The sequence below is a fragment of the Hemitrygon akajei genome, chromosome 27 (genome assembly GCF_048418815.1).
Source record: "Hemitrygon akajei chromosome 27, sHemAka1.3, whole genome shotgun sequence".
Classification (NCBI taxonomy): Eukaryota; Metazoa; Chordata; class Chondrichthyes; order Myliobatiformes; family Dasyatidae; genus Hemitrygon; species Hemitrygon akajei.
In genome coordinates, this window is record NC_133150.1 from 20,473,216 (window position 1) to 20,545,304 (window position 72,089).

At 40.3% G+C, this 72,089-nt stretch overlaps 1 protein-coding gene across 1 annotated transcript; it reads left to right on the forward strand.

Moving 5' to 3' along the window:
- Window positions 1-5,317: 5,317 nt before the first annotated feature.
- On the forward strand, window positions 5,318-37,119 carry LOC140717172 (leiomodin-1-like). The gene is made up of 3 exons (XM_073030461.1): window positions 5,318-5,749; window positions 24,949-26,373; window positions 35,181-37,119. The coding sequence occupies exons 1-3, from the start codon at window positions 5,546-5,548 to the stop codon at window positions 35,205-35,207; spliced, it is 1,656 nt and encodes a 551-aa protein (XP_072886562.1). The 5' UTR covers window positions 5,318-5,545; the 3' UTR covers window positions 35,208-37,119.
- Window positions 37,120-72,089: the final 34,970 nt, after the last annotated feature.

Consider the following 72,089-nt stretch of genomic DNA (forward strand, 5'->3'; position numbering starts at 1 on the left):
CACTCTTCCCTTGCCCCCTCCCACCTTCTTATTCTGGTTTCTTCCTCTTTCCTTTCCGGTCTTGATGAAGAGTCTTGGCCTAAAACGTTGACTATATAATCATTTCCATAGATGCTGCCTGACCTGCTGAGTTCCTGCAGCATTTTGTGTGTGTTGCTTTGGTGTTACGTGCCTGCCTGAATTTTCCATACATACCATAAGTTCCAATGCTCAGCTTCCAGTCATCGTTGTGGCTGTAGATACTTCAACCTTAAAAGTAATCATAGAACCTAAATTTGACCATGTCCCTTTTGTACAAGTAGAGGCTTAAGGAAAGGAGCATCGATGTTAAAAAAAATAACTTAGAGTCCATAATAGATCCAAAGACAAACCACTCCAAAGTTCTCAACTAAATGTGTGTCAGCTCAAGCATTACGTGTTCAGAGAGCAAAATTATCATTGGCATAAATAATTGCTTCTTATTAGATTAGTCCTGCTGGTTGACTTAAATAATCGATTCCTCAAACTGAAAGTAGCAAAAGCAATTTCCATTCACTGCATGGTTTATGAAAGTTTGAAGCATGTACTATATACAATCTCATGCAATCTATCCCTTTAGCTTTAAACTCCGCTAAAGAAAACAGAAACAACCATACAATAGCATGTTCTCATATTTCTTCAGAACACAAAAGGCTTTTTAGCCAATTAAGACTATGCTATTCTCAGATCATTACCAACATTCCCATTCCCCCATTTATCTCCCTATAATTTATGACCTGTCACAAACCTAGCACAATGACAGTATCAGGTGAAGTTCACTGTATTTCACTGGAGACGGAGAAGTTTACTTCTAGGGAAAGAATTGAGAACCTAACTTGTTTGCTTCAGAACAGAGGTTGGGGAAGGTTTAACTAGGATCTTTAGAATGTTTCACTGTAAGGATGGTGCAGATCTGGAACTCATTGCTGGAAAGTGTGATGGAGACAGAAAACCTCACTAGGTTAAAAAAATAATTGGATGAGTACTTCATATATCATAACATCAGGCCTTACCTCAGTGAGACTTACATCAGTGGTGGGAAGCTTAATGGAGGGGTTTCTGAGAGACAGGGTTTACTTGCAACTGGAAAGGTAAGGGCCAATTTGGGAGAGTCAGCATGATTTAGTGTGTGGGAAGTCATGAGATTTTTGAAGAGGTGGACAAGAGTATTGACAAGAGCATGGAGGTAGATATGACTTCAGCAAGACCTTTGATAAGATCCCACATGACATGCTGGTCCAGGAATGTGTGTGTGGAGCTAGGGTAGGGTGTTGCAATGGGCGGCTGAGCAAGTGGACCCAAGAGCAGGACACAGGTACGGAGACTTGACATGGAGATGGAGTTGGACATTACTAGGAACTCAGAATCAGGACTTAGACTAGACTTGGGACTCGGAGCCGGAACCTGGACCGGACTTGGAACTCGGAACCAAGACTTGACGCGGACTCGGAATCTTGGGACTCGGAGCCTTGGGACTTGGACAGGACACTTGGACAAGGAGCTGGGACTCGGAACAACAAAGCGACAGTCCATTCGAGTAGTGGCAAACAGCCTGCCTACTGAGCTGGATATGAGACGACGAAATCCAAACCATGACAGTCCATTCGAATCTCGGCTCGGAGAAGCAGCAACAGCCAGCAAATCTCAGCTGGCCATGGAAACGGCAGAATTCGTACCTTTGGCTCGGAGTGGCGGCAAATGGCCGGCAACTCAGCTGGACACGAAAATGACTGAATCCACAAAGCACCCTGGGCACTGGAGCCACTTAGAGTCCACAATGAACGGGGACTCAAATCGGGCACAACTACACCTGCTCAGGTGACAGTCCAGCTTCTTGACTCGAAGCAAGAACAGCAGATGACAGGCACTCGACTTGACTCATTCTCGGCAGCCTGGAATGAGCATAGCTGCTCTGCTGAGGTGGGCAACTAGCACCGAGTAGCTGTAATCCGGGGTTTTTATCCTGACCCGTTCGAATAAGGAGCCCAGTGGAACACGGGGAAAAGGAAATTAACTGACACAAGGAGTCAAAGGACTGGACCATGACGTAGGGTCTCCCAACCTTTTTTATGCCATGGACCCCTACTATTAACCGAGGGGTCCGTGTACTCCAGGTTGGGAACCCCTGATCTAGGGTAAGCCAGCTGATTGGTTACAAAATTGGCTTGGTGGTAGGAGTCAGAGGATGTTGGTGAAGGGTTGTCTTACAGATTGGAGGCTCCTGAGCAGTGGTGATCCTGAAAGGATTGGTTTTGGGTCCTCATATGTGTTAATGATTTGGAGGAGAACGTAGTTTCATGAATTTGTAGATTTGCAGATGACAAACGTTGGTGGTATAGTGGACTGCAATGAAGTCTGCCTGTGGTTACAGGATATCAATCAACTGGGAAAGTGGCCAAATGAATGGCTCTTGGAATTTAACTTGAGAAGTACCGCATTTCTTGAAGTTAAACTAGGGCAGGACATGCACAAGGCCCTGGGCACAGTGCGACCTTCAGGTGCAAGTACATAGTTCTCGAAAAGTGGCAACACAGATAGACAGGGTACTGATGGAGGTATGTGACATGCCTGCTTTCATCAGCTGAAGAAGCACGAGGAATTAGTCACCTTACAGTTGCACTGCACTTCGAAACCAGAGAGCCTGCAGAAAAGAATCAGAAGGATTTGGCTGAATTGTGGAGCTTGTACTATAAGGAGAGATTGGATGGGTTGGAGACACAAGAGACTGCAGATGTTGGATTATAGAGCAAGTTTGTTTTCTTGGATAGGCGGGGATTGTTCTCCCCGGAGTGAAAGAGGCTAAGAGGTGATATAATTATCGTTGTTCTTCGTCTCCGTGCCTTGTGGTGCATCAGGAGGCAGCCTTGCTGTTTCTTTAGCATTTTGTCTGTTTATTACGAGGCCGAGTTGCTCGCTCAACGCTCGGCCCAGCACGGGTGGAAAGCGTGCAAGGAGCCCGAGACCACTCACCTCGCAGTCTGGCCCGGCTGGGGGTATGATAGAGGTACATAACATGATGAATGGAATAGATCCGGTAGATAGCCGGGATCTGTTTTACATTGTAAGGGTGGCTAAAACTAGAGGACATTAGTTTAAGAAGAGAGAGAGAAAAAAGGTTTAAAGGGGATCTAAGGGGTAAATTTTTCACACGTGCAATACTTTGACTAAGTTACCAGAGGAAGTAATTGATGCAGGAACAGTAACATCAGTCATTTATTTAGCAGCACAGTGCGGAGTTGGCCCTTCGAGCCCCGCAGCCCCAGCAACCCCTGACAAACTTGCTTAACCCCAACCTAATCACGGGTCAATTTACAATGACCATTGTATGTCTTTGGATGGCCGGAGGAAACCAGAGCACTCAAGGAATTCCCTTGCATTCCATGGGTAGGATGTACAGACTCCTTACCTAGAGCGCCGGAAATAAACGCCCCGAGCTGTAATGGCATTGTTCTAACTGTTATCTTGCCGCTATGGACAGATATTTGAATGAACAAGGTGTAGAGAAATATGGAATTATCGCATGGATTAGGAAGACATGTTGGTCAGCAATGTTATACAGTAGGTGGAGTTGAAGAACCTGTTTCTTTTGTTACAAGACTCTAATGACTCTGACTTAGAAAGCAGAGAACTAAAAGCTGAAAGGTTGGTCTCAGTTTTGGAACTTTGACCTTCATTTCTGGACAGATAAGACTAAGAATTGGAGAAGATATGTTAATCTTCTATCAGGTCTTATAATGCACACCTGAAGTATTATGCATAGTCCTGTCTTTTACTACAATGAAGAATATAGAGGCTAGGCCTGGTTATCTGATCCAACAAGATCTTGCTACGTTTGTTAGATTAAAGTTTGTAATGATAGGGTTTGATGATGAAAAAGAGAGAAAGTTCACTCAGAGTATTACCTCCAGATATAGACTAGCTGTTTCTGTGCTATAGATTTGACAGACATAAGGTCAGAGTAGGATTGTCAGGTCTCCATATATAGAATATATATTACACATGCCCCATCTCTTGGTACTCGGTGTAAGCATTCGAAAGAGCTCACCTTCCATGTCCTTTTGTAGGCAGCTCAGAAAAAAAATTAAAGGAAAGATCATGGACCCATGGCTGGGAAGAAGAACTTAGGCATCTGCTCATTACTAATAAGTCAATCCTTTGGACTCAACACCTTTGTCTCAAAGTTCATGTAATATATTTAAAGATAGAGCAAAATGAGCTCATTCATGGTTGAGCATTAATGACAGAATTGAGTTCCAGTCAAATGCTCTTCTAAAATGTCTTAATCTTCAGACGTAATACTAATACAAGAGAATCATACACAATAGGCTGAATGAGTCGATTTCCTTTATTTTGATGCCCGTATTAGCCTGAAATTGAAATTACAGCAGGCACTTCAGCCCATCTTGTGCAGACCAACCAAGGTGTCCGTCAAATTTATGAGGTAGAATGACTTATTCTGAAGAACCTGAAAATGCATAATGATGTTTCACAGGCTTAATAACGAGCCTTTGGCACGTGTACTCTTCACTCTTCCAGAATGCCTGTAAAGGAGGCAGGAGGAAGTCATTTAAATATCAATAGTAGGCTTCTATGCCAAAAATGCTGAGATGTGAACCTTTGCCAAAATTTTGTAATGAGTTTCAGAAATATAATTGCATGATTAATTAGTGAACAGGTGAAAAAATATAACAGAAATATTTCTATTTATTCAGCTTTGGTTTAATCCAATTGCATTTTGTCTCCTATTGTAAATAGTAAACTGTGTTCCAAGATATTTCAAATAATAGACACTCTAATGCCACTCTAATATTCTATAGACTGCAGTTTACAGATCTACCAGACTGAGATTTTTTGGGAGGGTGGTATATTTGCTGTGAATATGTTTCCACTGGGGAAAAAAACTTACACTTTATTTTGTAACTTGAATTAAATCAAACCTTGCTTGTTTAAAACCATTTTGATCTAAATTGATTTCAAGCACACTGCCCAAATTTAGTAGTTTTGATTGTACTAGGATTTTTCCTTCTTGTTCTTCTGCCTTTGAAAATTTTTACAGTATTAATTAAACATTTAATGCTGCCAGCTCTTGCATTTTTTATGTGTCTCAGTTTTGCCATACTTTTTCCTATTGCCTTTCAAGGCTAAATATGCTGTACTAAATTTGGTAATGCGACTGCTTAGGATTCTGCGGAATGTCTTCACCAAGCAACCTAAACTGATAGGCTGTCAGATCCCCCTCTCACTGCTAACTGGCTGTTTATGTCATTAGTATTCAAAAAATGCTTGGAGCAGAGTCTGAATGGTGCAGTCTCACATCAATTATTCTTCCCATTTCATGTTTGGCTGCTAAATCATATAAGGAGTCACTACACTCTTGCTTGGTTCTTCAACAGTTAGTTTTATTATTCAAGCTGTCAAACATTGTCAAATCTCTCTTTCCTTGGATGTAGCTGGATTTCACTGCAAAGGGGTGATTCAACTGGGGTATCTGTAGCTTGGGCTTTTTTGGATCACAAGATAGACCAAAATGTCACGATTTAGAAAGCACGAATACAAAAGGCAGGTGAGCGAGGATCCAGATATTGATAACCTGCTGGCAAATCTTTCTCCGGAGGAAATGCAAGAACTACAAATAGAGCTGGAGGTCATGGATCCTAATTCCAGTGTGGCTGTCGGATTGAGACAGCGAAATCAGCTAGAGAAGCAGCCAACAGGAACGTGCGATCAGGAGGTAATGCTCACCAACTGTGAGAAATCACATAGAGACTGATAGAGAAAGAGTTGTCTATTGACAGGAGTATTTTGATGTATATTAATAACAGGTCAAAATGGATTGAAAGTTTGAATACTACGGTGACAATTAACAGCATCTTTAGTACTTTGCTAATACTCTGTGATAAATATTCATGCCTGCTGTTCCTCATTTGCATTCTTTAATGATGTTGGTTCTTGATAGTGAAATTCCTGATTTTGAGTGTGAATGTGTGTGTGTGAAAGAGAGAGAGAGAGAGAGAGAGAGAGAGAGTGTATTTCTGTGTGTATGCACACATAAACATGTTTGTATATGTCTATGCATGGTATATAAAAGTATATTCTGTCTTATCGAGAATAGATTTGAAGTTTTACATTCATGAATAAAATGAGTAGGCAGTTTCACCATCTTTGCTTGATTAACATCATGGCAGTGAAAGTAGAAAAGTTCCTCTTTCGAATCAAGTAGTAAAATTGGACTGTGATTTAAGCACAAAAATTCACAAGTGTTACGAGTATCATTATACTGGCAACTTCAGAGACTGTGCTAAATGTTTTGCCAACAAAAAACATTGGTGTTAAATTGTTACTGATGTCTCAGTTAAAACATTAATCGAGTCCATCTGCTGAATTAGACCAGTATTCTGATTTGGGCTTTGGAAAATTAAAATATTATGAACTGAAGAACCCAGTAATGTGTGCGTTCAGTTCAAAAACTTCTAAAGGATACCATCACTGAGAAATTCCCAGTGACCTGGAACTTTTTTCTCATATTTATGGACTTTGCATGACATTGTTTATTGACAAATGCATTAAGAATTGGAAAAACTACTGTACTGATCATATGCTTGACCATTTTTCCCACAACAGAAATGCATTCTACCAAACCTGGCTTCAACCATCCAGCTTTCATGCTGATTGTCATTGGTTCAAGAGCTTTGAGATGTGGTTGTCTGGACCTTGTGGTATTAGCAATCCAGTAGAACAGCTTATGCTGTACCCCTAAGGTCCTTGGGAAGTGGTGATGTGTGGCTGGTCAGGTAGTTTCTAGGATATATTGCATTTTCATGGTCATTAAAGTAAAAGCAAAATCTATAAGTCCTTATATTTGGTAAATTATGCTTTAAAATTTCAAACAACGACTTATGAGCAGCAGATAATCAATATCTTGTAATGGATGTTAGGGTTAGGTGTAGACAAGGTTGTGTGGCATCAGGATCAGGATAACAGGGTTAGGAGAATAAGAGATGTCAATGTTGGATATTTTGAGCCTCTGTGAATTACCAGCTTGTAATCTAGGAGCTCTCCTTTCTTGCAGATAGATTTCTGCAATGTAAATGTTTTATCCTCAGTAATAGAATCTGTTGTTGCTGAAGGCTAGAGATACGTCAAATCTTTATCTGTACATAGCCTTTTCCAACTACAAGACATTGAGAGGTATTTTCAGTATTATAATCTATCCACTTAAGTGACTTGGGAATTCATCCAGTTGCTTCCAATTATACTTCAAAACTTTTTGCAGGGAAGGCCATTGGGAGGCCCTGGGATCCAAGGAATCAGTGTGGTCATGGAAATAACCAGTAGCATAACAGGTAAAACTAAAGGTCATGGAAAAGCAAAGTGTGGAGCTCTCATTGGCTAAGTGGTGTATGAGAGTGTGGAGGTGGGTGGAGAGGCTGGTCAATTGCCAAAGATGGGTTATTGAGTCTTGAGTCAGAGGCACTAAGCCAATTCCCATTTGTGAATTCTGTCTATAATTAGAGTCATATCGTTATAAAGTACAGAAGCAGAACCTTTGAGATACTAAGCCTACATTGGCCAAAAAACATCCATTTACAGTTATTCTACACTATTTCAATTTGATTAAAACACGCAACGTCACACTTCAGCCTTTAGCCCGTGATGTTGTGCCTAATTTTAGAAAATCTAACCCTTCCCTCCCACATAGCCCTCCATAATTCCAACATGCCGCACATTTCCACCACCTTCCCTAAGATTAAGCCTGCCACCCTTCATGTCATTGAGATGTGTGAGACTGGGTGCCACAGCATCTATTACAGCTTGGGGAGATCGAGTTCTGAGTTCAATTCTGACACCATCTGTAAGAAGTTTGTACATCCTTCACTTGAGTGCATGGATTTCCTCCGGGTGTACCGGTGAATTGGTTATGATACCTTGTCCTGTGTCTGATTTCCTCCCACATTCCAAAGATGTGTGGGTTAATTGGTCATTGTAAATTGGCTCGGGCTAAGTAGGTGGGCTGCTGGGTGCTGTGGCTCTGGGCCAGAAGGGCCTGTTCTGCTCTGTACCTCTAAATAAATAAATAAACAAACAAAATAGAAAACCCAGACACATGGAGGAAGTGCACACAGTCACAGCGAGAACATGAAAACTCCACACAAACAGCACAGCAGGATTAAACCTGACTAAGACAGCAGTCAGAAAAATATAGTGAGTGATTGGGACTGAAGAGGTAACTGTGCTCAAAGACAAATAGAAAGGAATTTGTAAGGTACTTTTAAATGTGGCATGGACAGACTTTTAGGATCATAAATGCATGTACAGGAATAAACCATACGATCTTAAAATGCTGGGTTTATGCATCAGATAGAGGTTAAAAGTCTCAAACTGAAGTGAAGCTGGATGAAGAATAATGTAAATTCATTAAACCCTCACAGTTGTGGAATTGTCATCCTAATTAGGAAAAGCTTCAGGACATGATCTTAAACAAACCATTTGATGGACTGTAGCCAAAATTTTATTCTGTGGGAATCAGTTTATGAAAACCAGTACTGATGCTTCAGTTGCAAAACAAAGCTTGCTTTACAGCCAAGCGACTGGTTACTTATGAGGAAAATCTGTGGTGAACTTTAGTGAGAAGGAGCCTCCAATCTGATATTTCAGAACATTATTGAGGTGCTGTCTTCTGAAAGGCATTGTAAACAGACCCTCTCTGGACAGTTCACTTGGATACTTACAAAATGCTCCCTTAAATGGTACCCCTTCTGCTTCTATAGGGTCTCGGCCCAATGTAACAACTGTTTATTCATTCCAATAGACGCTGCCTGACTTGATGAGTTCCTCCCGCATTTTGTGTGTGTTGCTTTGGATTTCCTCATGTTTATACACATGACACCTTTTCCTTATGCCACAACATCAACATCACTCTGACCGATGTTAACGGTTAAGACAATGACCTGTAAATAAGTTGATCATCATAAACAAGACAGACAATACACTAATTGTACTTCTCTAAATGCAATTAGATTATTTTTATCTAAGATTCTGTTACTTTAATGAGGGACCTATCTTTTAAAATATTTCTCCATTTTGTTGGCACTCCAGCTTTAAGGTCTGCACAGCAGCTGCTTCATTTTCATACCTTCTGATGATGGCAATTATAGACATAATGAGATGATGAGATCTCCACTGCAAAGATCACGGTTAGATATGGGGGAGGTGAAGGTGGGCCATCCCTGAGATAGGTGGGGAAACAGAATTGTGTGTGACATTTCCTCTGGTAGTCAGGCTCTGTCCTCTCTCTGTGACCTCCCAAAGATTCTTCTCTTTTTCCTCATTCCAACATCAGAGTTTGGCACCTGCCTGTTTGTGGTCACTGCACTACAGGAAGAATGTGACTTAAGCCACCGAGGGTGCAGAATAGACTTACGTGAATGTTGCCTGTACTGGACGGTTTGAGTTATAAGAAGAGTTTGGATAGGCTAGGCCTGTTTTCCCTCGTGAGAAGTTGGATGAGGGGAGACCATTGCGGTTTATAAAACCATAAGGGATATGAATAAGTGGAGAGTCAGTCTTTTCCCAAGGGTAGCGGGTTAAAACCCAAATGGCATAGGATGAGGATGAGAGAATCTAAGGGGCAATTTTTTTCTCGCCAAAGGTGGTGTATAGATGCAACAAACTGCCAGAGGATGTAGTGGAGACAGGTGCATTTACAATGTTTAAAGGACTTTCAGACAGGAAGATGGATGGGAAAGGTTTAAAGAGACATGGGCCAAACAAAGGCCCATATTATCATAGATAGACACCTCATCAACAAGGATCAGTTGGGCTAAGGGGCCTGTCCCCATGCTCTACTACTGTACATATCTCAATGTATTATTGTTGTGCACATTGAAGATATAAACTAGTTGTCTGGCGTACTGACCTCTACCTGGCCGAGGCACAGCGACAACTCTCTGATACCTCCTCTTATTTACCCCTTGATCATGACCCCTCTAAGGAGCACCAGGCCACTGTCTCCTATACCATCACCAACCTTATCAGCTCTGGGGATCTCCCATCCACTGCCACCAACCTAATAGTTCCCACTCCCCGCACTTTCCATTTCTACCTCCTACCCAAGATCCACAAACCTGCCTGTCCAGGTAGACCCATTGTCTCAGCTTGCTCCTGCCCCACCAAACTCATTTCTGCATACCTTGACACTGTTTCATTCCCCCTTGTTCAATCCCTTCCCACCTATGTTCGTGACACTTCTCATGCTTTGAATTTTTTCAATTATTTTAAGTTCCCTGGCCCCCACTGCCTTATTTGGATGTCCAGTCCTTATATACCTCCATCCCCCACCAGGAAGGTCTCAAAGATCTCTGCTTCTTTTTTGGATTCCAGACCTAACCAATCCCCCTCTACCATCACTCTCTGCCGTCTAGCGGAATTAGTTCTTACTCTCAATAATTTCTCCTTTGGCTTCTCCCACTTCCTCCAAACTAAAGGTGTAGCCATGGGCACCCATGTGGGTCCCAGTTATGCCTGCCTTTTTGTTGGCTTTGTGGAACAATCCATGTTCCAAGCCTATATGGGTATCCATCCCCCTCTTTTCCTTCGCTACATCGGCGACTGCATTAGCGCTGCCTCCTGCACGCATGCTGAGCTCATTGACTTCATTAACTTTGCCTCCAACTTTCACCCTGCCCTCAAATTTACCTGGTCCATTTCCGACACCTCCCTCCCCTTTCTTGATCTTTCTGTCTCCATCTCTGGAGACGGCCTATCTACTGATATCTACTACAAGCCTACAGACTCTCACAGCTACCTGGACTATTCCTCTTCCCACCCTATCTCTTGCAAAAATGCTATCTCCTTCTCACAATTCCTCCGTCTCCACTGCATCTGCTCTCAGGATGAGGCTTTTCATTCCAGGACGAAGGCGATGTTTTCCTTTTTTAAACAAAGGGGCTTCCCTTCTTCCACCATCAACTCTGCTCTCAAACGCATCTCTCCCATTTCACGCACATCTGCCCTCACCCCATCCACCCACCACCCCACTCGGGATAGGGTTCCCCTTGTCCTCACTTACCACCCCACCAGCCTCTGGGTCCAACGTATAATTCTCCGTAAATTCCGCCACCTCCAACGGGATCCCACTACCAAGCACATCTTTCCCTCCCCCTTCTTTCTGCTTTTCACAGGGATCGCTCCCTACGCGACTCCCTTGTCCATTCATCCCCCCCATCACTTCCCACCGATCTCCCTCCTGGCACTTATCCTTGCAGGCGGAACAAGTGCTACACCTGCCCTTACACTTCCTCCCTCACCACCATTCAAGGCCCCAGACAGTCCTTCCAGGTGAGGCGACACTTCACCTGTGAATTGGCTGGTGTGGTATACTGCGTCTGGTGCTCCTGGTGTGGCCTTTTATATATTGGTGAGACCTGACGCAGACTGGGAGACCGTTTTGCTGAACACCTACGCTCTGTCCACCAGAGAAAGCAGGATCTCCCAGTGGCCACACATTTTAATTCCACGTCCCATTCCCATTCTGATATGTCTATCCATGGCCTCCTTTACTGTCAAGATGAAGTCACACTCAAGTTGGAGGAACAACACCTTATATACCAGCTGGGTAGCCTCCAACCTGATGGCATGAACATTGACTTCTCTAACTTCTGTTAATGCCCCTCCTCCCCTTCTTACCCCATTCCTGATATATTTAGCTTTCCCCCCCCCTCCTTTTTTTTCTCTCTCTCTTTCTGCCCATCACTCTGCCCGTTCTCCATCTCCCTCTGGTGCTCCCCTCCCCCTTTCTTTCTCCCTAGGCCGCCCATCCCATGATCCTTTCCCTTCTCCAGCTCTGTATCCCTTTTGCCAATCACCTTTCCGGCTCTCAGCTTCACGCCACCCCCCTCCGGTCTTCTCCTATCATTTCCCATTTTCCCCTCCCCCTCCTACTTTCAAATCTCTTACTATCTCTCCTTTCAGTTAGTCCTGACGAAGGGTCTCGGCCCGAAACATCGACTGTGCTTCATCCTATAGATGCTGCCTGGCCTGCTGCGTTCCACCAGCATTTTGTGTGTGTTGTGTGGTTAATAAAAGGTTTTGTTTTTCTTCAAGATCCATTGCCATTGAAGTTTGTGAAAACATGATATAGTTGTAACACTATATCAATTTGACATTGTGAATGGAAGGACATTGTGCTCAGGAGAGTGGAGTCTAATGTATAATTTCAGAGTAGTAAGGTTTGGCATGTGGAATGACGTTGGTTGGAAGATGGGCATGAAAGTCAATGTCAAGCTTATTGTCAGATGGAAAAGTGCATGTGTGCGCATGAGGTAAAACTAAGACCAGAAGACCATAAGGAGGAGAATTAGGCCATTTAGCCATTAAGTCTGCTCCACCATTTCATCATGGCTGATCCATTTTCCCCCTCAGACTCAATCTCCTGTCTTCTCCCCAAATTCCTTCATGCTCCGACTTATCAAGAATCTATCAACCTCAGCCCAAATGGCCTCCACAGCTGCCTGTGGCAATGAATTGCACCAGATTCACCCCTCTCTGGTTCAAGAAATTCCTCCTCATTTCTGTTCTAAAAGAATGCCCCTCTATTCTGAGGCTGTGTCCTCTGGTTTTAGACTCCCCCACTATAGGAAACATCCTCTCCACATCCACTCTGTCAAGGCATTTCAACATTTGATTAGATTCAATGAGGTCACCCCTCATATTACAGGATCATAGCATCATATAATCAGAAGAAAGACATAAATTATATATAATTTATCAAGAAAAGAATACAATTAGATTGCAAATAGATGCAGAATTAGGCTATTTGGTTAATAAAGTCTGCTCCATCATTCCGTTTTGGCTGAATATAATAAGCCTCTCAATTCATTCTCCATTCTCCTGCCTTACTAATCAAGAATGTATCAACCTCCACTTTAAATATACCCACGGACTTGGCCTCCACAGCGATCAGTGGCAATGAATTCCATAGATGCACTACCCTCTAGCTAAAAAGATTCCTCATTATCTCTGTTGTAAAGGGATGTTCTGTCTTGATGCTGGTACCCTCTGATCCTCGACTCCCCCACTATAGGGAAGATCCTCTCCACATCCACTCTATCTAAGCTTTTAAATATTTGATAGATTTCAATCAGATCCTCCCTCATTCTTGTAATCTCCAGTGAATACAGGTGCAGAACCATCAAATGCTCTTCACACATTAACCCTTTCATTCCCAGGATCTTTCAGGTGAACATCCTCCGGACCCTCGCCACTGCCTGCACATCCTTTCTCGGATAAGGGGCCTCAAAACTGCTCACGGTGCTCCATACTGACATGAAAAAATGTTGTAAGCTTATGTAAATAGGCTGCACATTTTTAGCTGTGTAATTTGCAAGCTTGAAATTTCGATGTGGCTGTTTTAATTTGTGCCATCCCCAGTTTTGGGGGAAGACTCTGGTAGCACTTCAGGTGCAAATCAAATCCATAACAAAAGTTCAGACAAAAATGATCTTCATGAATAAAGCTATTAATCTGTGCAGATCTAGTGATGTATTAATTGTTTATATTCATAATAAATAGTGCACCCTGGCGCCATTACACAGTGTTTATGAAATGACTTCATCACTTGGGTAGTAGCATCAGGATATTGCAATTGAGTGTAGTGACAGCTCTGATTATCTCACTCACTCCTTCTATGTTGACATTTAGTTTGACAGGTGGTTGGATCCTCTATCCTGGGTAACCTTGGCATTACCTGTGCAAGATGTATGAACAGACAATTTCAGTTCATTGCTGGGATTATTTCTATCCTCTACAGTGTGTCAACACCTGAACAGCTTCTGGTGGGAAGCAATCAGGGCCTTGTGGCCTAGTCGATTTTCTACTTCAAAACGAGAGTGCTTTAAATCAGTTTATAGGCTCCTGCCATAGAAATCAATGCGGGCAATCACGATTGAAGTGATATGTAATCCTCAGATATGTTCTGAACTGCTGTGAGAGTCTAGGGTCATAGAACTATGGAGTCAGAGAATCACACAGCATGGATATAGGCCCTGCAGCTTTTGTTATCCTTGCTGACCAAGATTCCTCTCTAGTTTAGTCCCATTTGCCCACATTTGGCCCAAATCCCACTATACCATGGGTTTCCCTGGGGTCCATGGACCCATTGGTTAATGGTAGGGGTCCATGGCATCAAAAAAGTTGTGAAACCCTGCTCTATACCTTTTCTATCCATGCTGCTGTCCAAGTGCCTTTTTGATGCACCATCAATAACTCTTGGAGACGTGAGTTAAGATAGGCTTTTATTGGCTAGAAGAAAGCACAAGCAGCAAGCGACCACCACACAACATCCTGGAGACTGAGGGAGGAGCAGTGCCTCCAATCGCCTTTATACCGGGGTCTGTGGGAGGGGCCACAGTCTGTGGGAGGAGCCACATGAGCAGTCAGCGGGGTGGGGGGGGGGGGGGGTTGTCCAGACAGGTATATGTAGTTCACCACACTTTTAAATGTTGTTAATATACCTTCTGCAACCACTTCCTCTAGCAGTTCATTCCACATACTAACCATCCTCTGGGAGAAAAGGTTCTCCCCAGATCTCTTTTCAATCTGTCCCCTCTTACCCTACACTGAGTTCTTAATGCCTGAACCTTGGAGAAAACGCATTCACCCTCTGTTCATAAAAATTATATTTAATTTCGACAACGCAGAAATAAAGATGTTAAAATTAAAAATGGGGGTGGGTGGGGGGAAATCGAATACCAGTAAGTATTTGGTGATGAGACCCTCCACATCCCCAGTTGGTTGGTGGTTCTGTTTTGTCCAATAATGGTTCAAACTGTTTACTTTCAATAGGATTCAAACATGGAAGGTGGAAGGCACTGGGTTAGAGGGTGAGAGTCTCATTGCTGAAGCCTCATTGTGCCTAAATATATGTCTTTCAGGTCCACAAGGTCAGCTTGCTGAACCCTCAGATGAGGGTGGGTAAACATGGACTATGGGCCAAATCCAACAGGATTCAGCCCATAGCAAATTCATTTGAACACCAAACTAGAATATAAACGAGAATTAATAATGTTGTATTATCTTAATTCCCTCTTCAATAACAACATCTCAAAATTGAACGGTCTTCACAAGATGCATGTTGTGTGCTCTGTGTAGGTCTGTTATCAAAAGGGGCATATGGGAAATTGTGAACAGATGCCAGAATGAAACTTTTGATGTTAATGGTCCCAGATGTAGCTGTTTAGAATTTTTCCGATGCTATTGACTAGCTCCTTTTAAGGGAATGTGTCAGTATAACAGCTGTTAAAAAAGAAATGACATAACATAATCTGCTTTTGCCTTGTCAGTATTACAGCCTCCAGTATTCCCAGTCTAAATCTCCACAGTATGTTATTTATTTCTCTTATCACTGGAAACTGCAAAAGCCTGAAGAAAAATGGCAAGAATAATTTCTACAATAACAAAGGCAGACTCTAAATAAAATACCAACTGCATAATGCTAATGCTATGATGGGAAAAGTAGATGTTATTTCATTGCTACACAACAATATGAATCTCCATATTTCAACTTAGGAAGCAATGGTCAATTTTAGAGCTGTGGAAAACAATCACAGTCTCTACCAGTCTTTGAACATTTGTTGATTCCAGTAATCTTGGGAAAAGGACAATGTCCTGCCACTTGTTCAGTTCATTGCTTTATTTCCTAGGAAAGAGGAATGCAGAGCATTTCATCACAAATCCAGCTTCAAAGCACAGATGAGGAGGGGCTTCACTGCGGGATTATATTTTGTAGACTTGAAGCCACGTCTAATGAACAATGAGTCTTTCTGCTGAAGTCACTAAAAGGTCCTTGGTTCCAGTTTCCACTCTATGCTAATGGTTAAACACGTTGCTATGAGCTCTGATGCTGAAAAGCTATTGAAAGGGCACTGTCTCTTTTTTTAGGAAGCCGAGAATAATGTTAAAGAAAAAGTTAACCAAAGCTGGGCAGCCAATGAAAGAGTGAGGGCAAGAAGCTTCTCAGGACCTAAATGAGTATCTCTGTCTGCCTGTTTCTCTGGTCTCCTCACATACTCATCCCTTCCTCAGAGCCGTGAGCCCGTTAGCCTCTCCCCCCTACTCTACACTCCCACCCACTTCTCCTATTTTTCCTACTGTCTGGTGATATAAACTCTGCACATTCATCTGGATAGTGCATCACTGAAGCCATATGGATATTTGTCGACAATCCACGATCAAGGTTGATTGTTACTTTAAGACATTCGTGAAAGCTGATCCTGAATCTTCTCAAATTTTTTTTATTTCTTAAATTAAAGTAACTGCACTCCAGTCTCCCCTTCACCGAGTGCTATTGAAGATATTTTTTGGAGTGGTTCTGAAGAATATTCTTCATTACATTAATGTATTAATTCACTAATGTATTCTACATTGATATTCTTCAGAAGCAGATGACCATTGCTGAAAACTCAAGTACTGTTGGCAGTTCATTTACTTGTGAGTCCCAAACTATACTCAGCTTTGAAGAAAACATTTCTCAGAATCAACTTTATCTTTGCTTAATCCACATGAACTTTGTTACATTCAGAACAGGTGGAATTTAATCTTTCACAGATGATTAGTAGGTATGCTTCAACGCTAGCTGAATATTTAATCTGCACACACATCTATTATGATCTATTATCTAATTTGTGTATATCATTTTAATCATTCTTCTCTTGTCAGTTCAGATTCAGATTTAGAGTCATTTATTTATCACATGTACATCAAAACATACAGTGAAGTGTGTCACACACACACAATGCTGGAGGAACTCAGCAGGCCAGGCAGTGTCATTGGAAAAAAGTACCGTCGATGTTTCAGGCCGAAATTGAACGTCGACTGCACTTTTTTCCATAGATGCTGCCTGGCCTGCCAGGTTCTTCCAGCATTTTGTGTGTGTTGCTCGGATTTCCAACATCTGCAGATTTTCTCTTGTTAGTGAAGTGTGTCATTTGCGTTAACAACTCCCGCAACCTAAGGATGTACTGGGGCAGCACATAAGTGTATAAGAGTCACCATACGTTCCAGCACCAACATAACGTGCCTTTGATGTTCGGCAGAACAAAACAGACACACACACACACACACACACACACACACACACACACACACACACACACACACACACACACACACACACACACACACACACACACACACACACACACACACACACACACACACACACACACACACACACACACACACACACACACCCTCCAACCCCAGGACAGGACTCTAGGCCACCAACCTCCAGTGGACTCGCGGAATCGCAGCCAACAGGATTCTGACTTCCCCAGTGGATCTCAAACTCATATACCCAGGGCTTTGGCTTCTGAACTTCTAACTGAACTTCGAGCTTAGATCATCGCTAATGACCCTAGTACGAGCTGATAACAAGACCCCGAATTCTAGGCCTCAGACTCTGGTCTTTCCAATGACAGGATACTGAACTCTAGATTCAAACTCCAGACATCATGACTTGTGTTGTGCACCTTAGGGTAGGGGGAGGTGACTAACCCTTGTGCCTCCTGCACCAAGAGATATCTCAATGCTTACTCAACTGTTTTCATCTGTATCATCACAATATACAGATATATCAACAATTTTTAACATGAGAAAAGATCTGATAAACTGTTTCATAAAATGCTGGGAAAATATTACACGCATTTGAAAGGATACAGAGAATGGGGACAAAATGACAAGGAGATGAACTGTGAGTTACACTTAAAGAATCTATGTTGCAAAGAAAGAAAGGTCATGTAAATGTACAAATGTTAGTTGATAGACTAAACTCTATGTGAGCTTTGAAAAGAAGGGGACTGATTTCAATGTTGACTGAGGCCTGGGCAAGGTTGTATGGGAGACCGGCAGTTGCCCATGCTGCAAGTCTCCCCTCTCCACACCACCGATGTTGTCCAAGGGAAGGGCATTAGGACTCATACAGCTTGGCACTGGTGTCGTCGCAGAGCAATGTGTTGTTAAGTGCCTTGCTCAAGGACACACACGCAGCCTCAGCCAAGGCTCGAACTAGTGACCTTCAGATCACTAGACCAACGCCTTAGCCACTTGGCCACGTGCCAAAACAAAATTACATTTAGAAAGGTATTGGTTAGAGGTCCTTCTCTTAATAGTGATAAATATTTGTGATTTCCCAGATAGGGAAATAAAGGAAGAAATAAGGGTTTGTTCCTGATACAATCAAATATTTTGGTGGGAGGAATTACAGAAATGGAATAGTAGATTATACTGGATTAAAGTTCCTTTTCTTGGTGTGCTTAGCTTTCTCATCTTCTTGAAACAATTAAATATTCTCAGATTCTTATATCAAAATCTTACACAAAGAATAACATTATGGAATCATATATTATTGCAGCACAGAATGAGGACACTCAATCCATTACCCTGCCAGCTTTGTATTTTTTGTTGTTGCAATGTGGAGTTATGTAAAGTGTCTTCTGCTTACAAGTTAAGTTTTTATTGACACTATATTGATATTACAAGGTAGCAACAGGAAATTTGTAATCTTTGGTATAGATTTTATCACTGCATTGTTAAATTCACTGAGAATTTCTATATCCATACAATTTCTGTAAAGTAAAATGGACAAAATATAATGATAAATCACAGGAGTACGTTAGTTCTTTTTTCTAGATACAAATTGATGTATCATCTCCATCTTTTTAACACTTTATTCCCCACCTCTGATGCTTCAGTGTTTTTAGCATTTTGGTTAAGGTGCGTTCTGCAATCTTAGAACGCTGCATCGAACCTCTCACGGATTCATTTTTACCTGGTTTAGTCATTTATTGAGATTACGTCCAATTTCAGAAGGTTCAGCCACAAAACAAAAAATCTACTACCCTTCTTTATTTTAAACAGTCAGTCTCGGGTAGGCCAGTCCTTAAGTTTCATTTTACCATAAAGGGCAGTAGCCATGTGTCAGCCCTTTAAATCTGCAGAAGTATTCTGGAGAGCTGTTGGTGAACCATGACACTATTAATACATCCCAATGATATGGATGCTCTCTAAACTGAGCATAATACTCCAAGGAATGCTAGCCACCTAGTTCTTAAATATTGTGCTTTTCCTGATGAAACACAGTATCCAATCAGACCATGAAGTTGTCAAACTGGAAATAGTTTGATTGTGGATGCTGAACTGCTGGGAAATATGGGAAATTCTGCACTGCTTCGCAGGACTCCGTGTGGAACCTGTTGCCATAAGGTGGAGTCCAAAGGATAAAGATAAATATTAAAGATTAGCTTCATTTGTCACAAGTACATTGAAACATAGAGTCAACTGTATGTCCAACGCAATCCAAGGAGTTGCTGGAAGACACGGATTGCATGGAGTAGCATGTAAAGTGAATCACAAGAGGGATAGAAAAAATGTTTAGAAAAACATTTTTGCTTTTCTAAAATGAGTCCTGAAGAAGTATCTTGGCCTGAAATATTGACTGTTTATTCATTTTGATAGTTGATACCCGACCTACTGAGTTCCTCTGGCATTTTCTTTTTGTGCTGCCTTAGAAAAAAGTTGCCCTTTATGTTATAATTTCTAGGTTCTGAGGTGAGTTTTGATGAAGGGTCTTGGCCCGAAATGTCGACTGTTTATTCATTTCCATAGGTACTTCCTGACCAATTGAGTTCCTCCAGCATTTTGTGTGTGTTGTTCTGAAGTGGAGCAGCTGGTGTGAGGATTTGGGATAATTTGAATTTATTTAAATCTTACATCCATCCCTCAACATGAGGGAGTAAAAATCTTTGCGACTTGTCATAACATATAGATGTATGAATTTATAAGTCTAATGGCTTGTAGAAAGAAGCTGTCCCGTAGCCTGTTGATCCTATCTTTAATGCTGCGGTACCATTTGCCAGATGGAAGCAGCTGAAACAGTTTATGGTTGGGGTGACTGGTGTCCCTGGTGATCTTCCAGGCCTTCTTTCTGCACATGCTGCTGTAAATGTTCTCAATGGAGGGAAGTTCACGTCCACAGATGTGCTGGGCTGTCCGTACCACTCTCTGCAGTGCCCAGCGATCAAGGTTGGTACAGCTCCCATACCAGGAGGTGATACAGGTGGTCGGGATGCTCTCAATGGTGTCCCTGTAGAAGGTCTTGAGAATTTGGGGAAAAGGTTTGCTGCAAAACAGGACACTAGGATGGGAACAGTGAGTGGGTTATTTGGTAGGGAAGTAATACGTAGAATCTCCAGCACATTCTCTGAACATCTGGAGTTTCTTTCTTGCTTGGTTTTGTGATCTTAGTCAACAGACCCAATCATGGTGTAGACTAGAGTCAAGCAAGGCTGCATCATTGTTGTAACAGTTTTGTTAATCCTTCTGAGCGCACTTCAATAGAACACACAAGAGCAAAGCTAAGGTCTTCCATGAGCCTTCCTCCAATGCACAACTGAACCTCTGAGAGTAAAGGTCCATGCTGAGATGCTGAAAAGATGGGTCAGAGACTTGACGGTCTGCTCAACATGGATCATGGGATTTCTCAACAGAGACACATGTCAGGGATAAAGAGGGCTGTGGCAGCATGCACTTTGGCCATCTGAGGAAAAGAATGCATGAAAACTAAGGCCTCAGACTCACCACAAAACTCATGGCTTATTTGACAGCAGTGGTTGCTGATATCTTGCAAGCTTCTAAGACATAGATTTCGTACAGCAATTCTCTCAGAGATATTCTCAGTGCCTCATCGAAAAGATGTGACACCCCCACTGACACAAGGACAGTGCAGAATGGAGAAGAAGCTTTCAAGATTTTGTCGAGTGGCTCACATTTGTTTACTGGAAATGCACAGCAGTTGAGTGTGGAGGAAACACACCTCCTCCAAGACTATCTATACATCTACATTGTCAAGCATTTTGTGCCCCATCTCTGGCAGTCTCTGTGTTGCAGGCAGGCCTCATCCACCACCTGAGAACAGAGCAGGTCAGATGCGTGCTGGGAGTGGTAAAATCGGGTGTCAGTGGTGAGCAATATTGGAGTTGTGTATATTGGTCCTTGAAATGCTTGAGAGGAGCATATAGGGTGTGTGTGTGTGTGTGTGTGTGTGTGTGTGTGTGTGTGTGTGTGTGTGTGTGTGTGTGTGTGTGTGTGTGTGTGTGTGTGTGTGTGTGTGTGTGTGTGTGTGTGTGTGTGTGTGTGTGTGTGTGTGTGTGTGTGTGTGTGTGTGTGTGTGTGTGTGGTGTACAGGTATGGTTTCCAGTTGAAAATCTCAAAACTACAGCAAAAATACTGTAAAACTCTGGTAAATATCCTGACTGAATTGATAATACAGTAGTGGAGACTGGTAGAGCTTGAATAATGATATTTTAGTAAAAGAAGTGAAAAAGAAGTCATTGTCTGTAAAAATATAAGAGATTTAACTAACTAAAGCTTTGGTTTGTGAATGTTGCTTCTGAAATGTATTCTACAGCTTGGCTTTATGTTCTTCGATGAACGTGCAGCATTCTTACTACCTTGGTATATAAACAGGGCCAGTTAAAGCCCATCACAAGGTTATGGTTTGGAAATTAGCTATTGGAAAACCCTTGCCTGCTTGATTGGACAAGCTATAGATGAATAGAACAGGTTTTTGAAGGAATGGGTTGCAGTCCTAGTCAAAGGAAGGAGCAGAGTGACGAGTATGAGGAAGATCAGAGGAAGAATTAGGGTACTTTGAAGAGCCCAATGTGCTACCACTTCACACCAAATGGAACTGAGATAACTTAATCAAAGTAAAATTAATTAATACACATGACTTTAGAATATGGTGGAAACATAGTGGATTCTGGTTAATTGGCCCTTTGGTTAATCAGAAGAAGCACTTTTTTTGGCCAACTCTTATAGAACAAACACAAATTGAGTAAATTGCTGGGATTCCCTTTGTTTACTTGGGAAACTATGCCGCTTAATTTGGCAGGAGACTTGCCAAACAGGTTCTAACTAGCATCAGTTACATACACTCGTGTGGCCATTAGATGTTACACCGTGCTTAAAGCAAACAGATTTTAAATAGCATCCATTGCATGTGTTTGTGTTCAAAAAACAGTGATTTTTGTCACTGAGAGCTGGTGAGAAATAAGAAGGAAGACAATTCAGAACTGTTTTGCTCACTTCAGTTTCAAGCATTCAGGCTTGAAGATGTCAAAAACGGCCAGGAGTGAAAATGAAACAATTTCACTACCTCAACAAGTTAGGCACTACGAAGAATTTGAAGGTATCTACCAACAATCATCTTGAATATTGCAACGAAAATGAAGTTTTGGAGGACGCAATTGTCGATATCATTGGTTGAAAGCAGTCCATCGACTGCACTGGATGACTTCTGATTTTGTTCATTTCATCCACTGGATGAATTCCTCTGTCAATATTATTATTATTAATAATAATAATAATAATAATAATAATAATAATAATAATAATAATAATAATAATAATAATAATAAGTACTTTATTGATCCCAAGTGGGAAATTATTTTGTTATAGCTGCAACATTTAAAAACACACTTAGCAATAATAAATAATAATAATAGATATAACGGTAATATTAACTGATAACAGTACAGAATAATAATATATACAATAATAATTTACCATTGCACAATAATGTGCAATAATAATGTACAAAATAACAAAACAGAGACTATTGTGCTATGCTGTGTGTTCTCCTGTCACACAGAGATGAACTGTTGTAAATGCTTATTGCATTTGGTAGAAAAGATTTTCCGTAATGATCCTTCTGAAGGCAGAGCTGAATGAGTCTGTTCAAAAGGTTATACAGTTTTATAGGACTGTAGAGCTATTGGTAGTGTTCTAATTTAATCTGTATTTCATTTAAGTACATAATTTGTAACTCAATTTGTCTTTTTTTATACCTTTTTAACTATTTCCATGAAACTTTGACTAACTGGACCAGCTACTTAATTGGATCAAAATGTACTGGTCCTGATGTGTCTCATTTAACTGGAATCCACTGTGATATGACGGACAAAACATAACAAAAAATACAGTGAAGGGAAAAGCTATTATTGCTGGATATGTACAGTATGTTGTATACCAAACCTATAAATATGTCGTATAAAAAAGCATTTCATTTTCAACTTCAGATTTTAGAGATTCTTTTAGAAAAGGTTTTATTTGACAAAATGTGTAAATTGTGGAGGCAATGGAGATGCTCTTCAAAACCCATTAAGGCATTATTGCAAAATATGCATTAAAAATTCTACAATATAATTAGACATTAAACATTCCAAGCTGGGTTTCTCTCATCAAACCACACTTGCCACTTACTGCTAACTCTGTCCCTATTGATTTTAGAAATTTTGTCACATTAAGTTTAATCTGTCTGACCTGTTTTTAATCGAGTTTTATCTACATACATTTTGTATTAGACAAATGCATTACTTTTATAATTTTCCAGTCATCAAGCATCATCTATGAATGTATAGATGTCTGGAAAATTATGGCCTGGGCCTCAGCAATTTTCCTCATTACCTTCCTCATCAACCTAGGATACTTTGCTTCTGAATCTGGTAATTTATCCACTAAATGTAGCTTCTGTCAATTATCACCTTTTATTCAACTCCTTGTCTACCTAACTTTGTTCATCTCCCCTTGTTGAAATTCCATGATCATCTTGCTTGGCAAATGGTAGGTCTGGACTGTGAATGGCCGGGTGGAAGTATGTATCATGCACCACCTCTTCTACTCCTCCTCCTTAATGACAATCAAAGGGGATGTTGGCTAAAAGGCAAGGCTTACACTCAAAACCTCATAAAGGATTGAAGAAGATAGGGACTGCTATGAGCCATTATGATTGTAGCTTTTAGGGCAGCATGCAGAGCTATCTGAAAATTCTAGTTATCAGGTCAGTCTGAGATGAGAATCCCTACCACTCTTCCACCAATCTCTTTGACTCACTACTGTCCGGAAGGATGCACAGGAGCATTAAGACTAGTCTATAATGGGTAACTTCCCTCAGGCAGTGAGACTAATGACTACTCTACCACCTCCGAGGTCTTGTCTCTAGAACATTGCTCTTTACTGTTTACCTGTTCTGCACACTGCATGCATTTTGAATTATATTTGATTAACTTATTTGTGCTAATATTTTAGTTTATATGCTACGTGTGATACAATTTTTGTGGGTGCACCGTTGTCCAGAGGAACGTTGTTCCATTTGGTTGTATATATGTATAGTCAGATAACAATAAGCTTGAACTTGATATGGGCTGATTGAAGCATCACAGGACCAGGAGTTAAAATGAACCCGAACTGCTCTTGGCTGTGAGTTTAAAGTGTAGGAAATCTCATCTGCCTAGACTGATCAAACACGAGGAAATCTGCAGATGCTGGAAATTCAAACAACACACACAAAATGCTGGTGGAACACAGCAGGCCAGGCAGCATCCATAAGGAGAAGCACTGTCGACATTTTGGGCCGAGACCCTTCGTCAGGACTAACTGACTGATTCAAGGTCAAGTTCAAGTCCAGAATATAATTTCTGCTGTGTTAATTTTTTCCCCCAATTTAATCCATTTATAATTTACATTTTTTGATAGCATCAGATGGTTTAAAATAGTTTGCTAATGATTTTGTTGCTGTCTGGGTAATATTTGCCCGTTTTCCCTGTGATCACATGGGTTTCTTTGCAGTGTTGCTATTTTCTCCAATATCCCAGAGACATGTGAGTTGGTAAATTAATCAGCCATTATAAATTGCCTCTAATGTGTCGATGAGTTGCAGAGTCTGGTAGGAGTTTATGGGAGTTGGGAGAAAATAAAGTTTGCTAAGTGAAGGATTAATGTAAGAGGGTGCCTGATGGTTGGCTCAGACTTAATGGGCTGCAGGGCCTCTTTCCATGATCTCCACCATCTCACCATAATCAATGCCCTTTCTTGTAGGAAGGTAAAAGCCCAGATGATCGGTGTAAGCCAGCCAAAGCAGAAGAACCTGAAAAGAAAGCACTTAAAAAACTGGACAATGAAAATGTGAAAAAGGGTGAGGATCTGCCTAAAACACGGGGAGAAAGAGAAAGGAAAGACAAGGAAAAGGGACAGACTGAAAATCTCAAGGTCAGAGAAACCGATGAAAAGATGAAGAGAAAAGAGGCAAACCTTACCGAGAAAGAGCAGAAGACTGAGGCAGTTGACAACAGGAAGGGCAACAAGGTCAAAGAAAAAGAAAAGGAAGAAAAGGTAACTAAAGTTAAAGAAGAACCAAAGGAAGTTGCCAAAGAAGGAAACTGTAGCAAAACAAAAAGTGAGGCCAAAGACATTAAAGAGAATGCAGACTGTGCAGGCAATTCTAGTAAACACTGTTCCACACAATGTAAGGAGTCATCCAACATGGAAAACCTGGAAGCAAAAAAAACGGCCAAAGTTTCAGAAACACAAGCTGCGACTCCAACCATTTATGATGAGTCAATAGAAAAAGTTAAGAACAATGATCCTGGAGTAACTGAAGTAAACTTAAATAATGAAGAGCGAATGAAAAACGAGATCTTAATACGATTCGCTGATGCGCTGAAAGAAAACACCATTGTGAAAATGTTCAGCTTTGCCAACACTCGTGCAGATGACCATGTTGCATTTGCTGTTGCTAGTGTGTTAAGAGTTAACAAAAGCATAACTAACCTGAATGTGGAATCAAATTACATCTCTGGTAAAGGAATCATTGCTATTATGAGAGCTTTGCAGCAGAATAATGTCCTGACGGAATTCAGGTTCCACAATCAGCGTCACATTTTTGGAGGGCAGGTTGAGATGGATATCGCCAAACTTTTGAAGGAAAACACCACCCTTCTTAAACTGGGCTACCATTTTGAGTTAGCGGGGCCTCGTATGACAGTGACAAACTTACTGAGTAGAAACATGGACAAGCAGAGGCAAAAGCGCTTACAGGAGCAGCGACAAGGACAGGTTGGGGATAAGAAACAAGTGTTGGAAGTTCCAAAGACAGCTGGCATGCAGAAGTCACCAAAGCCTTCTCCACAGTCCTCTCCCAGAAATTCACCATGGTCATCCCCTAAACCAAGTCCAAAGAAGACCGCAACTCAGACGCCTCCTCCTCCACCCCCTCCTCCTCCTCCTCCTCCTCCTCCTCCTCCACCCCCAGGACTGCCGGAAAATGCCAACTCTGTAACTCAAAACCATAAAATGCAAAACAAGAGGACTGTGGAAGGAAATGGCCAGACCAAGAATTTAAGAAATTCTTTGACACCTGTATCTGAAAGGAAGTTGGAAGATAGACCACCAGTTCAAGAACGAAATTCGAGAGATCAGCTACTGGCTGCCATTCGACAGAGCAACTTGAAAAATTTGAAAAAGGTAAATCATTCCTTTCCTGTGTTGTCCAATGGTTGGTTGGTTGCGTTTCCAGGGGACAGAGAACTTGTATGGCCAATTATAGAACCCGAAGGTAGACATTGAAAAATCAGCTGATCATGAGTGCATTTATGTTAAAAAGTGGGAAGATGTGTTTATTTATTAGAGCTAATGAATATAGTTGATGGTGAGCAAATTCATGCAAGCTGTTTTCTAATTATTTTATTAACAAAAATTCTGAAATGTGAGGTTAAATTCATACAATTCAAATATGTGTAAAGCAGGTGTTCCCAACCTGGAGTCCACAGATCCTTTGATTAATGGAAGGAGTCCATGGCATAAAAAACATTGGGAACCCCTGGTGCAAAGGAATGGAATGGCAGGAGTTCAAACAACTTTAAAGCCTTATTTTAGTTGTGCTCTTAAATATTTGGAAATTATGTTAATATGCATTTATATACCACGTGCATCAATTGAAGTACTTTTGTTATGGTCTTCAAATGCCTTAAGATATATCAGCATACTTGAGGAAGTATGGGTCACATAACTTGTGGAAGGGGGAGCAACAGAGAGAACTGGAAGTCAATAATTTATTCGTAAGATAAACTCTTGGAAATGGATGATATGTTTGGAGGGTGGAGGGAGATTATAAGAATGAGAGGACTGATGTGAGATGAAGGAGCAATGTTCGATGGGGAAATAGGTGGAATAAAAATACAGGATATGAGTCCAAATTGTGAAAAACACAGAGGCTTGAAAACAAGAGGAAAATTATTTTGATATTCTGGGAAATGGTGGGAGATTCTGGAATTGGAGAGCTAGGCATCAAAAGAGGAACTAGAATGGAAGCCATAAGTGTATACGCTCGTGGTGATTACAGAAAAAAAAGTGAATCAAGTTAAAACGTCTGTCAGAAGAGAATTGTTACCCTGATTATACCAAAGCCACATATTCAAGGAATCTGATTGTTTGGAGATGAAGTAAGATTTATAAACTGGGAGTGTTATGGAAAGATTGGATTAATTTGATTATTGGAAGAAGCAATAAATGACAACAGCAAAATTATGCAATAATTGCAAAATATATGGATTAGGTGAATAGTTGTCAGTCTCTTTTATACGTAAAGTGACCATGCAAATAATTGTTGTTCTCATTTAATGCTGAATATGGATGGGGTGGTTACTCCAAGTGGGGTCAAGATAAGAAGCGTTTGCAGTTGTAGAGGGAAGTTTATAAATTGTCAACAGTGTATTGAAAACTAACTGTTGAGGGTGGATGGTTGACTGTTCAGCTGTGATTCACTTTGGCCAACACTTGGGCAGTTTCAAAATGCTTATGAATTATGAATTTTAATTACGGAATGAAACACGGTGACCACAATGCTCCATCTCTTTTATCCTCCTCAGTTTGGAAGGATGAAATGAACGCTGGCACTGGGCAATCAGAATGTTATTAAAGGAATGAGTTAGTTCTCACAGAACGTCATTTATCAAGATGTTTCTGCCTCCTTTTTTAAAGAGATTGCACCTAATTTTTTTAAGATTTCAGTGGATTGAGGGATATAAGGACTGGCACAAACCAGGAGATGATCATTGGTGGCTTTAGAAGCTGAAGAACAGACTCTTGTTTCTATATTTTAGGTTCATGCAGTATGTTCAAACCCTTTGATGTGGTTTCAGAAATATTACAATTTTCTGTAATAACCAAAGTATTTTTGTCATATCATTTTCTTAAAATAAAGATATATACAATATAATTTATGGTATATCCCTTGCATTGCCACTATAAAGCCTAATTTTTAAAAAAATCTCTGTAACCATCTCTTTTGGAAATCTGCAATGCAAGTCCATTAGCTCCAAGGGATTTTGTTAATGTTTGGTCCCATTAATTTACTCAGTATTTTCCCATGTGATAATAATTGTTCTAAATTCCTTACATGGTTTTCTCTATCATTGTCTTAACGGTATATTTTTCATTTTTTCCACTAAGAAGTTTCTCCATTCTCTAAAATCAGCTTTAGGAGACCTGAAGCTTCTTCTCCCAGTACTTGTACAAGCTCTTAAGCTGATGTAACAATTATTAATAACTTGCCAGCCACAGGCTCTTGTGCTGACTAAAAAATGTGTGTACATCATGTCCTCTCTGAAGCACTTAAGATTCCCAGTATTAAACAGAACAGCTCTTTTGTGTCTCGTCGTTGGCAACAAAATGAATGATGTCACTAAAAATACAACCAAGAAACCATTTTTCATCATCACAGCTGAAGGTCTCAATTGCAAACTATAAAGAGTATCTATTGGGGAATCTGCATGGGATTGAAACTGCAATCCTAAAGAAGAACTGCCTATGAAAGAAGGTCGAATTAAAGAAACTGTTTGAACATTATAGAATCAAAGAGGTTAACTTAGTGACTAGTGGCGTGCCTCAGGGATCTGTACTGGGTCCAATGTTGTTTGTCATATACATTGATGATCTGGGTGATGGGGTGGTAAATTAGTAAGTATGCAGATGATACGAAGATAGGTTAGTGTTGTGGATAATGAAATAGGTTTTCAAAGCTTGCAGAGAGATTTAGGCCAGTTAGAAGAGTGGGCTGAAAGATGGCAGATGGAGTTTAATGCTGATAAGTGTGAGGTGCTACATTTTGGTAGGAATAATCCAAGTAGGACATACATGGTAAATGGTAGGGCATTGAGGAATGCAGTAGAACAGAGTGATCTAGGAATAATGGTGCATAGTTCCCTGAAGGTGGAACCTCATGTGGATAGGATGGTGAAGAAAGCTTTTGGTATGCTGGCCTTTATAAATCAGAGCATTGAGTATAGGAGTTGGGATGTAATGTTAAAATTGTACAAGGCATTGGTAAGGCCAAATTTGGAGTATTATGTACAGTTCTGGTCTCCGAATTATAGGAAAGATGTCAACAAAATAGAGAGAGTACAGAGGAGATTTACTAGAATGTTACCTGGGTTTCAGCACCTAAGTTAAAGGGAAAGATTGAACAAGTTAGGTCTTTATTCTTTGGAATGTAGAAGGTTGAGGGGGGATTTGATAGGGGTATTTAAAATTATGAGGGGGATAGACAGAGTTGACGTTGATAGGCTTTTTCCATTGAGAGTAGGGGAGATTCAAACAAGAGGACTTGAGTTGAAACTTAGGGGGCAAAAGTTTAAGGGTAACACAAGGGGGAACTTCTTTACTCAGAGAGTGGTAGCTGTGTGGAACGAGCTTCCAGTAGAAGTGGTAGAGGCAGGTTCGATATTGTCATTTAAAGTAAAATTGGATAGGTATATGGACAGGAAAGGAATGGAGGGTTATGGGCTGAGTGCAGGTCGGTGGGACTAGGTGAGAGTAAGCATTTGGCAACGGACTAGAAGGGCCGAGATGGCCTGTTTCCGTGCTGTAATTGTTATATGGTTATATAAATCTAGTAAAGGACGAGAGGAACACATTTGGGATCAGCACAATAGCATGCATTTATGTTTTTCGTTATTCTCTAAGTGCAAAATCAAGCCACATTAGTCTAATGTTCTAAATCATTCTAGATTCATCATTCATTTTAAATTGAAAAACCATATTATTGTAGTTAGCTTCTGAATGGAATACAATCAAACAGCATTGTGAAAATGGTATTAAAATATGGGTCTTTAGATGCAGTGCATGTTAAGATAATTAGCCAAAGATTTTTTGCCAATTATTCCACATACATATGTAAGGAGTTAGTATGCTCTCCTCTTGACCCAGTGGGTTTCCTTCAGGTGCTCTGATTTCCTCTCACAGTCCAAAGACGGACCGGTTGATAGGTTAATCGGTCATTGTAAATTGTCCTATGATTAGGCTCGGGTTAAACCGGGGAATTGCTGGATGCTGTGGCTTGAAGGGCCAGAAGGCCTATTCCTCGCCATTTTCTCAACAAATAAATAAACTTGGAATGAACTTCAAATTAAAATAGAAAAAAATTAACTACCCCCTCTCTCCCCATTATCTTGTGCAGCGTCTTTTAAATGTTGTGATTGGCCTCGTGTCTACCATTTCATAGGGCAGCTTATTTTGTTAAGAACAAAAATGTTATTTATTGATAGAGTGGTCATTGAAATTGAGTTTCTGTTACAAAGTAAGTTAAGCTTAATCCATATTTTGATGTGTGTCTTCTTTCAGACATACACCCCTATAAGAATATAGAAACATAGAAAGCCTGGAGTATGCCCATGCTACTGAATAAGATTAAGCTAATCGATGATGAATACCGCAGATCAGCCAATGCCTTACATTCACTAACACTTTCTGTTATTAAAGATCTATCAATCTTAAAGAGTCATATAGAGTTATACAGCGTGGAAACAGCCCTTCAGCCCAACTCATCCATGCTGCCCACCTGAGCTATTCCAATTTGCCTGCATTCGATCTATATCCTTCTAAATATTTTTATCCGTATGCTTGTCAAAATGTCTTTTGAACGTTGCATTTCCTCTGGCAGCTTGTTCCACAAACAATCCACCGTCCTTGTGAAGACGTTGCCCTCAGGTCCCCATCAAATCTTCTGCATCTCATTTAAATCTATGTCCTTTACCCTGGGAAAAGACTGTGACCTTTAGAACCAGTAATAATTGGTGCTAGTGAGATAAAAGTTCCAAACATCCGTTACATTCTGTTTCCTTTTTTTAAGTCCGGTGATGTTTAGATATATTTTTTTAGATAATGTTCCTTATTCCCTGCCACCAAAATAGTTTTAGTCCATCAACCATATCTTTCCTATATAGTCTTGAAAACTTCAATCAAGTCACTTACTTTTCTAAGTTTGATGGAACGCAATCTCTGAAACAGAACATTTTGAGTTCACGTCTCACTACAGCAACCTATGTATAAATATCTAGGGTTTTGTTTTGAAGATGTCGTCTTTTCGATGAGATGTCAAATTAAATCTCATCTGCCCTCTCAGATGGATGTGAACAATCTATTAACATTATTATGAAGTACTGTACAAAAATTATCCCTGGGCTTGGCATTTTATGACTTAATTAAAAACATTAAAGCAGATCACCAGGACATTTGATATTGTTTTTTTTTTGTGGGAGAAAGCAGACAAGACTCAGTTTGACATATCATCTGAAAGATTGCACCTTCAAACACATTGCAGTCAATCAACTCTACACTGTTACCTAGAATTGCCTAGAATTTTTTGTGCATAAGTTTCTGTTTGTGGGAGCTTGCTGACTACAAATTGGCTGTTACATTAAAATAGTGTCTACAGTTCAAAAGAAATTAATTGCCCATAAAATGCTTTAGCATATTCAGGTGGCCAAGAATAGAAACAATTATATTTCAATTGATTTAGAAAATGGTTAAATCAGTGACAAAAGGAATGGAAGAAAAAGCCAATAAAAGCCTTGTTCTCTTTAAATGCTAGGTCAATCATAATGCAATAGAACCATAGAACATTACAGCACAGAAACAGGCCTTTTGGCCCTTCTTGGCTGTGCCGTACCGTTTTTCTGCCTAGTTCCACTGACCTGCACCTGGCCCATATCCCTCCATACCCCTCTCATCCATGTACCTGTCCAAGATTTTCTAAAATGTCAAAAGTGAGCCCGCAGTTACAACTTCATCTGCCAGCTCATTCCACACTCCCACCACTCTCTGTGTGAAGAAGCCCCCCCAATGTTCCCTTTAACCATTTCCCCCATCACCCTTAACCCATGTCCTCTGTTTTTTTTCTCCCCTAGCCTCAGTGGAAAAAGCCTACTTGCATTCACTCTATCTATACCCATCATAATTTTATATACCTCTATCAAGTCTCCCCTCATTCTTCTACACTCCAGGGAATAAATTCCTAACCTATTCAACCTTTCTCTGTAACTCAGTTTCTCAAGCCCTGGCAACATCCTTGTAAACCTTCTCTGCACTCTTTCAACGTTATTAATATCCTTCCTATAATTTGGTGACCAAAACTGTACACAATTCTCCAAATTGGGCCTCACCAATGCCTTATACAACCTCACCATAACATTCCAACTCTTATACTCAATACTTTGATTTATGAAGGCCAATGTACCAAAAGCTCTCTTTACTACCCTACCTACCCTATCTATAATATAATTTCTTTTTTTATTTTCTCTGAACCAGAAGTGGAAATTGAAGGTGTATGAAGTGGTGAATGCCATTGGCCCTGATGTAATATCCAAGGCACCACTAAACTCAGTGACAGGGTGGAGTGACACTAAATCTCCAGTAAACCTCCTTAATTTAACCCTTGCAATCCAAGGCATACAGAGGCAAAATAAGGTCCAATGTAAATTTAAAGTAGGGAAGTTGAACCTTCCTATGAGATTTCACCACTTACAATAGCATGTAAGACAACTGAAAAGAATGATCAGAAATACAGTTTTATAGTTTTGGTCCATCGGTTAAACACAAGTCAGGCCTGATCAACCCTGGCTGGGTTGCTGTACGAGGGTGTCTTGTAACTGAAGATCCAAAACACCTAATGACCCCATCAAATCTAATCCTAATGTCTGCCCACTAACCATAGGTGCACCCCACTTAACTCTGGCCACATCCCCAGAAACCCAATGACTTGTGTAAGGAGGGAGAAGAATCAATAAAGGCAAATGTTGGTCCTGGTTAATGAAGGCGTGGGCCAGATCAAAGTGGCAGGGTTGCGTGACACTGAATCTTGAGTGACGAGATCAAGAAGCACAAGAGAGATGATTTCCCCACTGCCTGAATACTCTCACCCTAACCTCACAGTGACACACTTTTCGCTCTCCCAGTCCACGAAATGCCAATAAAAAAGCTGTGTTACCAACAAGGTGAGAGAGAATCAGTAAGTTAAACCCCAGCTGGGTCCACAGAAAACGAGTCAGCACTAAACTCAGTGAACACGAGGAAATCTGCAGATGCTGGAAATTCAAACAACAACACAGACAAAATGCTGGTGGAACACAGCAGGCCAGGCAGCATCTATAGGGAGAAGCGCTGTCGACGTTTCGGGCCGAGACCCTTCCTCTATAGGGAGAAGTGCTGTCAAGGGTCTCGGCCCGAAACGTCAACTAAATTCAGTGACAGGGTGGAGTGACACTGAATCTCCAGTAAACCCTGTTAATTTAATCCATGCGATCCAAGGCATACAAACGCAAAATAAAGACCAGTGTAAATTTAAAGTAGGAAAGTTGAACCTTCCTTTGAGATTTCACTTCTTATACTAGCATGTAAGACAGCCGAAAAGAATGCTCAGAAATATAGTTTTAAGTGCATTTAAAATAAACAGAATGCTAGAAGATGTTATGGCTGATCATAAATTCCTCTCGTTCACAACACAAGATAATTAAGATCGTAATTATTTTTAGTATTATTCACAACATTAATAATTTGTTTCAGTATTCCCTTTAATAGAAATACAAACTATAATCCAATAAGTAGTGTATGGGCTGGCAAATATGAATAGAATTTATCTTGTCAGTTAGCTTTTCGTTAGGGACAATATTCTTAAGTATGATTTATTTTCCTCTAAATACTGTACAAGAGATAGGTATTGCATATTTTGGTAATGTTGTTTTGCCAAAAGAAGATTTTGTGAGCTATTATTTACTACAATCCAGTGAAGATGATGAATGGAAACCGAAAAGAAAATGGTGGGAGTACCCTTGCTCTCTTGCATCAGCCTTCAGACTTACATTTACACTGAGGGGAGCTCCTGAATCCGACATTGGGTCCTGCTCCTGAACTGTGATCTGCTGAAAGGATCAAAGGGCTCATGGGTCAAGGCAAAAATTACCAAGTGTCATATATGTAAATTCTTTGCGGACACCACCTTCTAACAAATGAACTATGTCAGAGTCAGTGTCAATTAATACATCGAACCAAGGCAAAAAAATAAACTAAAAAGAAACTGCCTTGACTATTCCGATTATATGGAATAAACACAAATATTGTAAGAGACAATGAGCCATACTGTGCTCCATCAATAATGGTGAGAAGGACAGCATACGTTGTTGTTATAGGACAAATCTGATGTGCACATATGCGCAGTACATCCTGTTCCTCCATTTCATTTGTAGCATTGAACTGATACAATTTGCGAACAGGTTACTGTGACGATGTGAGCTTGAACTAATTAATTACTATTTACGCAGCAGGCATGTCAAAATATTTGGGCTTCGTGTGTTATTGCTGAACAACCTTTATGAGCATGAAAAATTAATTCACTGATTGCTAAGCTTTGTTGCCTCAGGGTAAAAAATAATTTGCAGATTTTGCTGTTAAAAGTATTTCTTTCATTTTGTCCCAGAAATTTAAATGTTATCTATAATTTCCATTTTTTGGCCTGGGTTTCTGAGATTATTGAAGCACCACTTTCCTGCCATCCATTTCATAGACACCTCTGATCCTTTGCAAAAAGTGCCACATTTATCAAGTGCTGAATGCAAGATGAGACTTCTGAAACGCGTGAGTCCAAGCTGTAAAGACAATGCTTCACTCAGCAATATCCACACAATTGAACTGTTAAAGAAGTCTACACTCGTCACTTCATAGACTACTGAACCCCTTAGTAAGATCATCACCTTGTACTGCCTCCCAGTTATTCCTTATACATTATAAATCTAGAATTATTATATTTGGCTTCTAATCTTTTTAAAGAAATCTTCATCTGTCAGGTTCCAATTTTTTATCACTGTCTTACCTTCTCTTATTGATCTATAAGTTCAGCAGTACATGTTTTTTAGAAGGCTTTAGTTAACAATGATCTCTAAGCTGATTTAATGATATTATTTGAAAGGATTTTCTGATGTCAGTTTTTTTTTTGATTTTAGGTTGAACTTCCAAAGTTGTTGCGGTAAGAAGATGTGCCATTGACTGCTGTTGAATTTGCCTCATTAATCCATACATGACTCAGATTCACTATTGTGACAGAACTTTCATTGCTATCTTCATCCAGATCATTTGAAGGACTTTTATTGTTCTATAAAAGTTTGCAATCTTGTAAAAGAATAGCAATCTTTCTGAATGCATCTTCAAACATATATTGCTTAATCTCTTCTCTCCATCTTCTTATGAACTTCTATAGCTACATATTTCTGACAATGCCTTCAGTTTTCCATTGCTTTGAGTTCTTTAAATAGCAGATTTCCAGATGATTTTTGATGACTACTTATTTTTTGAATTCCTCATTGCCGTCTTTTACACTATATAGGTTTTACTACAGCTTTCAGTTCATTTCTTTTATAGAATGCTTATTTTGACTACATTTGCAATCTGATTCAAGTATTTGATTAAAATTCTATTTTATCACAATAATTGCAAGCGCAGTTTTAAATTTCCTCCTTCCATAGAACAATGACTTTCTGCGATTATAAGCTGCTTCGTCAGCCATCCAAGTTCAACATGTATCTGTTTACCTTCTTCCGCCTTATCCCCCCTGTAAAGTAGAATTTTTTTGGTAGATGCCTGATAGTTTTACACATATAGTGAAATTTTAAAGCTGGTCCTCTAAGATCAGAGGTAGAAATATCTAATGATTGTTAAATTGTCCTGTTAGAAAAGGGTATTGTAAGATTAAAGTCTAATGCCTAGAAATCTTTCCAAGACAAACTAAGTAGTTACCGATGGTGACTTTGTTTGTGGGACTGATGCTAGGAAACGTAATAACTTAGGAAGACCTCATAAGATAACAGTTTTCCCTTCATTCACTCTATAGCATCTAGCAAATGAAATAACTATAATAAGATCAAGGTCAGGGCTCGATCCTGGGAGATGTGAGGGACAGTGGCCCAGGGTTAAGCTATGAGGGCTATGGACTATTGATTATAAGAATGTTTGGAGGAAGGTCAGCTGCCAAGTGTTGGTAGTAGTGTGGAGGTAGGGCAGGGAATGGTAAACAGAGGGAGGTGTTGCAATTGTCAGTCATCTGGTTGATTTAGGAAGATTCCAATTGGAGCTGAGGTCATTGATTAAGGGAAGTGGTCATTGGTTGTGACAGATTGCCAACAGCTGGATGTGATTGGCTTTTGGCTGTTAGTGTTGGGTGGGATCAGATCAGGAGATAGAGGGAATTGGGTTGGGAGAGTCATGAGTAAAGAGATTGAGACAAAGAGTGTGTACTTGGAGAGCTGGGAGATCAGTTTCTTATGGAGGAGGTCAAGAAACCAAAAAAAAAGAGCTGGGTAAATATTTTAGTTACAAGGAACCAAGCTGAGTTTTTGCAGTAATTTGTGAGGTTATTGCAAGATGCCCAGAAGCAGTTTGCACAGGTGTATTGAAAGCATCTTTCTGCAAGAGCAGCTTGCAAATGGCACGAGCCGATCATACATCTCTGAAAGTCCCAGAGGTAGTGCCCACTACTGTGTACCATTGGATACCAATGTGTACGTGATCCTCTGTGTATTTTGCATCAGAAGCACAGAAGATCCCAAAAAAGTTTGTTGAATTTATAATTTTTTTGTCATGAAAATCATATTGTCTAGCATGTTAAGAAGTTTCACCACTTGGTATAATTTCTGGGCAACATAGTTTTTTTTGCAATGATTATTTTTAGTTAAAAAAATAAGAGCAATGTCTTAATCCTTCAGGAATTGTAAATATTTGTCCTTTTTGTTTTACTGTGTAATGGTTTAATATGTACTATGTAAATGTATGCTTAATATGGACATCCAATCATGTTTTGCATGAGCAAGGAAACAACCACGTAATTTCCATTCCAATATCATTATAAATACATCACCAAGACTACAATAAACAGCACGATGCAAAGGCTGCAGGTTCTTCTAATTAAAAGCATAATTTTTTCTCATCTCACTAATTGTCTGTTTTACTGCTCACTCAACGGTTGGCTTTACGACATCCTATGCTTATGACGTGTTCTATAAGTTTTGTGTTAATGCAAAATCCTTTGTTTATCTTTATAAATATCAAACCACATTTATTTTTATATGTAAAATCATAACAGGAAGTATGTAATAATAACTCACAAAATGAAATCCTTAACACCAGATCCAAATTATTCTTGTCCTTTTAATGTATTTTGGAAGTGAATTAAACATTCAAAGTGATAGAAAAAAAAGTATCCATGTAATAATCTGTTACGAACTTCGATGAAAACGCTCAGTTTATCCTCGAATACTGAATATGCACAAAATATTGACTACCAAGTAACATATGAACTTGGAATTTTACCAACTCAGATATTAAAATTCCAAAATTCATAAATTCTGCACAGTCAGATGTAGCTGGAATATGAGATGTAAACTATTTCTATAAACATTTTTCTAATGCGTTTATGGCATGTTTCCATCATAATGTAAGTATAATTAGACTTGCCAGATTCCAATTTTTCATTGAGCTAGTGTTTATGGTACAACGTTGCTTGAAGTACACCAACCTGGACATATTGCTGCTTCAAATATTTTCACTCAATGCCATGGTGCTAGGTAATTTAGTTTGCAGGCAATATAGCTGGCATGTCCAAACCTACACATATAAATTTGCATAATTTAACTTAGATATTATCAACTTACAACTTCAAAAGAAATGTTCACAAACAATTTGCAATATATAAATTTGCATAATTTAACTTCGATATTATCAACTTACAACTTCAAAAGAAATGTTCACAAACAATTTGCAATTCTTTCCTTGAATGAAGTATATGATAAATGTACAAAGAAACTGGAACCTAAAGGCATTTTAATCTCTTTTACCAAAAATACAAGGAATATGCAGAGAAATGGTTAGTATCACTTAGTTTTTGCTTGTTGATTGAAAAAGCAATTTAGTAGTGAAGTAGCTTGAAATGCCACGAGCGATAAATGTGTTTTCCTGACAAAAATGCCATTTAATTCTTTGCAACTATTTACTAATAGTGGCTGTAGTTCAAAATAGTCACTTGGTTACGAAGATCCTAAGAATGAGTTCAGGCACTAAGTGAAAACAGCTGCTTTCCTGAATTGGTTTATCAGAATTGATGTGTTACCTGATAGTAATTAAGTGCTCCAACTAGTCAGTTGTGGTATGTAGGCTGACGGAGCTTAATAGGCTAGGGGGCCTATTTCAACAAACAGAACTACCGTCTATATTTCTCGGTGTATCTTGTTGCTTTGCCAATGCTACAGTTAGCATCGTTGCAAAGGGCAGAAAAACACTTCTCCATCCTGAAGTTGGATGATACAGTGGTGAGTAAATTGGGTAACTAAAAGCCGCCAGTAGAAACAACATTCAAAGGGGAGGTCACTTGCTTTTTTATCTGTTGAGTAATGGTATTTTGTAACTCTATATCCCCAATCCTCTTTGGATAACATTCTCGGTGCAACTTTAGTAAGGTGCCCTTTAGGAATATGAGGGGTGCAATCTATGTAATGGGAAAACAAACCCTTCACGTTATGCCAACTGGGAAGTATCACAACCCATAGATTTTTTTTTCAATGGGCTTCATGTTTGCCTGAAAAACAAGCTTCTGACCCATCTCACTACTTATTTGATTCTGATAATGAATTTGATTTTGAAGAGCGTAAGAAAAAGGGCTGAAAAATTGATTATAACGTATTATTATGTCCAAGGAGCCTACAGATAAGGTACAAGAAAGAAAACAAAGAACAACAGAAATGTGATATTAATTTATCCTTGGTTATCTGATTTTTTAAAATGAATTATCGACATATCAGCACCTGGTGACAGTGATCATCTAACTGGAGAAGGCAAAATAACTTAATTCAGCTTCACTCATTGTTCCTCTGAACCTATGAAAGATAAACAACATCAGCAAAATTTACAACAACATTTATGCGATGAAAGATTTCAATATTAAAAAAAGTATGTTTCAAATAAGGAAACTAAATCATGAATCACACCTTGCTTAATCTTTAATAACAATGGCAGAGAATGCTGGAAATACTTAGCAGGTCTGGCCACTTTTGTGGGAGGAGGAGCAGAGTTTGCTTCAGGCTGAAGACCTTTCATCACAAGTCTCCATTAAAAATGCAGGGATGGTGGGGTAGGGGAACATCTCTGACAGAGTAAAACTCGGGTGATTATGGGGATTAGCTGTAAACAAAGCTGTCAAGTCCATGGAGAAGTTAGAGAGTGAGAATCTGGACAAAAAGACATAGCCAAATGATTGTAGGAGTTGTGAAATGTGAATGAAGAAATCATGCTTGTCAGGTCAGCCTAGGAGTGTCCTCTACTTAGAGAGAGGGAGGGAAAAGCAAACAAGCTGAGACAAACTTAAAGAGAGTGACAGAGAAAAGTTACCCAAAATTCATTGTTTGGCCCTGAAGGGACAGATAACCAGCGTGCTGTTCCTCAAGCGTGCACTGGCCTTGTTGTAACAATTGGTCAGAGCTGGAACTGGACTCAAAATGGATGAATGCAGTTAAGGGTTTTGTTAAAATAGTGGAAGGGAAGCTGTGGTTCTGGAAGAACGACATTTCAGAGGCATTACTTTGCACCATCTTTACACTTTGAAATTTAATGTAACTGGACTATTTGTACAATGTAACTGAAGAAACATTTACACATTCATTCAATGATTTAGAGGATACCAAAGCACATTAGAGGGTTAATATTAACTAAGTCAGGTAATTGCAACCTTGCATTATTCTAGCTTTTTAATCACAGTTGAGTAAATTCCAAGGATGATAATCAGACTGTTGAGTAAACAGTCTGTGGTCTTCATTTATGAATGACTTTCCCTTCTTTCGACCCAATATAGAGTTCATGGATAGTCAAGCGATTTCACTGTCCTACTTGAGAGAACTATATGATTTGTGATCTGCATAAGAGGTAAAAAGTGGAAAATAGCAGAAGGCTTAAGCCATGTTTAAGCCAATACTTAATTCACTGTTAGAACATGCATGAGTTCATTTCAGAAATGAAATAACTTTGCACAGCCTCACACTCTTTTCATCACAGTTTGATAACTTTGATATCAAGTTTGATAACTTAGTTCCTGAAAACTGCTCCGAGATTAGAAGGAAAAGATAGTATCACAGAAATGCCTATATTTGGGCATATTTTCTACGACTCAAATGTTCATTCCTTTGCCATGTCAAATTATGGGATGAAGGCCAATTCACTGTCTTGTTACCACTGGTAAAATAAAAACAGAAAGAAAATAGCAAATGATGTGACTAGTATAAACCAGGAGAAGGAACAAACTCAGGGGAACAGAGACGAAAGAAATGTGTATGTTTATTTTCCTTTGGATCACTTTGAATTCATGGTCAAAATATTACCACAGATTTGCATCTCCCAGCACAAAGGCTAAATTTACCTTAGTTAATTATTTTTATACAAATAAACAATGCAGCTTTCAAAATGTGCAAAAAAACTCAGTCTTGCCGAAGGGTCTCGGCCCGAAACATCAGCTGTACTTTTTTCCATTGATGCTGTCCGGCCTGCTGAGTTCCTCCAGCATTTTGTGTGTGTTGCTCGGATTTCCAACATCTGCAGATTTTCTCTTGTGGGGAAAAGCTCTGGTGTGCACAGCCAAAGATGGTTGCTTTTTCTACAATGAGTAAATCTGATCTTGTTCAGTCCCACTTACCACACTTTATACAATGTCATTGATTGATACATTTTACTTTGTCAATATAATGTAACAAAAATTCAGATGGGGTGGGAGCATCTAAATTGAGACAGAGAATTACATGGCTGAAGTTTAATGAGGCAGCAATGTAGAGATGATTGTCTTACAAAAGATGGATTGGGTAGATCTGGCAATGTTACAAAGGTAGTAGAAGATGCAATTGAAAGTGACAAAGTGAAGAAGTTTTTCCAAGGAAGATGTAGAAAGAAGTGGAATTGAGAGGAGATGGGGGATGGTGAGTAACAAAATGGTTGAAAGTGTTTTGTCTCTAAGAGTAGGGAGGCATAAGAAAGCAAATGAAAAGAAATGGCTAAATGTGGGTGGTAAAGTTTACATGGAGGGTAATTTGTGGATGTAATAAGAGTAGAAACATCAGAGTGAATGAAAAGGGAGATTATAATTTTCCAATAAAGTTAGGCCAGAGACTGAAGGTAAATACGTTATGGAGAAACTTGGTATGGTAATTATACTGGCAGTACGTAACAGACTTAGGGAGGAGTGAAAAGACTAAGGGGATTATAGGCAGGAAAGAAAGATAAGGTGACATTAAAATTCAATTGTATATCGGAAGTGCTTGTGTGGCAGATAGGTAACTGGTTCTTATCTGCAGGTTACTTGCTTCTCTGAAAAATTGGCAGAAACCAACTGGAAATCTGGGAAGAGCCACCTCAGCCAGCCTACCTTTATCCAATGCAGCAAATGCCATACCTTTTTGGGCCTCTTCAATGCCAATCTGGAGCTCACGAGTGAAGATGGAGGAATTTGGCGAAAAGCATTGACTCCCAGGTAAGTCTTAAAAGATAATGGCTCAGTAGGGAATGAGTGACTAAAGGAAGTTGGAAAAACAGGTAGGCAGTCATTTGGATGTCCAAATGTGAGGTCAATTTAGATACCTTTGTGGATAATTGGGATTTGAGAAGTCAATAAAGAGTTCATAAATGAGGTTCATTAGTCTGTGAATAATCAAATGGAAAATATTAGGGGTATCATATGGCCTAATATTAGGGCCTCATATGGAGCCAGTGATCATTAATGGAGAACGTGTGGAGCAGGTTAAGACCTACAAGTATCTGGGAGTACAGTTAGACGAGAAGCTTGACTGGACTGCCAACACAGATGCCTTGTGCAGGAAGGCACAGAGTCGAATGTACTTCCTAAGAAGGTTGGCGTCATTCAATGTCTGCAGTGAGATGCTGAAGATGTTCTATAGGTCAGTTGTGGAGAGCGCCCTCTTCTTTGTGGTGGCGTGTTGGGGAGGAAGCATTAAGAAGAGGGACGCCTCACGTCTTAATAAGCTGGTAAGGAAGGCGGGCTCTGTCGTGGGCAAAGGACTGGAGAGTTTAACATCGGTAGCTGAGCGAAGGGCGCTGAGTAGGCTACGGTCTATTATGGATAACTCTGAACATCCTCTACATAGCACCATCCAGAGACAGAGAAGCAGTTTCAGTGACAGGTTACTATCAATGCAATGCTCCTCAGACAGGATGAAGAGGTCAATACTCCCCAATGCCATTAGGCTTTACAATTCTACCTCCAGGACTTAAGAACTTTTTAAAAGCTATTAATGCTTTTTGAGATGGTGATTTAGATGCATATCATATTTTTTTTTACTGAGTTAAGTATTGTATGTAATTAGTTTTGCTACAGCAAGTGTATGGGACATTGGAAAAAAGTTGAATTTCCCCATGGGGATGAATAAAGTATCTATCTATCTATCTATCTATCAAGCTGGGGAGGAAGCAGTTTGGAAGTTAGTGGACCAGAAGAGTAGGAAAACACTTGCGATTTCATTAGAGTTCAATTGGGAGTATAATGTGCTGATATCACTATATAATACATGAACATAATCAACAAAGGGAAAGTTCCTGGTGAATCTGTCCCTCACACCATTACAGCTAAAAATTAAAAATACCTTGTTGAATCCTATTGCTTAATACAGAAAAAATAATCGTAAGGTTCATAAAAGATAAACATAAGATTAATAATGTTAAAATGAATGTTGGGTTCAATTATTTTTTTCAAAAGAAAGGGGGCTGTTGAAGTAAAAGGTTGATTGTGATCTGATTGAATGATGAAGCAGGCCCACTCCTATTTTTGTTTCTCGAGTTCTCATGAGTTTGATTTTTGGCCATCAAACTGAAACAGCGATCAAATCAAACTTACAGCCAGCTGATCATTCTGTAATTTACCAACTATATTTTGCTGGCTTTCTTACTTGTTTATTTATCCTTTTAATTAATGAACAGCAGCTAAATGTTTGTTAAAAGACATTTATTTTTTAATTATCAGAGGCATTTGAAGACACTGAAGAAGGTTCATGAAGGCACAGGATGGTGTGGGGCTGTGCTGGAGCTGGGGCTTCAATAAGCATTGTCTAGAGGCCTGGTCATCATTTGCAGCCCTCTCTGCTCCTGGGCCGGTCACGGAGCTGACAACTCAAGATCAAGGGCAGCAGGTGGCTGTCAAAAATAGTAGAGAAGAGGGAGGACAACTGGTTGAATCAAGCACAATCTGTCCCATTAACTTTTCATTTGTTCACAGGTGTCCATTAGGTGTGCTCAGAGTTTTTAGCATTCTCATTGTGGTTTCACAAGTTCAGCAAAAATCGCTCAATCCCTGTTTTAGTGTGAGAAAGGTTGATCATCTAAAACTTGAGCACGGTAGTATTAAACCTCTTAACTAGAATATCAAATGCTTGCAATTACTAGACCCTGTATTTCAAGATACTACTGCAGCTTCCGAATTAAACATAATCTAATCCTGTATTTTACTTTTAAGAAAGCTTCCTGTGGGAATGTGCTTGGATGCTGCCAGCTCAGATATCAGTCTAAGTAAACAGCAACTGCTGAACGGGGAAAATAAACTATCATTGCCTCTTATCTGGGTTTGGGTTGTGTGTTAATGAACCATGAACGTTGCCTGCACCTTAAAACAAAATTTATTGCAGCCAAACATTGAACCTTTTAAAATGTCAAATGTGAAAATGCAGTAACTACTTATGCAGAGGACTGTGAATGGCAGAATTTTTTTCCTGTAACTCTCAAGAATTTCCACTCCTAATTAAGTGTTTCTGTAACCCCAGATTTTTTAGGCTTCAAGCTTATCTATACTGTATAAATATGGATTTGAGCACAAAAGATGAAGTATGTAATCACACAGAAGATAAGAATGTGCTTACATTTTATCATAGTTCTATTTCCTTCATCTTATGTGATCTTTTGCTTTCTGCTTGCCTTTCATTTGAATACTCTGGCTGAACTTATTTTGATTCTGTTTGTCTTGATTTTTTTCCCCCCTTTCATTCTGGTAATATCAGCCGCTGTATTTTCTGTGATAGGTGCCCATGCTACAAAATACTCAGGAGAAAATAAGACTTAGAAATTCATCTGTACTGGAAAAAAAATATTAAATGAATGATGCACAGTGGGTTGAGACATTTTGAGGAAATACCCACCATTGTAAAATTTCATTGTCTGAAAGGCCCAAAGCATTAGTTGAAGATGCCTTGTATGGACTGTTGGAGTTATACAGTACTGAAGCACACCCTGTGGTCTAGTTAGTTCATGATAACAGTGATACCAAACAATGCCAATCCCACCAGTCCACCTTAGACCCCCACTGTGGGCAATGGGGACCCACAGAGTGCTAACATTATTACATTATATGTCTAGTAGGCATGCACAACCCAGGCCATGCTCTCTTCTCACTGCTACTATTGAGAAGGTGGTACAGGAGCCTCAGGTCCCACAACACAAGGTTCAGCTACAGTTATTACCCTTCAACCATCAGGCTCCTGAACCAGTGTGGATAACTTCACTCACCTCTACACTGAACTGATTTCACAACCTATGGACTTCCTTTCAAGCACTCTGCAACTCATGTTCTGTGTATTATTTATTTATTCTATTTTCACCTTATTTTGCATATCGGCTGCCTGTCGGTCTTGTCTGCAGTTTTTCATAGATTCTATTGTACTTATTTGTTCTACAGTGAATGCCTGCAAAAACATGGAACTCAGCATGACACATACATACTTTCGATATCAAATTTACTTTGAACTTTTGAACTTTGAGCAATGAAAACTTCCTTTATTACTGAGTGAATGGGTGTGTTAATTCTGTCAGAACTTGGATAATCATTTGAGTTACTTTTGGCCATACAACTTGATGCACCATCAATAACTCACTCTGAGACGTAAAAGCGAGGTATCGGCTTTTATTGACTGGAAGAAGGAACGAGCAGTGAGTGACCACCATACTACATCCTGGAGACAGAGAGGCCGGGCTCAGACCTCCATCACCTTTATACAGGGGTCTGTGGGAGGAGCCACAGGAGCAGTCATCAGGGGGCGTGTCCAGACAGGTATATGTAGTTCACCACACAACTGACATTGGAACAGCACCCACTAAATGCTGGAGGAACTCAGCAGGCCAGGCAGCACCTATGGGGAAAAAGCACAGTTGACATTTCAGGCTGAAAAGCCTTGGCAGGACTGGAGAAAAAATGCTGACGAGTAGATTTTAAAGGTGGAGGGAGGGGAGAGAGAACCACCCAGGTGATAGGTGAAACGTGGAGGGGGAGGGATGAAGTGAAGAATTGGGAAGTTGATTGGCGAAAGAGACAGAAGGCCATGGAAGAATTTTAAAGAGGGAAGGAGCACAACAGGGAGCCGATGGCGGGCATGGAGATGAGGTGAGAGAGGGAAAAGGGGATGGGAAATGGAGAAGTTGAGTGGGTGGCTGGGGGGCAGTACTGGAAGTCTGGGAAATCGATGTTCATGCTATCAGGTTGGAGGCTACCTGTGGTAAGCCAGGTTGTAACTGGGTTATCTGTCTGGACATGCCTGGACACGTCCCTCTGCTGACTGCTCCTGTGGCTCCTCTCACAGACCCCTGAATAAAGGCGATTTTGTCACTGCTCCTCCCACTGTCCAGGACAGACATACAGCATGGACGTAGATCCATTTTACTGTTAATAGAAGCCTTTCAGTATTTACTCTACTTCCAGTCTTTTGGAGTAATTGATAGTGCATTATTACCCAAATGGAATATAAGGTGTTGTTCCTCCAACCTAAGTATAGCCTCATCACAACAGTGGAGGAGGCCATGGATGGACATATCGGAATGGCAATAGGAAGTGGAATTAAAATGTGTGGCCACTGGGAGATCCTACCTTTTAAATAAACTCCTCAGCTTTTTTTCCCCAGTCCTGCCAAAGGGTTTCAGCCAGAAACATTGACTGTACTTTTTTCCAAAGATACTGCCTGGCCTGCTGAGTCCCTCCAGCATTTTGTGTGTGTTGCTCGGATTTCCAGCATCTGTAGATTTTCTCTTGTTTGTAACTGACATTAGAAGTCTAGTCTGATTAGTCTCTCGACCTTTCCAAGAAATTATAAGCCTAATGAATTATTAAATCTCAAATAATGTAAGTTCATAAATATTCTTGTATAATGAGTGTCAAAAATATTGTGGTGACTCTAGAGACTGTGGATGTTTGAAGCAAAAAAAAAAGCCTTTGATAGAACTAAGCAAGGTGACCTGCATTTCTGGCAGGGTGATGGCTTGGGTGGGTGGGGAGGATTTCGATGTTTCATGCTGAGGCCCTGAATCAAGTCTCAAACCAAAACATTGACCATTCCTCTCCACCCACTGACATTGCTCAAAAATATTGTCACTGACACTGAAAGAGATGTGAATTTAAATTAGGATCTTTCTCTGAATAGGGATTAGCTAAAAGGAAAATACTTTATGAGAAGAAATCAGTTAAAATTAGTAAACCAACATCTTAATTTAGTAGGGAGAAAGTATGGGAGGTTTCAAAATGGATTGAAGTGGGTATTTTCTGAGGGCCTGACCTGATATGATCTTGGACCTAGTGGGAAGCTAGAGAAAAATTTGTGGAGGCCCTTGAAAGATTTTTGCTTCATCCTTGGCTACGGGTGAGGTTCAGGGGGACTGGAGAGTGGCTAATAAGGTACCATTGTTTAGCAAAATCAATCTAGGAAACTACAGTCCTGGGAGTCTGATAGTGGTGATAGGTAACTTGCTGGAAGGGACTTTGAGGGGCAGGATCTACCAACACTTGGAGAGACGGTCTGATTTGGGACAGTCAGCATGGCTTTCTGCATGGGAAGTTATGTTGGCAAATTTCTTGGAATTCTTTGAGGAAGTAATCAAGAGAGTAAGTGATTTTAGGACAATAGATGTTAACTTTAGCAAACTCCTTAACAAGATCCCACATAGCAGGTTAGTCTGGAGGGTTATATACCATGGGATCCAAGAGGAGGTAGTGAATTGGATTCGTAATTGGCTCAGTGGTAGGAAGTAAAGTTGAAAGTGTTTCCTCAGATTGGAGACCTGTGTCTTGTGGTGTGCCACAGGTCGGTAGTAAGGTGTAAGTATATACATTTGCTATTTACAATGTATATAAACTATTTTGGTGTGAATGTACAAGACCTGGTTAGTAAGTTTACAGATGGTACTTGGGTAGGTGGTGTTGTCGATAACATAGAAGATTATAAAAAATTACAAGAGGATCTTTATCAGCTGGATATGTGGCCTAAAGAATGGCAAATGGCTTTCAATCCAATAAATGTGAGGTATTGGATTTTGAGAGCTCTAACCAGGATAGGACTTACACAGTGTATGGTAGCGTCCTGGAGAATGTTGTGGAAGTGCATAGTTCCCTAAAAGTAGAGTCACAAATAAACAAGGTGATGAAGGAGGCACTTGGACCACTGGCCTTCATCAATCAGGGCAAGGAATTGGGAAGTTATACAGTTATATAAAGCATTAGAGAGGTCCCTCTTGGAGTATTGTGTATAGGTTTGGTCACCTTACTATAGGGGAGGTGTTATTGAACTAAAAAGAGTGCAGAAAAGATTTACCATGATGTCGCCTGGACCAAGGGGCCTGAGTTAAGAGGAGAGGTAGCAGAGACTAAGATTTTATTCCCTTGAGTATAGGAGATTGAAAGAGAACCTGACGGAGGTATTTAAGATCACGAGAGGCATAGACAGAGCAGAGGTACATTGTATTCGTCTCAGAGAAGATTTGCTAAAGTAAGGGGGACAGGTTTAACATCAGAGATGAGGGATTTGAAAGGGATGTTGTGAGTGACTTCTTCATACAGTTGGTGGTGTGTACTTGGAATGAGCTGCCATAAATAGTGGTTGAGGTAGGCACATTGGCAACATGTAAAAGCCATCTAGGTAGTTACATGCACGGGAGGTGCAGAGGGGTATGGGCCAAATATGGCCAGATGGAATGAGCTTGTGGGTAACAGAGTCAGGATGGATTAGTTGGACCAAAGGACATATTTCCATGCTGTGTTACTCGTTGACTCTCAGTCTCCCAAGAGATGAGTCCAAGCCTGAATATAATTACGAATCTGCATGAGAAACTGGAATTTGGGGTTAAGATGTCCTCTGGCCAATACCAAGCAAAGCAGACATCACAAGGGAAAAGTACTGCCACAACCAGAGGTGATGAGGCACATAAACCATCCGGAATATGAAGTAATAGAATACAACAGGCACAAAATTACTTCTGTACGTGGCTGTTGTAGGTCACTCAATAGTTACCTCATGTTGCTAGTTGCTCTTTCTGAGCATGCAGCCATGTTGGCCACAGAGACAGTTTGTGTAGAATAACACACAAAATGCTGGTGGAACTCAGCAGATCAGGCAGCATCTATGAGAAGGAGTAAGCAGTCCGATGTTTCAGGCTGGGCCCCTCCATCAGAAGTCCTTGAATAAGCTATTAATTACCTTGTGTCTCCTGTGCATGTGTTTGTGCACTCAGTGAAAAGGTAATTTCATGCATTAAGGGAATCATTAAAGAAGCAAGTTGAGGGAAATCTATTGAACACCACCTCAAAACATCAATGTATAGCAGTTGTTCTACGTTCTTGAGCTGCAACAGGAGACTCTCCAGAAGCAAAGCTATCGCATGCGAGATTCAAAACATAGTCAATCTTGTTCCGCTCAATTTGGAGAAAGGGTAGTTCAGACTGAGGAGATCACAGCAAAAGCCATAGGGAAAAGTGGTTTAGTCTGCATTGGAGAGATTGTGGATGGACACTTCTTGAGAGGTCAGTGAAGAGAAAATGGAACAGCAACCGGAATAATTTTGCCAAGACTGTTGAAAAATTCTGAAAAGTACATGTAATCAGCTTCGCAGACGACACCACGGTGGTTGGCCTGATCAGAAAGGATGACAAGACGGCCTACAGGGACAAGGTCCAGCACCTGGCTGCGTGGTGTGCCGACAACAACCTGGCCCTTAACACCCAGAAGACCAAGGAGATCACTGTGGACTTCAAGCATGCTAGGAGCCACACTCATGTCCCCATCTACATCAACGGAGCTGCAGTAGAGCGTGTATCAAGCTTCAAATTCCTTGGTGTCCACATTTCCGAGGATCTCACTTGGTCCCTGAACTCCTCCATCCTGATCAAAAAGGTGCAACAGTGCCTTTATTTCCTGCGGAGCATCAAGAAAGCTCACCTCTGTCCCAGGATACTGATGGACTTTTACCGCTATACCATTGAGAGCATATTTACCAAATGCATCTCAGTGTGGTATGGCAATTGTCCTGTATTGGACCGCAAAGCACTCCAACGGGTGGTGAAAACTGCCCAGTGGATGATTAGCACCCAATTGCCCACCATTGAGGACATCTACCGTAAATGCTGCCTGGTCAGGGTGAAAAGCTTTATCAAGGATGCATCTCACCCTACCCATGAATTTTTTACTCTCCTCCCATCCGGTAGGTCCGCTCCCGCACCAGCAGGCTCAGGAAGAGCTTCTTCCCTGAGGCTGTGACCCTGCTGAACCTCACATCACAGCGCTAAGCAGTATTGCACCCACATTGTACTGTCTCAGTACTTTTATATTTGTGTGCTGTAGCACTTACTTTTTATTCACAGTTACTTTGTAAATAACAATATTCTTTTGCACTTCTGGTTAATTGCATTTCATTGGCTTTGTATCTGTACTCAGCACAATGATAATAAAGTTGAATCTAATCTAAATTTAATCTAATGTACACCCTTACCTTTGGTGCATCATGCCCATGGGAAACAGCAAAGAAGAGCAGGAGATTGAAGGCTTTCCTGATGTGAATTGCACAACTATGAATGAAGAACCATCACATAATATTATTGATAAGAGTCAAGTTAGGCCAACATCATTGACTGCAGAGACAGACAATACTCCAACAATATTCACTGAATCTGTGAGTTCTAATTAAGTTCCACCAATGCTGCTGTGAGATATTACAATGAGTGCAAATCTTGAGACTTGATCACATTTATAAAAGTAACAAATACATTAAAATAAGATTCTTTTTTCATATGTAGGAGATCCATCTGTGTCGAAGGACAATAGGTTTTTATTCGGCACTGGAGTGACCTCTCCAGGGTACAAGCCTGGCCAGGAGGTATGAAGATCGGGAAATGTCCAGTCGTCCAGATCCCCCTCTTGGCCTCACTGGTGTAGTCCAAAGGAAAGCGAAGCAATTCGTTTGGCACCAGTGTGGCTGCTGGAGCTGCTGGAAAGATGTTCAGTGATGTCCACCCACCTTAGGAGCTCCATGCCAGACTTTCTGTCTGAGTTTACTCCCATAGCCTTCGTCTCTGCCAAGGCTGCCCACAAGGCAGTGCGGCTATTTACCCATAGCTGGGGATCTGGTTCATGAGCACCAGGGCGTGTCCACACGCCAGCAGGCCTGCTATGTGTGCAGGGGCCAGACTTCCTCCCTGTCCTCTGCAGTTCAGCACGAGTCTGAAAGGAGTTCGGTTTCCGTGTGTCCCCAGTGAGGAGGCGCTACTTGAGGCTTGCTGTTGGAGAGGCTGTGCGCTGGCAGGGAGAGACTTGCGCATTCACCTCTCCTTTTTTGTGAGACTGCTAGCCGGCGGTGGAAGCTGAAAGTGAGAGCGACGAGCGCTTACTCCCTACACTACCACACTAAACATGTTACCATGGGGGAAAAAAGTATAGTATATGAAATATTGCACTTATCTATTTATTGAGATACAACGTGGAATTGGCCCTTCCAGCTGCATGGCCAGCAATCCCTTGATTTAATCCTAGCCTAATCACAGGACAATTTTAAAGCTATCATCCCATTGTGTCTTGTGACTAACTGCTTCCTGGCTACAATGAAGCTTATAGAAAATTCTCGAGTTGTCTGTGAGAGCCCTTCAATAAGCTACACCCACTTTTGTTGAGCTGCTTGTGCCTCATGTATACATGTCTATATAATCTACAAAAGGCTTTGCTGAGCACATGCAATGTGCAACATGTAAGGCAGCACAAAGAGAAGTCAAGCCAAAGCAGTGAAAAATGGCTTTATGTAGTACAGTCAGAAGTAAATATAATGAAGGGAAATTGTTACACCACAGTTAATGATCATTTTTGTCATAGAAGTTACCTCCAAGAAGGAATAATTAAAAATGACATATTTGGAAGATTGTATACTCATCAAAGTTCAAAGTAAATTTATTACTAAAGTACATGGATGTCACCATATACAACCTTGAGATTCATTTTTTGAGGGCATAGTCAACAAATCTGTAGAATAAGTACTATAACAGAATCAATGTAGACCACTCCAACTTGGACATTCTACCTTGGGAAGTATATATTTCAGTGCAAGCTCAGCTCTTGGAACAAATACCGATAATTCTATGTGCTCTTTAAGTATACTTCCAATGGGACGCAGATCACTGCTTCAGCTGTTGAACTAACATGTGTTTACAAGGAAGCATTTTACAAAGCCTCTACAGCTCCAATTTAGCTACTGTGGAATCCATGTAAATGGGGGTCATGACTCAGACCCTGACCACGGCTGGCATGGATGGACAATCTTTTAAAATAATCGCTTGTGAAGCATGTCAATCCCCATGGCCAAGACGTACTGAGAAAGCTACTGTCACAAATTCATGTTGAAAGTGTAAAATATATTTATGTGCTTCATTCTTACCAGAAAACCTTTTTAAATGGTACACTTTGAATATTCCCTTTATGTTCACTTTTGTTTCAGAGCGTATTAAATTAGTGAGACCTATCTTTAGACTTAAGTACGCTGCATCGAGCATTTATCTACATTTAACACTGCTTATCACCCTCCCAGCTGTCTCCACCTTCACCCTTCTCTCTGCTGTTCTGGCTTCATCTGCCTCCTTCAGTTTGTCTGCTTCTGTCAGCCATCCATCTGTTTCCATCTGCTAACTCTACCTCTACGTTCCCTTTCCCCTCCCCTACCCTCTCCCTCGCCCCCACCTGGGTCATTCTGTCCATCATCCTTCACTCTTCTCAGTTCATCAGTGTGGTGAACTACATATACCTGTCTGGACACGCCCCCTGCTGACTGCTCCTGTGGCTCCTCCCACAGACCCCGGTATAAAGGCGATTGAGGTCTGAGCCCGGCCTCTCTGTCTCCAGGATGTAGTATGGTGATCAGCCACTGCTTGTTCCTTCTTCCAGTCAATAAAAGCCTTTACGTCTCAGAGAGAGTTATTGATGGTGCATCAATCAGTTTCACACTGGCCCCTGTCTCACTCCACCCTCTCTCTTCTTTATACTGGCTACCTCCCCTCATCACTTTCAGGCCTGATGCAATGTTTCAAACTGCAGCATTGACAACACCTTCTCCCCTACAGTGCTCCTCAGACCCCTGAGTTCCTCCAGCAGATTGTTTGATGCCATAGATTACAGCCTCTGCAGTTTCCTGTGTCTCCATTTAACACCTGAAGTCTAGAAAACAAGTGATTGTAAATAGAATGACTTTACCTGATCTACGAATGAGATATCCTCGTGAGTAGAAGACTGTCCCATCAGCTCTGTACACCTGCCCTGCTGTTTTTAAATTCACAAGCTCATTGTAATTATTTTATTTCACCATTGTAGGCACTATTACATGTCATGATAATGTATTACAGTAGTAACTAGATATGCTTTTCACAACATTTAAGAAACTGATCATTGTTAGAGTTAGTAATTCCGAATGGACCTGTCAAAGTTTGAGGTAAAAATGCTAAATATACAATTTGTTAAGGAAATCAATAGAGTTCCACTTCCAAAAATAGGCATCATTAAAATTATAGATACTGGTGAAAACTAATTAACACTAATCCGTCCAGTTCAGGCGCTATGGTAACACAGCAGTTAGCGTAACACTTCACAACGCCAGCGAACTGGGTTCACTTCCCACTGCTGTCTGTAATGAGTTAGTACGTTCTTCCTACAACTGTGTGGATTTTCTCCAGGTGCTCGGGTTTCCTTCCACGTTCCAAAGATGTACGGGTCAGGGATCGTAAGTTGTGGGCATGCTATGTTTCCGTCAGAAGAGTGGTGGCACCTGCTGGCTGCCTTAGCCCACTCTTGGATTGTGTCGGTCATTGATGCAAATGATGCGTTTCACTGTATGTGTTGATATTTTGATGTATATGGCATAAATAAAACTAATCAAAATAAAAGGTTGCATGATTATTGATTAGATTTGAGAGCAGTGATATGATTACTATTTTTGGAAGAGTTTGCAGGGGAAGAGACTTGCTCCACTCCCTAGACAATTATTCTACATGGAAATTGGGTTGAGAAAGTTTTTTAAATCTGTAGGTGCACAGTATCATTTAGTCTGAAAATTGCACCAGACTTTGAAGAAAGCTACATATCTACAAAAACCTCCCAGTCACCTTGGAAAACATCAGGCATCAATCAGCTGCAGCAGATTCAAGTACAATGATGTCTTAAATCAAACCTAACAACCTGTCACATTGTTCAGTTCTCACGCTTAGCAGAGAAGGAAGAAAAAAAACTCTAATACTTATTTCTTGATAATATAGCTGAAATATCCTTGTGAATAAAGGATCTGAACCATCTGCACCGTACCCCTGTCTTCTTATTGTTAAATTCGTGAGGTTGTGTAGTAGCATTATATTGCAATGGTAACTGCAAATTCTCATCTCAACATTTAATAAACCAATAAACTTTAATAAACTTTCTAAGAAAATGTCTAACAATTTAAATAACTAAAGGTCCATTTCCAATAATGCCCATAATTATGGAACAAAATGAAAATTAGGACAGACACATGAGATAAACTGAAATAATTTAATAAAACTTCAAAACTGAAATAAATTATGTTCTATTATTTTAATGGACATAGAAATTTTTTGAAATAATTAACTGAGAAATTTAGAGTGCCACATATACAAATTTAGTTTTTTTAGAGGTTTCTATGAAGCAATTAATATGGTTTTAAGAATTCATCTGTACATCATTTAATAAAAAACTCAACTGGTTTTACACAAGAATGTGTAACAGAATACTCCATGGAGAAGTGAACAGCACAGACAATAATTTACAAGATTTCCTGCTTCAACTGCACGTGTGCCTTTTCCAGGTGTTACTGTCAGATTCCCTCCATTTTAATTGTCTCACTTTTTTCATTGCAATTTCCAGATCAATAGCAACTAGCTGAACTACTTTGCATTTTGCTGTTTCTATGCTGGGCAATGTTTCTCACCCTCTGCTGGCCAGCTTGGCTGAACAGAGGAGCACATTTAGTAATAGGCTGAGGCAACTGCGCTGCTCCAAAGAGCGCTACATGAGGTCATTCTTACCCTCGGCCATTAGGCTCTATAATGAGTCAACCTATAGCCGGGGAAGTGATTACCCTCTCCTGTTAGACTGTTTGAGGTAAGGTAACTTATAGAACATAGAATAGTACAGCACAGTACAGGCCCTTCGGCCCACTATGTTGTGTCGAACCTTAACCCTGCCTTCCATATAACCCCCCACATTAAATTCCTCTATATACCTGTATAGTAATCTCTTAAACTTCACTAGTGTATCTGCCTCCACCACTGACTCAGGGAGTGCATTCCACGCACCAACCACTCTCTGAGTAAAAAAACCTTCCTCTAATATCCCCCTTGAACTTCCCACCCCTTACCTTAAAACCATGTCCTCTTGTACTGAGCAGTGGTGCCCTGGGGAAGAGGCGCTGGCTGTCCACTCTATTTTGTTTAACTTCTCTTCTAATGTTTGTATATTTGTACATCTGTGCACTTGTAATGCTACTGTGACACTGGATCAATAAAGTATCTATCTGTTGATATCCCCTTATATGAGTTGTAAGAAAATATGTAAGAAAAATTTGCTGATGATAAACTACGCTGAGGACCTGCAAATTTACAGTATATGCAATTGGAAGAAAACTTGTTAGTGTTAACAATGACCGATGTTAGTAGTTATTGAGGAGAAGAAAACAGGAATGGATTTTTTTTAGAATAAATCTTATCTGAGGAAAATTCGTTATACAATTGAATTTATAAGTTTGAGAAGAACATTTTAAAGTCAAGGTAACTGGGTAAATATGAAGCTAAATATTTCACTACAAGCAAATAAACATACGATACATCAAATGGAAAAAGTCTCTGTAGGAAGTCGGAAGTTTTATTTCTGTGTAACTATAAACTAATCACTAAAGCAATTGGAATGTAAATTTCTCCCAACAGGAAATAAACGAGAATTTTGTAAGTCCGTGCTGTACTTGCACGCATTCTCTTGGTTTCTCATTGATCTCTCTCTCTCTCTCTCTGTTTCCCTGCCTCTCTAAAAGAATTTTAAAAACACAGCAGGGAACGTTTGGCCAGATGAGGAAATGCAACTGGTGTGTTCCGATTGATATTGATATTTATGTCTTTGTATAATGTCTTTTCAGATCTTGGCAATAAAGAAAACTAAAACTAGAAATCAGCTCTTCTCTTTTCTATGCTGCCTTTAGACATCTCTGTTGCACCATGTAATGATGTCAGGAAGATTGATAGAGCCACAGTGTCATAGAACATTACAGCAAAGAAACAAGACCTTTGGCCCATCTAGTCCATGCCAAAACGTTAATCTACCTAGCCCAATAAACCAGCACACAGACCATAGCCTTCCATACCCCTCTCTTCACTGTACCTATCAAAATTTCTGTTAAATGTTGAAATGGACGCCACTTTCACCACTTGTGCTGGCAGCTTGTTCCTCACTCTCACTACTCTCGGAGTGAAGATGTTTCCTCTCATGTTCCCCTTAAGCATTTCACCTTTCACCCTTAACCCATGACCTCGACTTGTAGCCTCACCCAACCTCCGTAGAAAAAGGCCGCTCGCGTTTACCCTATCTATACCCCTCATGTTTTTTTTTATTCCTCTGTCAAATCTCCTGTCAATCTTCTACAATCATTCTAGGGAACACAGTCCTAGCTCTACAACTTTTCCTTATAACTCGGGTCCTCAATTCCTGGCAACCTCCATGTAAATTTTCTCTGCAGTCTTTTAATATATTTACATCTTTCCTGTAGGTAGAGACCAAAACTACACACAATACTCCAAATTAGACCTGACCAAGGTCTTGTATAACTTCAACATAACTTCCCAACTCCTGTACTCAATATATTGATTTATGATGGCCAATGTGCCAAAAGCTTTCTTTACAACCCTATCTACCTATAACACCACTTTCATGGAATTATGGATCTATATTCCCAGATTCCTCTGTTCTACCACACTCCATAGTACCCTACCACTCACCATGTAAGATCTACCCTGATTGGTCCTCTCAAAGTACATTAAATTCCATCTGCCATTTTCCAGCTGGTCCAAATCGTGCTGCAAGCTTTGATAGTCTAACTCACTATCTGTACACCCCAAATCTTGGTGTCTGATGCAGTTCACCACATTATCATCCAGATTGTTGATACAGATGACAAGCAACAAAGGACCCAGCCCCGATCCCTGTGGCACACCACTAATCACAGGCCTCCAGTCAGAGAGGCAACCCTCTACTACCACTCTCTGGCTTCTCCCACAAAAACATCTAATCCAATTTACCACCTCGTCTTGAATGCCAAGCGACTGAATTGATTCTTCAATTGAATTTTAGAGCTCAGTTAATCCTTACTGGTAACTTTGCAAATTTGATCAGTGGAAACCAATTAATTAGCCCTTATTTGTTTTTTTATATTTCATATGGTAGCAGTTGCCAATTTAATAAAAAAACGATGTTCTTGTGGATTTCTTATTCCGTTTGCACTGAGTATTTTTGCACGGAAGAAATAAGAAGTCAATTATTTGATTAAGTGGAGTTTCCCAAGAGATTGATTTTGTTACAAGTATACCAAATTATTAAAGTCTACTATATTATTGTCTGCTTACTCAAGTCAAATGTAGCTCTGACTGGAAGATTAATTTTTTGTTTTGCCTGTGGCTAAGTTTAAAACCAGGAACACTGGTGGAGGGACACAATGAAATAACAAGAATAAGGGAAAGGAATGAAGAGTAGTGAGGAGAACTTCAGATCTGAGCAATTGTGAGGGAATGAAAATGAGTGAAGGAATGAAAATGAGTGGAAAGTGATAGCAAGAATGACTGGAAGGCAAGCTAAGGAAAAACGTACCTTTCATACGTAGGTATGAAAGAATATGATGATGACATTCTGATAAGGAGTCTTCATTTATTTGTTACTCTTTCCGCAGATGCTGCCCAACCTACTGAGTTCTTCCGGGCTTTGCTCTTTTTACATGTGAAGTCAATACCAGTAAATAGATAAAACTGATGTTTTAGAACATTAATATGATATGATGTTTCTCATTATCTCAGTTTTGCCAGGTCCTTCAGAATAATATACACCAAAATTACAAAAGGTCTTTTAAAAATTTTATTTGGGTGCCGCTGCCTTTTCATAGAAATGATGCTGCTGTTAATTCTTTATTCTAATTGCACTGATTAATTGTGCATTGAGTCTGGTACCTAAAATTCATACTGAGTGCTTTTTATTTTATTTTACATATCTATTATTTATATTTATTAATATTTTAAAAGCTAATATTAGACTTACAACTAATCCCAAACTCAACAAAATCGAGCACTTTAGTGGCCGTCTATATAACAATAATAAAAAAAAACAAGTAGCTTGCGGGTGGACAGGACTTTTTCCCTTCCGCTTTTAATGGCGGTTGGCAGTCAAACTTAAAGGTGCATTACCGCCACCAACTGGAATGTGCTTTCTTAATATCATCCTCCAAACTTAAAAATGAATCCAATGTCATTAAATGCTCCAAGAACCTAGCCCACTTTAAAGTAGCACTGGCCCAAGAGAATGTCCCATAATTCCTTGTCAGCCCGAGAACAGCAGCAATGACCCAGAATGCTCTCTCCTCCTCTCCCGTCTATAGAACTCCCAGACCATGCTCCAAAATGCAGCCTACAATTACTTCCAGGATCATGGTGCACATCTAAGGTTTGCTCTCTAAAGCTAGTACCTGGACTCCAAATCCTTTTCACGATTAAGAAAAATGGAGGGATTTGTAGGGACGATGATATTCTAGTATTGATTGATAAGGGGAAAATGGCTGTCACTGAAATAGGGAAGGCCGAGTTACTGGTTAGGGCATTTTCTTCAATTCATATTCAAGGTAATCCAAGTGAAGAGGTTAAACAATGTAGGGATAAGGCTCTAAGTGAATACCCTGTTGTGTTGGAAGCCATCTGTAGCCAAAAACCAGTGTCATTCACTCATTCTCTGCTGCTCACTTTAAACAATGCATCATTCCCTCCTTGGTGTCCATTTCAAACCAGCCACCGTGGTCTCTTTCTGTTACTGCATCCCTCTCTTCCACTTGACCTTCGATCCCCTTCACTAGTCAACTTTCACTCTTCCCCATTCCTTGTCTCCATCTGAATTCCAAAAGCCACTCTCACCTCAGTTCCAAACCCATCGTTACCTTCCACAGGAATCTTCGCCGTCCAATTGATCGTCAGCTTTGATATGCTGATTTGCACCTGTCAATTTCAATTAGCAACAATTTGCATCAGGTGTCCCTTACAAGATTTGTAATGGTGTTATGAAATTGACTGTTTACTACTTAAAGTAAATTGGCAGGGAAATCTTACTTGAAAGAATCAAAAGTATTTGTATGTGGTTGATACCTTAATATGCAGAAATTTGATGTTATTTCAGATTCATATGTGAAGAATTTCATTCTTTCTTGATGTCACTATTGGAATACGAAAATGGTATGGGAGGACTATAGAAATATCTCACTAGCTTACATTCCACATACCCAAGATTTAGTATGAATTTACATCAAGTATATCTTATTAGCTCCATACAAGTGTCTATGGCTCTGGCTGTTTACCCTTCAAAGCAAATTGGCAGGAAAATGCTACTTAAAGCAATAAGAACATCACCACAAAAGTATTTGCATCTGGTTAGTGTCTTAATACACAGAGATCTGATGTTAGTTCAGATTAATATAGAAAGAGTGATACGTTTTCCAAATATAACAAGAATTGTGTGGTAAATTATAGCAACATCTATCTGGTTTATATTGCACATACCTGATTGTAAACACTTCCTATTATTGATGCATTTGAGGTAATCGCAGCCAATTGTACAAGGAGATTATTAAGAGGCAGTTGAAAGTAAAATATGGATGTGTTCCCTTTTGAAGGAATGGAAAATCTTTCATTTCACAATTTTTAAGTCAACTTCAGAAATTCAATCTGAATAATAACGTTTTTAGGAATTAATGATTGCCAGAAAATTATTAATGCAAATATACAAAAAAGCTTGTAATATTTTTCGCATTTGTAAGCTGTTATAAGCTCACGTCCTCCATTTGCCAGGAGACTGAGACAGTCTGGATTATGAATTCACTTTGCTGAATATGTACGTAACTCAGAAGGTGAAGAACGGCAGTGAACGTGGCACCGGCACTGATAAAACTTAGTTTCATTTGATCCCTGTCAAACGTTTCTTGGAACAAAGACTTTTCACTGACGTGTTTACTTCTTCTGCTCTGTTAAAAATCCTATTGCACGGAAGGGCTCACGGGGCCAGCATCATAATATTTTGCCAATCTTACGTTAGATTGAAGACGTGGGCACAAGAATGTACATTGGCATGGATAGAGGCTGAGATATTAAGCTGAGACTCAATCTGTATTTTCCTGATGCTTTAAAGATCTTATGGGATCATTTCAAGGAGAAGCGGGGAGTTTATCCCCAAATGTTCTAGCCAGAATCAGAAGCATGTTTACTATCACTGACATACGCCGTGAAATTTGTACAGCACAAGTTGTAAAGATGAAAAGAAAATAAATGTTGCAGAAGAGGAATAGCAATGTGGTGTGAATTCTCAGTGTGACATTCAAGCATTCAGTGTGTGTTTTCAACTTCCAGTACCTCCTTCCCAATGGTAAAATAATGAGAAGAGACTACGTACTGGGTGGTGAGTGTCCTTAATAATGGATGCCGTGTTCTTGAGGCACCACCTTTTGAAGATATTCTAGACAGTGGGGTGGTTTGTGCCTATGGTGGAGCCGGCTGAGTTTAGAACCCTCTGTAGCTTCTTTCGATCCTGTGCATTGGAACCTCCACCCCAGGCAGTGATACATCCAGTCAGAATGCTCGCCACCAGACAACTGTAGACAGTTGCTAGAGTCTTTGGTGCCACACCACATCTCCTCCTACTCTTACTGAAGTATAGCCGCTGGTGTGCAGTCTTTATGGTTACACCAATGTATTGGGACCAGGATAAATCCTCTGGGATATTGATATCCAGGAACTCTTCTCACAGTGTTGTTGATGGGAGCAAGTTCACAAAAGGTTTGGTACATTTCGTACATTACAGTGGCTCCAGAAATGCCTCACTGGTTTCAAAACAATTTGTGGTGTTCAGAAAAGGAATTTAAAACATTACATAAATGCATAGCATATTCCTGCACAATTTAATTTGCTACCAAGATCTAGTGAACACTTGCTGACAATTTGTTCATCTGAGAGATCGGAAATATAGTTTCTCCACTGGAAACTTGTGCTCAATTACGGAACTCAAAGAGATAGGAGTGTGGGACAGGATAGTCATGGGTACTGAGCATTCACAAGAGTCGTATTTTGCGATGTTTCTCGAGCAATGTCTGCAAGTATCTATTGATTATGTGGTTGTATTCCTGGTCTCAGTGGAAGAGCCCATGGGATACTGAGTCCACTATGTTTACCTGAAGGTTGTAGTGGAGTCCAACAATATGAGCACTGACCACCACTTTGGTAATAAGATCAGCTCTTGGGTCAGACAGGCCTAGGTGGTCAGTTTGTCTCTCACCCTCTTTTATTTACTCAGGAATAGACCAAAGGTCTCTGACATATTTTGCCTCACCCTGTCTATTCCACTGAAAATTATTTTACTAAAACTCACAAAATAGTTTGCTGATGATAAATAATGAAACTTAGCAATAATTTTAATCATTTTTATCATGTTAAAACCACAATTAAAATTCCAAAAAAGTACTGAGTTGGCTCCCAGTTATTGTTTTGATCAATCTATGGAAAGGTCATGAATTTAAATAAGTTCAAATGCTGACAAGCATTTCCAGAACATTAATTTTAATGAAATGATTGTTACACTGCCAGCAAGTTGGTTAATACATTTGGTATGGTTAGCAATATAAAAACAACTATTGGGCACAATTCAAAAACTAAAATTCCATAAACAAGGATTAATTTGCTTTTTATCTGTTCTGCTTTTGCTTTTTAGTAGGTAGCACAACAATTGCCTGACTGGGATACTGCACTGTGACCATGAGTAAGCAACTGAGTTTAATCTCTTGTGCTACAACATGATCACAGACCATATATGGGTGTTACTTCCATCAGTTTAAAAATATATATTGGTATTCTGCTCCAGAATTCCTGGGAAATGCAGGCAGTTCTGGAAATTACGACTGACATTTTTTTCATGCAACTGCCAGGAAGTTCAGGAATCCATGGAAATCCATGTCCCTTGCAGCTATTTGCCAAGTGCAGCAAACACCAATGCCCAGGATGGAAAAGTCTTGAGAGAGTGGTGGATACAGCCCAGTCCATCAGAGGGAAAACCCTTCCCACCATTGGGAATATTTATAAGGAACGTTGCCACAGGAAAGTGGTATCCATCATCAAGGACCTCACCATCCTGGCCACGCTCTATTCTCGTGACCACCATCAGGCCAGAGATACAGGAGCCTCAGGTTCCTCATCACCAGGTTCAGGAACCATTATTACCCAATAACCATCACTCTCCTGAACTAGAGCGGATAACGTCACTCACCTCAACTCCATACTGATTCCACAACCTCTGGACTCACTTTTAAAGACTCTACAACTTCTGTTCTCAGTATTATTTATTATTTTATTTGCACAATTGGTCTTTTTTGCGCAATGGTTGTTTGTCCGTTGTTACTTCTGTGTAGTCTTTCATAAATTCTGTCGTATTTCTTGATTTGCCTATAAATGCCTGCAATAAAATGAATCTCACAGTAGTAAATGGTGACATATGCATGATTTGATTGTACTTTTCACTTTGACTGCTGGAAGGATCATCGTGGAGTCCACCAACATCCTGCAGCTTCCCAACAATTATAAATGGAACTCTGTCCAAAGAATTCACAGCAGGTTAAACCATTCAGTTCCAACAGACAGATGCAGCTGCAGGCAGGAATTTTAAGTTTAATTTATTGTTTCTAAATCTAATTAGTTAATTGCTTATTAAGTATTTTAAATGTTTTTCTGTTATCATTTTATTATAATGTTAATATAATTCAATGGAGCATTGTCTTTTTTTATAATTTTAAATACTTTAGATGTTTAGCAGCTTTATTGGCCATATTAACCACAATGGTGGGTAGCTTTGTAGGCGCTCAAAACATTTCTGTTGAATTTATAGCTGGACATTATTGTCCTCCACGTGGCCTTGTCAGTCAGGCTGGAGCCAGCTTTGGCGACCAACCATCACCGGACGATCTGCCACACTAGGTATGATCCCTGGACAGAGACACAGGCTTGACATTGATGAGCTTTCAGTAGAACTAGGAAAAGTTAGAAATCAAACATCAGGGACGTGGGTTCAAACCCAACCTCAGGTGCCATTTGCATGGAGAATGCCCATTTTCCCTTTGACTATGTGAATTTTTCATGGATGCTCCCATACCCCAAAAACATACTGGTTGGTGATTTTCCTCACTATGGTATACAGCCCTTAGTGAAGCTAGATGGAAATAATGGACAATGTGAGGGAGAATAAGTCACAGCGAAACAAAACGAGGAGTCGGACTGAAGGGATTACTCTAAATATTCTGAGACAGACTTGCTGGGCCTAAAGGCCTCCTTTTATGTTATATGCAAAAATATGAACGACGTGATACAAGGAACGGGATGATGGTGGGAACTGAGAAAGGTAGTAAAGGCTCGTTAACCTCAGTTGTTCTGCTTGGAGAAAATACAAATAGAATATTAGACACTCACTGGAATATACTTTCCAGGTATTTGCAGAGACGGCAGGCAAAAAATGACCAAGAAAACAAATTCTGGGCCATTTCTTCATTGAGTCAGAACTTTAATGCAATATTTGCACCTGTTGATCACACAGTGCCTTTTTTCTACAGCCTATTATCACGTCGTCTTCCTATTTAAAATGAGTATCTCATTCCACAGGTAACTCCTGACCTGGTGAGTAATTAGTTCGTGTTTATTACTGCTTCCATTCTAAATCAAAGGTCCAGTGGAAAGTAGGTGGCACGGCCATTTCACGAAGACAGCAATGTTGGCAGAATTCTGATCTGTTTTAGTTTAGTTTAATTGTCTCACCTGCTTGAGACAGAATGAAATCTGACTTGCTCACGAGCGTAATTTTAGCAGGAATGCTCCACACATCTTAAAGAAAGAATACAGATTCAGAATCCATGAATAGCATTAGATTTTGCAGGGCCCCTAGATTCTATTATGATGCTGACACCTGCCTTTTACCTGAAAGTGTTCCAGATCGAAGGCAACTTCAAACTCTGCAATGTGATATGAAACAGGAAAGGCCGGAACTACTCGAGAGGCAACAGGTTCTGAGAGAAAAATCTGTCTCACTTTATGTAAGTAAACTTACGCAGAAAGAAAAGACATTATTGTTAATTATACATTCCAAGTAGTCTTTGAGAGACTGATAGTGAGATGTTCCTTGAACTACCATTTTTTTGTGCAGCAACAATACAAATAAATAGCTTGCTGGGTCATTTCAAAACACAAGTAAGGAAAACTGTGTTATGTGGGATTTGGATCACATGGCAGTGGAAGCAGAACTACGTGGCCAGTTTTCTAGTAAATCAGGTTTTTACAACTGTGCTTCAGGACTACTTATTTACTGACATCAATCTCATACTTAGAAATTCAACATAGGACGTCAGAGTGGGATTTATATCTGATGTTCGACTATTGGAGCCATAGAACATGGAAGCAAGCCATTCAGCCCATTACATTCATGCCAACCAATTGGCACCCATTCATATTATTACTATTTCCAGCACCCGCCCATAAACCTTCTATGTCCGTATAATTGAACTGATTTCTCTAGACACTTCTTAAATGATGTCCACCACTCTTTCAGGCAGTGTGTTCTAGATACTCACTGCTCTCTGGGTAAGAAATGTTCCTCTCAGATCCTCACTAAATCTTTTACCCCTTACCATGCATCCACGTCCTCTAATTCTTATTTTCACTTCTGATGAGGGGAAAATTTCCCTGCGGTTTACCCAATCTATACCCCCTCATAATCTTATGTATCTCAATCATGTCCCTACTTGACATATTCCACTCCAGAGAAAACAGACGGAACTAGCCTCCTGTAACTGAAATACATCATTCCTGGTTATGTCTCCAGCACTATCACATCTTTCTTATATTGTGATGACAAGATCAGAATGCAGTACCTTAGTTCTTGTATTCAGTGTCCCAACTAACGATAGCAAGCAGCCCATGTGTCTTCTTAGTTACATTGCCTTCCTATTCTGATACATTCAAAGAACTCTGAACTTGCACACCAAGGCATCCTGTTCCTCAATACCCGCAGGTGCTTACTATTCCTGGTTTGTATCCTAGCCATATTAAAACTCCAATAATACATCGCTTCACATCTATCAGGATAACAGTCCATCTGTCATTTCTCAGCCCATTTTACCAACTCCTCAGCATCCTGAAGCCTCTGACTATCCTCCACACTGCCAAAATCTCCACCAAGTTTGATGTTGCCTTCGAAATTACTGATCGTGTAACCTTCGTCCAGATCCAAATCATTCACCTATATCACAAACAGCAAGAGTCCCTGCACTGAACCCTGTGGAACACTACTGGTCACAGGCATCCAATCACAAAAATAGCCCTCACTATGGATGCCTGGTTAATGCATCAGGAATGGTCTCCAATCAGTCTGCACACTGAGCAAATATTTGCTTCTTCAGTGTACTGCCAATTATACTGAACATTTTATTCTCCAAAAAAAACATACCACTAGGTCTATGTCTGATATCTAATCCAAAGATTAATTGTGGTCTGTATATAATTTATTTATCAGTTGCACAAGGAGTCTCTTCTGTTTGATGAATAACCCAGGGAAGATTGTCAAATAACACAATCCGTATTACTACTTACTCCACTTTTTCAGTGCTGCTTGCATGTACATTGAGGAGGGGTTCTGAAGATGTCTGAGGCAACAAAACAGAGTAAAGTGCACAAGAAAAATAGTCCAGTGAGCAAAGTAGATATGACAACAACACCAATCCTGAATATACTGTAGAAGCAGCCTTTTCATGTTAAAAAAAACACCTCACGTTGTGTGTGTAACACCCTGGGAAAGGTTTCTCTGCTGATGTAATGGTCTTTCCGTAGAAGCGGTGTTTGGGTTATGGTTAGAGATTACGGGTGCTTTGGAATGTGAGAGAGAAGACACAGGAGAGGAGAGATCGTAGGATGGACTTGCAGTGGGGCTGGGAGTCGACGAAAAAACCGATGGAGGATTGGCGATAGGGAAACGGTGAGCTCCAACTTGTGCACACTAGACTGTTTCATTAAAATGGGCCCTTTTCTTTTTTGCTTTTTCTTCGCTAGCCCTGAAGTCAAGTTAAGAATTATAAAGCTAAATCATTTACCGGTAATTGTATGCGGTGTACTGTCTGTTATTTCGTGGTACTGATTTCTAACAGGATAATGAATCACACAGCATCCACACAAACGGGGGGTGGGGGGGGAGGTGCGGTTTTGGGATGGGCTCGCATTGCAATCTCACCCGTTTGGCACGGCCAGAGATTGTCTTCCCTAGACTTATGCAGCCGACAGAACCCAAGGGTTGCATGTGAATATCACTGACTAGGCTGATATCTACTGCCCTTTCCTAATTTCCTCTGTACGAAGGGGCAGTTGAGGGACAACCATGTCTGAAGTGAAATGTAAACCAAGCTTGGGCAGGACAGCAGATTTTCTTCCCTGCAGGATTTTGACAAAGTGGATGACGTTGCAAAAGTGTCCAGCAGTTTCAGTATTCCTGTTACTGACAATATATTTAACTACTGGACTTGAACGTAACTGACTAACGTGGTCGCATTTGAAAAGCAGAACAGGTTTTGTGGATGTTAGAAACCTTGAGCAACCCACTGAAGATGCTGATGCTAGACCTCAACAGGTGAACCAGTATGTACGGAGGGGAGTAAACGGTCAACGTTTTGTGCCAAGACCCGTCATCAGGACTTCAGGTAGTACTTGTACTTTTCTCCAGATTAAGTGTTTCAGGCCTCTAGTGCTTCAGTTACTGTTTTACTATACAGTAAAATTTCCTCTATTCTTTGTAGGGGAGGCAACGGGAAGCAAAAAGAGCAGAACATTTAGTACTGTGGCAAAAGTAAGTTGTAACAGTTTTATGTTAAGGGTTAGAGAGGAATGTTATCAGGCTGACTGGTGGACATTACTTAGTTTCTTTATGAACAGCTTCAAGGACCTGCGTGCTGTACAAACATGTTGTTAGCTAGTGCATAATTATGTCTTAGTTATGTTCTTGCACAAGTCTAGATTAATAATTCAAAGAAGAAGATTGGATCAATAGTAGGCTTGGCAACAGGAGACATCCGTCCGTTTGTGCCATCTGTTGTTGATCTTCAGAAGGTGGCACCCTGACTTTGTCAACCTCTGCAGTTCGGTTGGATAGGAACCCCCAACGATGGCTTTCTTTGCTTTAGTATTCCTTGCCATTGTGGTAGTCGTTTCCAGAGATCGTTCCAGTAATGACCATTTTGCTCTTAATTTTGTATGTTTATATGAGGGAATGGTAACGACCATATAGCAATGTAAGTCATTAGCACATGACAACCCTTTTAAATACCCTTATCCTAGATCACCCTGACAAGTATGTTATAAATCCAGAGCATCAAAGGGTAGAAGGAGAAGGCAGGGGAATGGAGGTGACTGGAAAAATTGGACCACCCCATGATTGAATGGTGGAGCAGACTTGATGGGCCAAATGGCCTACTTATGCTGCTCTATCTTATGGTCTTAAAACCAAGATAGCTGGAAAGGTAGGTGTGAAAGATGGAATGTGTGCCGACTGCATATTTACATAGCTAAGGAAACAATCAATGTTTCAACAGTTTAGAGCAGTGGTTCCCAACCTTTTTTTGGCCATGCCCCACCTAATCACCTCTAAAATCCTGATGCCCCCTGTGGTGATATATAATTCTTATTATTCAAAAAGTGAACTCCTATTCACCTGGAGGAAGCCTAAAAGACCATTAACTTGGTTTAAACAAGCTTCCAAAGAACATGGCATTCTTGAAAGAGAAAAATAAAAGAACCAAAGGACTGTTAAAGTTCTGAGGAAGAAATTACTAAGAAATTGTAAAAAAAAGAACATTAAGTGATATTAAAATAATAATAATAATAATAATAATAAATAAAACAATGCCGATTCGTTTCTACAGCATACAAAGACAGATACACCGTTTAAAAGAGATGACGCAATGTACACACCTTCACACCACCAAGAACCGAAAGCTACTGCAAAAAGCAGCATTGGCGCGACCTCGTACGAGTTTCTTACGCGTTTGGACTTGTTCATTCGTTCCTTCCTACATCAGTCAATTCATTAATTTAATTATGAAAGCCATTTGATGGTTGTAATGATGGTGATACACTATATATACAGTACATACACAATTACACATGTACATACACACAAGTATTTTTATGTATGCATACTGTATATACACATATGTATTAACTCGCACACACACTCATACTCACACAGACTTACTAGAAAAAATTCACTGTTAATAACTCATTCTCGAATTGCCCCCCTTAAAAATCAAATTACCCCCCTGTGGGGCGTACGCCCCACGTTGGGAACCACTGGTTTAGAGACAGAAGAGAGACTGTAGATGCTGGAAACCCGGAGCCACACATCAAATGCTGGAGGAACTCAGCGGATCAGGCAGCATCTATGGAGGGAAATGGACAACCTGCATTTTGGGTAGAGACTCTTCATCCAGATTGGAAAAATAGAAGGGAGGTAACCAGTATAAAGCAGGTGGAAGGAAGGGGTGGAGCAAGAGCTGGTGGGTGATAGGTGGATCCAAGTACGAGGGTATGTAAAAACTATGAAATTTGTTTGAAACATTACATTCAATGAGATTCATAAGGAACCAATCTTATGAAATGATACCCTCTTCTGGAAGTTTGAAGTATTAGCATTGAACTTGCCATATGCTCATTAAACACAAGTTTTATATCTAGTTTTATTTTCTCCCGTCCTGATTGTACTGATTCTGGACTTTTAAAGTTCTGTCACTTTATTGGCAGCTGTCACACAAAGCATGACAGATCACATGAAAAATTAAATACTGATTGAGTAACAACTTTGCAAGTGTGCCTGAGATTCCGGTCTCAGATCCAACAGGGACACCATTGAGAGCATCCTCACTGGCTGTATCACCGCCTGGTACAGAATTGCACCAACCTTGATCGCTGGGCACTGCCGAGAGTGGTACGGACAGCCCAGCGCATCTGTGGATGTGAACTTCCCTCCACTGAGGACATTTACAGCAGCAGGTGCAGAAAGAAGGCCTGGAAGATGATCAGGGACACCAGTCACCCCAACCATAACCTGTTTCAGCTGCTTCCGTCTGACAAATGGTACCACAGCATGAAAGATAGGACCAACAGGCTACAGGACAGCTTCTTTCTACAAGCCACTAGATTTTTTAATTCACATGTCTGTACATTGCAACAGAGTCGTAACACAAAAGTTTCTACTCCCTCACGTTGGTGGATGGATGTAAGATTTAAATAAATTCTAAATTCTAAATTCCTAATGCTGCATTTCTCCTCCTAGTTTGCTCCAATGATGTCAGTGCAGGATCAAAGAACAGCACTTCACTTTATTACTATGCATATTACAACCCTTGGGACATAATTCTGAGTTCCAACAACTTCAGGTTAACCCTTTTTTTTCCACAGTTGTGACTGGACCTTTGCTATCATTCGCAGTTTGCCTCGATCTCCTTTTCTAGCTGCCATTATTTTAGAGTGTTGCGTTGCTTCATCATCCTATCCCTGTGTTCTCTCCCCTTCCCCTCTCTGTAACTTAAAAACCATTTGCCTTCTCCCCTTTCCACTTCTGGTGAAGGACTTCTTGTCTCGAGCCATTGACTCCTCTTCCTGTTGACCTTGCTTGACCTGCTTTGTGCTCCCAGCAGCTTTATTTCCAAGTTTTTTTTTTTGCTTTGGATTTACAGCATCTGCATTTTTTTTTTAGTTGCCCATGGTTGAGCATTTTAGTTTTGAGGGCACTGGACAGGCTGGGCTTGCTTTCCTTGGAGTGGGGGAAGCTGACTCGGGACCTGACAGAGGAAAACAGAATTATGGGAAACATGGATTTGGCAGGCAGTAGCACACTTCTCCGTGTAGTAGGAGTGTCTAAAACTAGGGGACATATATTTAGGGTAAGGGTATTGAGAAATATACCTGATATAATCATTATATATACCTGAACTATAATCACTATGTATTAACTATTTACTATACTATGTAATCACTTCTAGGTACCGAATATTAATATGTATTATTTTACTAGGCACATTTTGTTATGTGTTGTTTTCACTAGATACTTTGTACTCTCTTAGCTGCATATTATGGCACTTACAGTACACCTGCTTGTTTTGCAACACTATTAGCTGCGATGTATCCCATGTATTACACTCAGCCTTTGTTTAGTACGAGATAACGGTGGCGGACAGGATGCTGCGAGCAGGAATGTACTGTGAGGGAGGTTGTCTGAAAAACATAATCTTGGCCACGAATAAGGCCCCAATGCGAACGGGTGAAAAACAATGGTGACGTACCGCGGGCTAGGCAAGAGCGATTAATTAATTCCTATATAGATGATATGCAACTAAAAATTGATTGGGTATGCTGATAAAACCGAAATGTAACTGAGATAAGAAATTACTATAAAGAATGCTGTACACCGGAGCTCGGGGGGCTTTCAGTGACAAGTTCATTGATTGCCTCAGCCTTTGTTTGCAAATAAAGGTTTAATTTTCTTGAAGAATTGTCTGTGTCTCCAAGTCATTTCAAGTAACCACGACAAAATTGGCGACCGCGAGCAGGGTCAGAAAGAGACCCGCGGAAAGGAAACGGCAGATTGGGGACGCTTCCCAGTCCTCTAGGGACCCCCACAAGGCTAACAGAATTTAGGGTGCACCCAAACAAAAGGTAAGCGCTTTTTGCGACAATTTGGACTAAGAATTCTGTTGGCTTTGGAGAGGTCTTGGAGTCTCAGAAGTGTGGAACCACTGCCGAAGGGTCTCTCCGGTCCAAAGAATCTGGCAGAATTGGGGGTTAACAGAGGAGGCTCAGAGGATTGATCAAGAACACTGCAGTGAGGGTAAGTACAAATAAGTTAATAAGAAGTTAAGTTAAGAAAAATTCCACGTGGTGTTGGTAAATCCCTGTGGATACTGCTTCGCACAGAGCGAAGGGCTGAACGGGCAGGGTAAGGAAAAATAGAGTAAATCCCTGTGGATACCGCTTCGCACAGAGCGAAGGGCTGAATGGGCAGGGTAAGGAAAAATAGAATAGAATTAGAGTAGAAAATCCTCGTGGATACCGCCTTAAGAGATAAGGGTCTGAACAGACGAGGTGCAAAGAGCAAGTTCTGTGGGTACCGCTCTGAATAGAGGTCTGCACGGGCAGAACAGAATAGACTAGGCATAGAATTAGAGTAAATAATATTATCCAGTAATCAAACTGTGAATCTCTGAAATACCTTAAAAAGAGAGAATAACATGACAGGTGAAGGAACGGCAGTAGAGATTCTGAGCAAAAAATTCCCGTTAATTAAATATGAGATCACAAAAACTTCAGAAAAATGGGGAAAAAGAACCAAAAACCTGGTCACAAAGTGGCCAAGAGAAGGAACGTTTGATGTAAGTTTGTGCAAAGAAATGGAGGCTCTAATTAAAAAATTACAAACCAAAAGATAAATCTAAGAAAAGAGGGCAAAAAAGAGAACGAGAAATGGAAGTGCTAAAACTCTTCAGAACGGAGGGAGAAAGGCTGAGGAGGACAGGTAGAATATTAATTACAAACGAGGAAGACACTAAGGTGCTGGAAAAACAGCCTGTTAAAGAGAGAGGAGGGTACGGTGAGAAGCTGGCTTCAGCTCCGTACCCGGATGCGAAAGAAACAGAAAAACCCCCTCCCGATAATGAGGAAGGAACCCCTAAGCAGTGCTCCCTGCTGACGGGAACAGTAAACATGCAGGGAGAAGTCCAAGTTTGGGATAATGAGGAGGAAAAAAACAATACGAGAAGGAAAAAAGCGGCGATATAGAACGAGATAGAGGGAGAAAAGATAAAGATAGAACAGGAAAGAAGGGAGATGGAAAGAGAAGTGGAAAGGCTACAGCAGCTGAGAGAGAAGAGGGATTATGAGGAGTATCGGTTATACTGTAGAGACAGACAGACTAGAAGAGAACAGGAATCATCTAGACAGCAGGAATGGAGTGAGTTGAGAGGAAGTTGGAGGAAGGTAGGAGACGAGAGTTTGGAGGAAATACGAGAGAGGACGGAGAAGCAGATATTGGAGATGGAAGAGGGGACTAGAGTGGAGAAGGAGCAAGGAAGAAGGTATACCCCAGGAAGGTATGAGTGGCAGCCAGTAGTACTAGGGCCAGCAATAGATAAAGAACCAAGTGAGGAAGGAAGCTTGATTACATGGAACGAGGAGAAGGAGATGCTGCCAC

Excerpts from the sequence above, each read along its gene's own strand:
- LOC140717172 (XM_073030461.1), top strand. The coding sequence starts at position 5,546 with ATGTCACGATTTAGAAAGCACGAATACAAAAGGCAGGTGAGCGAGGAT. Across the intron at positions 5,750-24,948 it reads CAGGAACGTGCGATCAGGAG|GAAGGTAAAAGCCCAGATGA; the intron begins GTAATGCTCACC and ends CCTTTCTTGTAG. Across the intron at positions 26,374-35,180 it reads ACTTGAAAAATTTGAAAAAG|GTTGAACTTCCAAAGTTGTT; the intron begins GTAAATCATTCC and ends TTTTGATTTTAG.